The sequence below is a fragment of the Anoplopoma fimbria genome, chromosome 10, assembly GCF_027596085.1.
Source record: "Anoplopoma fimbria isolate UVic2021 breed Golden Eagle Sablefish chromosome 10, Afim_UVic_2022, whole genome shotgun sequence".
Lineage (NCBI taxonomy): Eukaryota > Metazoa > Chordata > Actinopteri > Perciformes > Anoplopomatidae > Anoplopoma > Anoplopoma fimbria.
Genome location: NC_072458.1, coordinates 15,960,259 through 16,030,647, shown reverse-complemented (window position 1 = coordinate 16,030,647; position 70,389 = coordinate 15,960,259). Strand labels below are relative to the sequence as shown.

Sequence of the window (70,389 nt, the reverse complement as noted above, 5' to 3'; positions counted from 1 at the left end):
TTATGGTGCAACTTTAGGTATATATGAATATATGTACAATGTCTTATACCTAGTTCACCATGCGTCTCGCTAGAACTAGTTGGAAAGGGATTTCTTACCCCCTTACCCTATGACAGTTAATCCCGTGACATAGACTGCTGTATCTATTCCGTTATGCGATGTGTGTTGCATGATGTGTATCCAGTTATTATTTCGGATTCATTTGTATTACAGAATATATATATATTTTACGTTTGTTGGGACTTTAGGAAGTCCCAAAGGGGGGAATTTGTAGTGTATTTTATCATATTCTGTTATACCTTGTTGTAATGAGGCCATGAAGTTGTTGCATGCTGTGTAATGTTGACAAGTTAGGGTTCTTAAGAGCTGCCCTAATAATGATCTCATGACCAACGTATGGCATGACAGCCTTGTTTATGGTGATGTTTACACAGATGGAGGATTTTGGATTCTCAGGAACGTAGTTCAAAAAGTGTATGTTTCAAGGTGTCTGAATGATGTATTTACTGCTCAACATGTGTTTTGCCTTTGTGCACATTGAAGGGATGCATCACACAGATATAAGTCCAGCCTGAAGGCTGAGAGCCTCAGTCAATGCTGAATCTCTGTATGGGCTCCATTCTGCACAGAATGACTTCTGATGCATTGATTCAATAAATAAATTGTTGAAACTGCATCAGCGGACCTGGACATCTTCCTTCATCCTTTGACATCAAGTTATTTACTACAATAGCTGCCCCCTTCCTCTGAAATTCTCGCCCAAAACAGATCCAAGATCAACCATGTCCATGTTTAAATCACAAATCAAAACTCACCTTTTCAGAACTGCTTTTATTTTGTGTTGTATATTTGTTTTATGATTTAATTTAGCTAAACACAGTAGTGCTGGAAAGTTTAGAAATGTAGTCAGTATGCGTGGAAACAATGTTATAGTCCTTAGAGGTTTGCAAATAATGATAAATGAAAATAAAAATGCAGGCCCCTGCAGAGTTAAAGGTCCTATATGAATCACTTTTTCTATGATTCAGGATACAAATAGTTTTCTGTGATGCTTTAGAAATTTTATTTCTCTGCATTTAAAGAAGGCTGGAAACTGATTGGGTAACAGCAGAAGACCTACAAGATAGTCCTGCAGGGAATTGTACAAACTTTAAATTTACTATTAAATATATTCATTTTCTGTGTATGCCTTACATTGCACACAGAAAACACTTTTGAATAATTTGTGTTGTGGAAAAGGTAACTGTGTGGGCAGTGATGTGAAGCCCTGTCACATCTGACCACATCTGATAGTGACAGATGTGTAATATTATAATATATAAGTAACCTACTACTTACCAGCAGCAATAACTGGCAGGATCTTCCTCTCAGATGCTGATAGATCTCCTTTCTGACAAGCAGCCATCCTCTCTGATCAACACTGTTATGTCTGAATGATCTGATCTCTTCTGTCCTACTCTGCAGTTTGGTCAGTCTGACAGTTACAGTCTACAGGTAGACTGAGAAACTTCTTGAACACAACAAAGAATGGATCCATTCCTGGAACGCACCACTATACCAAACCAAGGGGGAGACACCTGTTGTCTGCTGTATAAACATGCTCAAATTAATACATATTGTTTCATTTCATCTATAAATAAAGTTTGGCTCTGACTAGTTACTCTGACTACTGTCAGAATGTGCCATTCAGTTCAGATGTTTGCCGAGCTGCAGCTAACATTCCGTGAAAGCACCTGACTTGATTTCCATCGTTCCATCGAGGCTAAACTCAGCACAGACCCACACACTGCCTATAGGGTTACTCTTGCTTCATTTAGTTTCACACTTAATATCACACTCAGGTTGTTAGCATCAGTAATTGTGATACAAAGTAAGGATGGTCAGTGGAGCTGAGGCCACCTAGGTGATGCAGCAGAGCAGACAGCTAGCAGCTAGTGATCTGGTAAGACACCAACCTGTCACTCCAAGTGGCCCCGCCCTCAATAATGTTTAACTGTAGGCCTTAATACATTTCAAATGGGTGAGCATTTTCAAAACATTCATTGACAACTTATTTCAATTAGCTTTGCAGCTCATGACAACTATGCCATGTGACATGTTTGTTGTTGCTTAAAATTTACCAAATTTTTCACCCCGACCACCTCCTTTTACTCCTGCCACTGAACCTAATCCTTGCAGCAATTGTGTTTCCTTCACAACACATTTGTGAAAACATAGAAAACATTAAGTGACAGTGTAGCTATAGTTGAAGACAAACACTTACAAACAAAAGGTTCCCCCGAAAAACAAGGAACAACTGAGTTTCACTGTAGTTAAATTTGGCAGGAGGGCCCGTTGTCTCTGGGTTTTGTACCGTGGCTCAACACAAAGACAGTCAGAAGTGTGATTCCTTGATCTTCTGGAGTAGTTCATTTTTAGCTGTCCCTTTACAACTTGCTTGGTATAGCATTGCATTGCGCCATCCAAGCAGGGCATAACTCACTGGCCCATGATACTGTTGTCAGCCCCGCTGTCAGGAATGGTCAAAGGGTACAGATGACAGCCGCCAAAAACCCAGAAGGGGCCATGAAAAATGTCTACAGTTGACGCTTGAATCACAGACAATACAAGTAACATGTATTAACATGAGAACCCCCCTTGAGATGTGCAGAACGCATACCTCCACTGATGTTAAGACGTGAGGCGAGCTGCAGACTGTAAAGCTAAGACAAAATGCCTCCCAAATAAATCAGGGGCTCAAAAAGAAAAGCCATAATTCAGATACTACCTTTCCATCCACCAATGCAAACTTAGGTATAGTACTGGGCTGGTAGCAGGTCCCAGTTGGATCAAGTAGCAAACCTAGAACCAGTTTGCTTTTGGAAGAGCCACATCATCATGTCACTAGTACTAGTACCAAGTTCCAATAACTTTCGTTAAATGTAGGCTATTCAAGTTAATTTTTAAATAAGTTGTACTCGTCAGAGCACTTAAAATGCATCCCACCTTTTTACTCTTACTTGAGAATTAGAGTAAACTTTGAATGGTCCCAGGTCTGCTGGAGCTCTGTTATCCTACTGCACCCACCCCCCTAGCATGACTGTCTGTTCATAGCAGCATGGAGCCTCAGCAGAAGGCATGTGTGCCTTGTTCCCTACGTAGTCTTGTTCCCTACGTAGACGCTAGGGAACAAGACTCGTAACCTTGTTAACAGCAATAGACGTAGGGGCTGGTAACCACTCCAGAGCCGAACTCGCTACACCGCCTTTTGCTGCCTTAACCTGAACAGCAACAGTTGACAGCAGAAGTTCTTGGTCTCCAGCCCCTATATGACCACATAACTCTGCGAATGCACCAGCTATTACACCATGGAGCCTTTCTGCCTCTTTTGCTGTGCAATTGGTGGTATCAATGTGCATTGCACTTGTGTGAGCTTGCTTGCAGACTCTGCAGGTGAGAAGTCTTTTGCAGTCCCTGGTAATGTGTCACGTGGAGAGACAGCCAAAGCATATGCCCTTGGTCTTTTAAAAACCTGAGCTTGCTTCTAGGTGTTTTCTTTAAGAATTTTTGAGATAACAGCGACACTTGTGGCAAAACTACTGCCAGACAACTTTGAGACCTGTGACTTGACAGGGGATCTAGGCTTTCCTCTACTGGCTTATTGATCTTGCAGGTCACCAAGGAGTGGGTCCGCTGCTATGCGAGCTTGTTTTCCAATAAAACAAACAAGGTCTAAAATTCTGACTCTGTGATTGCGCTCTTCCCCTTGTTTCACCATTTTCCTCTGAGCTTGTATGGTAACTTAAGTAAAATGCTTCTCATTGTGGATACTGTGTCCAATTCCTGAATGTAATGCATTTCCTTCATAGAATTGTAGCAGCTCCTCATGAACATGGCATAACCCTGCAGTGATCTTGAATCCTCAAATATAATTTGCAGCTTTGGCCATTAAAGCTCTGCACTTATGCGAAAGGATAAGGAAGATGAGGAGGATGAGGCAAACTGATTGCCTATCTACTCCTATCACTCAAATCACTATTTGCATATGTGATCTCACCCTCCTCAAATGGTAATTCTCCAGCTTGAGTGACAGCAAAGCAGATTTCAGCTAAGCTGAAGGAACTGGGCTTTTACATGGCTGTAATCCATTTTGTTATGTTGGCAAGAAAAGCTACGATTTGTTCACATCTAGGCTGCTACCATTTTCCATGATCTTCCTTTTTTGTGTCCTCATCCAACAGTTCACTGTAGGAATTATGCACACCTTTAAAATCCTCTATAGGTTTGTTAAACTTAATCATGTTTCCTTTAGCTACATCAAGATAAGGCATTAGATTGTTCACAAAGTTCATTGTTTGTGTTAAATGTGACATTTTTCAGGTCACAGTTCTTATTCTTTCCAATATCTTTAAGTTTCCTCAGCCGTCTGCACAGCACTCATTATTTGGGATTTATTTGGTAAAGTTAAAAATAAAAGATCACAGTCCATTAACACAAAAATCTGCAGTGAAATTTGTTGCTGGCTACTTCAGTTAATATTTTCAAATAAATAATCACATACCTGCTCTGCAGTGTTTCTTTATTTACCCCACCACACGGCAGGCCAGCGTTTCCTTTGTATTTTTCGCAATATACTGCTCCAAAAAATCCTCCACTATCAATCCACAGCAAGTCTTTGTTTTATTTTACAAATCATAAAATAATGTAGGTGACAAAAAATGAATAATACAATTTCATGAGCTTAATAGAAAAAAGTGTTGTGGTTTTTTTCAGCACGGATGGTTATGTCATAAATGGTCCACTTTAAATAATTAGTTTAATAATATAACTATAGATTTTACCATTCAATTGGTAACAAATTGGTAAACAACAAAAAGAAGATCCACTAGATTCATGAGACTGGTTGATGCAGCCTCCAAATCTTCCGTAGCTTACAAACAAGTTTATTATTCACATAATTCAAGGGAAAGGCAAAATGGCACACCTGTGACCTCAGCTAAGCAGGGGGCTTATACAACTCGATTATTTCTCCGTCAAGTTTGTTGTCCGACTTGAACAGTGCAGCTGCAGGTTAGGCGACTGGCAAACTACACAGTGTTGTCTTTCAAGTTTGTTTCTTTTTTTTTTTTTTTTTTTGACATGAGCAAGTAGGCAGGGGTGTAGAGAACAAAAGACACTTGCAAATCAAGCTTTTGACTTCGAGGCTGAAATTGAAAGCTCACTTTTTTGATTTTCGATTAAGAATCGGAATCGTGATATCCCTAAAGATCACACTTGAGAGATACAGTACATACTGGGTATATTATCTGGTGTATATGTGGCCTTCCTCTTAAGTTCTGTTTTTGTTTGGCCTCCTGTCTTTGTAGATTTCCCTCCTTTTTTCTGTGGCTCACCTTTGTTGTCTTCGTCTCGTCCGCCTTGTGTCTACCCACCTGTGTTCAGTTGTCTGATGTTTTGGGTAATTGCGTGAATGAGCTTGAGTGTGAGTGTCCTGTCTTTTGTCTGTTGGTTGTCAGTTTGACTGCTGTTTCCTGGCTGTATCCGTTTTGCCTCTGTATTTATGAATCTAAGCAGAAGTTCAGTCAGGAAGATTCTATATCCACACTTAAGTCATTCATGATCTGTCACTCTCTCTCTTCGGCTTCTACTCTATCAGCCGATTATGGGTGGTGACTGAAGTGAACTGGTGCGACATGCTCTCACCCCATCCACCTCCAGCCTCTCTCATATCCAGTGCCAGTCCTTCTGCTCATCCTATCATTGGATCTTCAGCAACCCCTTCACCACCACCAATGAGTCTAATTGCCAAAAGACTATTCACTTATCATTCTATCAAGCACGTTTAATAAATTATTGTTTCCCTCTACTCTCCCTATTGAACTTATTTCAGTGTACCTGATCCTGTTTTATTTGTCTTTTTTTCTCATTAGTGGACTGGATTTTGGTTTCTTTTTGAATCAGTTTCATTTCATTGTTTGTTGTGGATCTTCTGACTGCTTTTGGACTCACCAGCCTCACCACCAGTGTCAGTTTTGTTTGGATGTTTTCTTTATTAAAATCACCTTAAATCATCTTCCCGCTTTGAGTGTGTGCCAGCTTTTGGGCCCTACTCTTTTTCCCCTGCCATCTGCATTGTGCCAACGTGACAGTGACAGGTTCTCCTATCAGGAAATGATGACCTAATTTCATCACAAATAAATACAGGTGTATCTTCATCACTTAACTTTACCTAAGGAAGATCATTTGTGGTTAAAATGACTCCAGTCATGTCTACATCAGATAAAAGACATTAGTGTGCGAGTGAGCGAGTGAATGGGCATGTGGGTGTGTTAGCGAATGTAACACTGTTTAACCTACGCCTTATCCTGTGTCATGGTCGTGCAATTGAGTCCTTTTTCCCCCTAAGCCAAATTTTCATTTATAAACAAATCATTTAATATGTCAGACGTGTTTTTCATAGAGTGTGCATTAATCAGACATACAGCGGGTAAAATAAGTATTGAACACGTCACCATTTTTCTCAGTAAATGTATTTCTAAAGGTGCTATTGACATGAAATTTTCACCAGATGTCAGTAACAACCCAAGTAATCCATACATACAAAGAAAACCAAACAAATGCGTTCAGAAATTAAGTTATGTGTAATAAAATGGAATGACACAGGGAAAAAGTATTCAACACGCTTACTGACATGTATTTAATACTTTGTACAAAAGCCTTTGTTGGTAATGACAGCTTCAAGATGCATCCCGTATGGAGAAACTAGTTGCATGCATTGCTCAGGTGTGATTTTGGCCCATTCTTCCACACATACAGTCTTCAAATCTCGAAGGTTCCGTGGGCCTCTTCTATGAACTCTGATCTTTAGTTCTTTCCATAGATCTTCTATTGGATTCAAGTCAGGTGATTGGCTGTGCCATTCTAGCAGCTTTATTTATTTCTCTGAAACCAATTGAGAGTTTCCTTGGCTATGTGTTTGGGATCATTGTCTTGCTGAAATGTCCACCCTTGTTTCATCTTCATCATCCTGGTAGATGTCATCCTTCCTTCAATTATATGAAGTTTGCCAGTGCAGTATGCTGAAAAACAGCCCCACACCAGGATGTTCCCACCTCCAAACTTCACTGTTGGTATGGTGTTTTTGGGGTGATGTGCAGTGCCATTTGACCTCCAAACATGGTGTGTATTATGGCATCCAAAGAGTTCAATTTTGGTCTCATCTGACCAGACTATATTCTCCCAGTATTTCACAGGCTTGTCTAAATGTTGTGCAGCAAACTTTAAACAAGCTTCAACATGCTTTTTCTTCAGCAATTTTCTGTCCTCTGTCAGAAATCTTGGTCTTGGCCGGTTTATGGTGAAATTATGTTCTTTCCACTTCCGGATTATGGCCCCAACAGTGCTCACTGGAACATTCAGAAGTTTAGAAATCCTTCTGTAACCAATGCCATCAGTATGTTTTGCAACAATAAGATTGCGAAGGTCTTGAGAGAGCTCTTTGCTTTTACCCATCATGAAATGTTTCTTGTGTGACACCTTGGTAATGAGACACCTTTTTATAGGCCATCAGTTGGGACTGAACCAGCTGATATTAATTTGCACTGACAAGGGGGTAGGATTGCTTTCTAATTACTTATAGATTTCATGCCTTTTTGCACCTCCCTTTCTTCATGTGTTCAATACTGAATACCTACTGTGTCATTCCATTTTATATTCCATAACTTAATTTCTGAACTTATTTGTTTGGTTTTCTTTGTATGTATGGATTACTTGGGTTGTTACCGACATCTGGTGAAAATGTCATGTCAATAGCACCTTTAGAAATATATTTACTGAGAAAAATAAAATGGTGACGTGTTCAATACTTATTTTACCCGCTGTATTCTAAAGGTGGAAGCCATTGTGTCATTGTCAGCACAGGAAGCTTTCGGGGTAAGAGCGATTGGACGGCTCACTTGTAAAACACATCGAAACTGACAATAACAAGGGTGTGAGCTCAGTTCATTGAATCTGACGGGGATGTTCATGGCTCTGGGAGTGGAAGCCAAAATGGAGACTAGAGGGAGATTAGTAGGAGACCCACCAATCATTGAGGTATGGTTAAGTGAGTGGTGTAACCCCATTGTCTTCGTTCCAAAGGAAGATGGCACCATAAGATTTTGCATAGATTTTCATTATCTGAATGCAATCTCTGAATTGGCGTTGATGAACTCATTTGGTGAATCAAAATTTCTTTCAAAATGATTATTGATCTTTGCAAAGCTTACTGACAGGTGCCTCTGAATCCAAAATCCTGTGAGTAAACAGCTTTCAGTAAGCCATGAGTCTTTACCAGTTCACTGTAATGACTTTTGGACTGCATTGCGCCCAAGCTGTCTTGGGAAGAGAGCTGACCATAGTGAAGGTGATTTTTTTCCAGTTATTTTCTTTAAAATCATGATATAAAGACACACTGGAATATCATATTTGTTCTCCAGTTGGATTGGTATAGTAGGGGAGGTGCACGAGCGCCTCCCTTGCTTCGAGAACCAAACAGGGACCAGAGTGGAGTGGTGTGGAGCTGACCAAGGCTTTAGGCTTAGCCCCGAGCCATATCCAGTAACCCCGGGGATGGTGACCGGAGGAGCATCAGCAGCAGTATAAGCAATGAGCAGTGACACCAGACTCTTGTGGAGAGGCAGTCTCAGCGGCCACAGCAGCGGGACAGGGAGCAGTTCCATCAGGAACTTGGCACAGGCTGGGTCCATTTCTGCTGAACAGAAGATGATGGTATCCATGAACTTCTTGACTTACTGGTTCAGGTACAGCGTGGAGATTCTCCCTTCCAGTACTGCAATCTTATCAGCTTGGCATGCACAGCTGACCCACACGATCTTGCTTGAGGTAAGGACAATCTACTTCAGACATTAATCCTAACAAATGTGCTAATGTGTACAGTAACCCAATTAGATACACATCATCTTGGGCCAGCTTTGCAGTTACACATGACTTCTTCGATGACAAGATTTCCAGCGGAAAGGTCCACCTTGTGATGGAAATCTTAGAGTGAGTTCCTTCGAGACAGAAGAAGTTTCGGCAGACCCGATTGTCTTAAGCAGTAACATTTATTGTTTCTCGATCGAGAACAGGAAAACACCACGTGTGAATCACAGCGTACTGCTACCCAATTCTGAAGGTGGTGTCCTTGTGTTTAACCTTCCCCAGACCAGCTAAGTTCCGCTATATCCAAATAGGGTTAGTTCTACATCAGCCTGGCATGTGTCAGGATTCTATTAGATATAAGATCTATACAAGGAAATACATCTACCGTTGCTGTGCTAGCAACAACATAGCCTCTGTACAGTCTCTCTTATCCAGCGTCTCCAACCAGGCGCCAGCCTGTTGAGTTTAAACCGAATACACAAGGTTTCTAGCTAACTCTGGCCTACCAGCTGCCCTAGCCAGCTCGGCCTTATCAGGCACATAGAGTAAGACAGGCGAAGAGAGACAGACAGTTGACCTGACCTACAGACAGTTACCTTTAACCTACAAGAGGGAAGTTTAACATACAATAAGGAAAATTCCTTCACACACCTGAAAGTAAAGGAATAAAAACAATGTATCTTACTATCCTGAAATTAAGTGAAAATCTGTTTTATATGCAAAACCTTTATTATGATGGAAGGTGGTAAGACTGGTCTGCAACTACCAACCATCCATCAACCAGTCATAGTCAATGTATGTTTTCCAGTCATTTGTTTAACAATCTGATTCAAGACATAAAAACACTTTTCTTGGCCCATTTTATTTTTCTTGATTGAGTGCACACTATCAGGTACAATTGAGTTAAGGTTAATACAAGTGTTAAGAACTTTCCTGTCGGTGTCCTGTAGCAAACCATACTTCTGGCAAAAGACTGGGATGCTGCATCACACCTGCCTAAGTACATTAGCCTAGACAACTGGACTGTGCCATTCTACTACAACCATAAGGGGTGTTCTCAGGAGCCACTACATCTGCACCACACTGTTAGAAGTAGAGGAATGTCTTCTCTCCCCTGCAATCAACTATGGACAACAAAGGAGATGCACTTATGACTTCTGGTGACTAGTAGTTCTCTTGAATACCTATGTTGAATACACTTATTGTAAGTCGCTTTGGATAAAAGCGTCTGCTAAATGACTGTAATGTAATGTAATGTAACTATGGACTGGCCGGCATAGTATATATAATCACGTAGTGTCTCTTGGTCAGAAGAGCACTCACTACGTAGTTTTAAACTAAGTTTAGTTAAGTTGTGCCTCGCTTAGGTTTCCCAAAGCTGATAAAGTTTAGTTTATTTCAGATTCAGAATTTTCTTTTGCCCTGCATTTATTTAGTGGGGCTTGTGGAATTGTGGAACATATTTCGGATGAGACTCTAGGACAGGATTGAGAACTCCTGTCGAACAAGCTCTAAACACTTTGACCAGCATGGCTACTTGAACTGTGTATGGTGGCATGCTCTTTTTCATGGAGCAAAATGTTCTAGCTGTCATTGTACTCTCTGTAACTGTCTGAGTCTGAGTCTTTTAAAGCTTGTGGTCTCTAAAGTCCTCAATGCAGAATTTTAAGGGTTAAACACCTGATGTGTCCCCAAGTTTTCTGCATAGATCACTACTGTACATCAATGCAGAGCATGTTGTTGACTGGGATTTTTTTTCATGGACAGGAGAAGAATAACATCACTTGACTTTGTCTGGAAGGAATGGCTCCATGAACGAGGCAGAACAGAAAACCCATGTAAACGACATCTTTATCCTGGAAGCAAATTAAGCTGGTTGTCTGAAAGAAGACCTTAAAAGTGTTTATGCTGAAATATTAAAATGTGAGTATTAGGGCTGTATCAAAAAGTTTGAAGTTTCAGTCATAACGCTGACATTCTAATTATTGTTATGTTGTTACATTGTGTGCAATAGTCCTTCATTCTCTCTCTCACACACACAAGCAACGAAGCACTCCTCGTCTCTGTTATTATCTTAGTCCTCAGTCCAAAAGTCTATTGAAGTACAGTCGAAAAATAAAAATTGTCTTACCAAATATTCTGTTTCATCCATATCCCTTGGCATTTAGGCCATGTCCACATTAACCCGTTTTCACTCGTTTTCAAATGAAAACGGGGTTTTAAGATCTCCGTCCACACATCGTTTCAGCATCGTTTTCGAAATGATGTGTGTCCAGACTTGCTCCCCTGAAAACGAATATCACGTGACTGGGCATGCGCATGCCGGTGTAAACAGGAAGTACATTGGTTGCTTGGTTACAGATAATACGATTACACTACTCTTGATACTCGTCGTGCTTGATACTTAAGAACTTCCTCTAAAATCTTCCTCCATGAACTCAAACAGACACATTTCGTGGAAGTTTTTAGAAGTTTTATTTTTCAAGTTTAGTTACAACACTGCAGGTCTAACTCTATCTCTCCCACACAGACAGCACATTTACTTTAAATGAACAGTTATTAAACGAAGTTTACTAGATTATGGGTCCATACATTTGGTCAACACAAGTCCGTCAGAAGTCCGTTCTGTAGGGCTGATAAGGCCGCGGGACACGCCGCTCGCTAATTGCTCCAAATACAGCTGATTCCAGCTGAAGCCGAAAGACCGCTAACCCCCTCTGGGTTGCCATGGGTCACCTGTGCTCCCCTGCGTCCTAAGTCCCTACAGTTTGAACATCTATGTACAAACATTTGTAACAAATACCACATTATCCATGTTGAATTAACCTGGTAGTCGATCGGAATCATGGCTGTTGTTGTTGTTCTCTTCCGGAAAAGGGTCACGTGGTAAGGGGGTGACGAATCAGGGAATGACACGTCATAACTAAATCAAATAGGGAATGCTGGTGCCTATGTCATCGTTTTCGGACTTCTTCGTTTTCAGTCATCCACACTATCACTATCACGCGGCGTTTTCAAACTTATCCGTCCTCGGGAGCGTTTTCAAATTTATTCGTTTTCGGTGCCCTAAAACGCTGTGTAGTGTGGACGCTCGGTGCAAACGCAGAAAAAGATATGCGGATTCATTTGAAAACAGGTTAGTGTGGACGTGGCCTTAATCTTCAAAAACAACATTTTCACTGCGGTCGGAAAAATTGTATGAACGAGGCGGTCTTGCAGCAATCTATCAGCACCATGAATTCCATGACCAAAGCATCATTCAAAAGAAAATGTATGAATTTCTTTCACAGTTCATTTAGTTTTGCCCTCTGGCGTTTCAGATAATATGTTTAAAAAGGTTGAGCCTCCACAGATGGCACTTGAGCTCCGAGCATGTACGGAGGCATTTATACTTAACGTGCTGTTCGTTGCATCCACCCATATTCCGCTTATCCAGGTCCGGGTTGCGGGGGTAGCAGGCTAAGGAGGTTGTTCCAGACGTCCCTATCCCCAGCAACGCTTTTCAGCTCCTGGGGAACCCTGAGGCATTCCCAGGCCAGACGAGATAAATAATCTCTCCAGTGTGTTCAGGGTCTCTTACCAGTTGGACGTGCCCAGAAAACCTCTATAGGGAGGCATCCAGGAGAAATCCTGATCAGATGCTTGAACCACCTCAGCTGGTCCCTTTCGACGCAAAGGAGCAGCAGCTCTACTCCAAGCTCCCTCCGGATGTCTGAGCTCCTCACCCTATCTCTAAGGCTGAGCACAGCCACCCTACAAAGGAAGCTCAGTACGCTGCTTGTATCAGCAATCTCATTCTTTCAGCCTCTACCCAAAGCTCTTGACAATAGGTGAAGGTCGAAACCTAGATGGACTAGTAAATCGGGAACAGTCCGGTGTGGTGGCAATTTATTAGTTTATTCTCTATGTAACTTGTATCCATACCATACTATCACTTAACAACTTTCCAATGTCTTCTGTTGGAGTTTTACTCTTATGTCTGACTTGCTGTAATCTAACTGCCTGACTGCATTGTGAGTTTACAACTGTCGTCCTCTCTACGAAGCAGACAAAACAACGCCTGCCAAGGCCTGGGCCTGGCCTTGACATCTTAGCTCCATCAAAGAAGAGTGTTTGCCTGCAAAGGGGGGTGGGGACGAGATAATGTGCAGTTGGTAGAATTGGTTCATTTTGTGTGAAACAAATATATACTCTGCTAAACTCTTTAACCGTTGTTAGATCTCAGAACCATCCATGGAGAATGTGCTCTATCCATTCAGCTGAATTATTCGAAGGGTCTGTTCAATACATTTCTTAAAGACATTAGAGAGTTTTCTCTGAACGTTTATTTCTCACTGGTAAATTAATACATTTAATTTCCACAACATCCGGTACAATGCTCGCAGCACTGCTGACGCTGCACAGAACCGCCTGTCCATCTCAGGCTCCATTTTACCCTCACTCGTGAACAAGACCCTGAGATACATGAACTCCCTCGCTTGGGGCAGTGACTCACTCCCAACCCAGGAATCAATCTGGAATCAATCTTTTTTTGGCAGAGAACCATGGCCTCAGACTTGGAGGTACTGACTCTCATCCCGACTGCTTCACACTCAGCTACAAACCGCCCCACTGCATGCTGAAGGTCATGTTCTGAAGGAGCCACATCATCTGCAAAACTCAGGGATGCAATTCTGAGGTCCCCAAACTGGACACTCTCCTTCCCCCAGCTGCGCCTTGAAATCCTGTCAATGAAAATTAAAAACAGGACTGGTGACAAGGGACGACCTTGGCAGAGGCCAACATGCATTTGAAAATGTTTGAATTTGTGCCGAGTACCCGGACACATCTCTCACTTTGGTCATACAAGGTATGTATGGCTCGTAGCAATGACCTAGGTACCCTGTATTCCCTCAGTACCCTCCACAGGACTCCCCCGCAGAACACGGTCGTAGGCCTTCTTCAAGTCCACAAAACACGTGGACTGGATGGGCAAATTCCCATGACCCATGAGGTTCAGGAGTTCCTCAAAGTATTTTTTCCACCGCTCGACAATATCCCCAGTCCAGGTCTGCAGTTCTTCTCCCCTGTTAAACACAGCCTGAGACAAGCCTTGCTTTCTGAGTCATCTCATGGTTTGGCAGAACTTCCTTGAGGTCAATCAAAAGTCCTTCTCCATTGTCTTCCCAAATTCCTCCCATACCCAGGTCTTTGCCTCAGCAACTGCTGCAGCCGCAGCCCTTCTGGCCAACCCGTACATGTCTGCTGTTTCCAGAGACCCCTGGCCAGCCAAGCCCGAAGAAGCCTCCTTCTTCAGCTTGATGGCCTTCTTCGGGTTCTCAGGTTCCCGCCACAATAGGCACCAATTACCTTCCGACCACAGCTCCTAGCAACAGCTTCCACAATGGAGGCTTTGAACATGGGCCACTCAGATTCCATTTCCCCAGCCTCCCCCAGGAGGCATGAGAAATTCTTCCAGAGTTGGGAGTCGAAGACCTCGCGGACAGGGCGCTCAGCAAGACGTTTCCAGTTGGCATTTACAATTGAGATGAAGGTAAAAGGCTTTTTATTCTGAATCATACTAAAATCACAATCTAAAAAAATAAAACATAAAGTCAACTTGCATGTTGTATGCAATACTAAAAAGGATATGTCTTCTGACTGTCATGGCAAAATACTAATTAAATAATTTAACTTATTGATATAAAAAACTGACTTATGTATAGTATACAGTATGTTCAGACTATACAGTAATGGTATACTACCCCTTTAAATGGCTCTGTTGGTGATACTGTTGAATGTCTTTGAGTGGCTGCATAAATACATGGACAACATATCTTGCCCAAGGACCCGTCGACATGGACTAGAGGAGCTGGGGATCAAACTACCCATCTTCTGATTGAGGGACGATCGCTCTACCCTCTCAGCCACTCTATCCAAGGTGTCTACGTTTCAAGTATCTGTATGTGTACTTTTTCTTCCAACTTTATCACATAGTATACATGTTACAGTTTTTCATTGTGAAATTGCAGTTAACATTCTAAATAACTTTGTAGTAGTATAAAAGTAGTATCCAAATATAAATTGTACAACAAATAAATATAGTGAAGAGATAGAAGAACAAATACCTTTGAGGTCTGGTAACAATTGGGAGTATATGTTAAATGTCTAAATTATCTTATAGCTTTTAACTATTTATTTTAGAAGTAAGGGTTAAGGTTAACATTAATCAAATTAACAGTAATCAAATACATTTTAGAATATAGCTCTTTCTATCCAAATTTGAAAACACATAAGAGGGGTTGTCTTATAAACTATATTACTATATATTTATTTTATGGATAAAATATTTTGCTAAGATATCAATCAAGTGCCGATAAATTGGGATTGTTAAAAGTGTGTAATCTATATCTCAATCTTTGTTATTATGATATAAATTTAAAATAATTTTTAAATCAAAGGACAAAGACACAAAAGAATCTACAAACACAGTCGGTTGGTGTCACCGGCTCCAGTGCTGCTCCCTCCCCGACACTACGGCCACTGATACAAGGATCAGCTTCCTCAGGAAATTGAGTCTGCTCACTCAATTTCAAACATTCTCTCATAGAATTGTGAAGCCGTCCTCTTCCTTCTGATGTTGATCACCACCTCCCCGAAATCAACCCCCAGTGGTCTCTTCATCGCGTACACACCCACATGACACGGCGTTGTACTGAAAGTCTGTGGTGTACGAGGTGAAAAGGACGGGAGACAGCATTGCCCCCTGTGGAGCTCCAATACTTCAGAATGAACACTGCCCAGTCCGACAAGTAACAATAAATAGAATAGATAATAGTTCCTCACGTTCTCGCCCTACCACAACAATGTGTGTGCGTGTGTGTGTATATGTATGTGTGAGTTTGTGTGTGAACTCTGAGAAGAGCAGAAAGAAGTGTAACGCAGAAACGACAGCATCCTCTTCAAGCCAAATTGGTCGCTGATGAATCATAAATGAACTGTGAGAGTAACACAAGACAGCAGGAATCACATGCATCACCAAACAAATAAGGCACCTCCTCACAGCGTACTAATGATCACTGAACTGACTGTAGATCCATGGACGGTTAGCATGGAGTGCCTTCCATGCTAATTCTATTGATCCAGGTTCTTTGTTGAAGATTTTCAGAGGAAATAACATTACTTATCTGTAGCCAATCAGCGGTCTGGATTCTCTGGAGCTCTATACCTTACTGAGTCACGCTAAACAGGTGTCAAGTTAAAATAAGTGACCACGTAGCACTGGGATTTTATGTTATTTGTCTTCAAAATAAGAGAATGGAAATAACATGAATTCACCAAAGCCTAAACAGACTGCTTTTTATATATCATTTATGCTGGTAATTAACTGAATACAGATCATTAATAAGCATTTTTTAAATTCAAATATTGAGCTATATTGTTCAATATAGGTTCTCAAGTTATCATCTCAGAAAGTCATTGGTATTAAACACATTCCGCCAGGATGAGTAAAATAATCTGCTCTATGTCTCTTTATACATTTTGACTTTATAATCAAATCTCTTTCTTGCTTTGACAAAACACTTTCAAGTTACACTGATACTTTTTCACAATACTTATTACTTACCAATGTTTTTTACTTCTCATTTAAACACCATACCAAGTTATTGTCTGACAAAAACCTTGTATTATTCCATAATTTGATACGTGTGTAATAAGAATATTAATGTTCCAGTGAAAGCATAAAGAGACATTCCTTACTGGTCAGTTATACAGCCTTAGTGGAAGGCATGTTACAGTGGTATTAAAGTTTGTTACAACTGCACATGGAATATATCATCATATGATGATGTTGACACAGACTTGACTTTGTGAAAGATTTAAACAAACCAGTTGTAGCAACACAAGACCATTTCTATGAGCGTTTCAGCTACTGATGAAATAAAGTTAGAGTAGTCATTGACAGTATCCAAGCATCCACAGTGTTAATGTCTTTTATACAGTCCACTGTAAAGACATTATCGCCTACTGGGCTGAACAGAATATCCCCATGATCTCACCAAATTGGTCATCCAAAGCATGAAATTAAACAAAAGCAAGAGTGGTAGATGAGTTATTGGCTGCAAAATCTTTTCTACAGGCTTTACTGGATCCTTTTCTTACTATAACAGCCTATTCAAGTTTTTTGTCATAACAACAAACCCTCTTATCCTTTTTAGTGGCATGTTTACTGGAATCAGATCAATGGATGTGCCATAATAATGAGAATGTGTTAACTTTCAATTTATTTTTATGTTTGTGTCTAAATGGAAAAGTTCTTCAAGGAAATTCCACAGGGATCCATTGACCACTTACAAAACCAATCAATAAAACTATAAAACTCTTATGTAGGAACTAATAGCCACATATTATTAGCACAAGCTTGAATAGCTCCTTCCAGGAAACTTACTGAAAAATGTTGATGCATTTATATTTGCTGACCTAAAAGCAGTCGAGTTTAAATATACTGAATCTAAAAGCAGAGGAATTGGCTTAAAATAGCCACCATGTCTACAGCTCAATGTGTACAATAAAAGCTTCCAATAATACGATGGTAAATGCTATGCATTTATTTTGAAGGCTTGATCTCTAACTTCCTTTGTAGTCTGGTTGTATTGTTTGTATTGACGCATGAAGCTCCGTTCTTTCCAGGTTCGAACTACTGCGGGTGACGTCTATTCCTGCGGGCTTGTATTCGGCTGGATCTGAGCTCTGGAGCCGAAACATTTGTTTGAATCAGTTGACTCATTGGCCAAGATGGGCTGCGCTGGATTCACCTGCTCCAAACACTCCCTGTGCGCACTCAACATTCTCTATGTTGTGAGTATCCGCAGCACAATATGCCACCCTATGGTATATTATACCGCCCGTTGTTTCAATAGACTGTTTATTACATCCAGTAAACACAGCGTAGGATACGTCCTCTGTAATTAGCACACTGCATAAGCGTGACATCGGTCCATCCATTATTTACTGTGGAACCAGGATCACATGGTCACCGTGTCCGCCAGATAAAGCTATTGAGAGACAACACCAAAGTCCCGCTTTTAAAGATCAATGTTATTTCCTTCCGCCACAGTGTATGGCATAAAGAGGACGTCCTGTCTTTGCTGATAGCACTTATCACCGCTGCTTTCTCTACTTGAACTATAGGTGTGTGTATGAGCCCTTCAGTTCCAGCAGTGCTTCATTTCAGAGTCCAACAGACGGGCCATGGTGTGAGTCCTACGGTCATCTTATAAGAAAGGCAACTCTGCCTAGAATTTGGTGTGTTGATGTGCAGATTTGACAAGACTCATCTTTGTTGGCCTATTATGCATGCACACTCAAGGACATTGACTGATGATGTAATAATGATGTCAAAGGGTTTACCATGATTTTTTAACTCCGGTAGTGCCACGTTAAAGGATGAGTTCACATGTTTTCACTTAAAGCAATAGATACATGCTCATATATTTATATATACAGTGGGGCAAAAAAGTATTTAGTCAGCCACCAATTGTGCAAGTTCTCCCACTTAAAAAGATGAGAGAGGCCTGAGGCAATGACAGAGGTCAAACGTTTTCTGTAAGTCTTCACAAGCTTTTCACACACTGTTGCTGGTATTTTGGCCCATTCCTCCATGCAGATCTCCTCTAGAGCAGTGATGTTTTGGGGCTGTCGCTGGGCAACACGGACTTTCAACTCCCTCCACAGATTTTCTATGGGGTTGAGATCTGGAGACTGGCTAGGCCACTCCAGGACCTTGAAATGCTTCTTACGAAGCCACTCCTTCGTTGCCCGGTGTGTTTGGGATCATTGTCATGCTGAAAAACCCAGCCACGTTTCCTTGCTGATGGAAGGAGGTTTTCACTCAAAATCTCACCATACATGGCCCCATTCATTCTTTCCTTTACACGGATCAGTCGTCCTGGTCCCCTTGCAGAAAAACAGCCCCAAAGCATGATGTTTCCACCCCCATGCTTCACAGTAGGTATGGTGTTTTTGGATGCAACTCGGCATTCTTTCTCCTCCAAACACGACGAGTTGAGTTTTTACCAAAAAGTTCTATTTTGGTTTCATCTGACCATATGACATTCTCCCAATCCTCTTCTGGATCATCCAAATGCTCTCTAGCAAACTTCAGACGGGCCTGGACATGTACTGGCTTAAGCAGGGGGACACGTCTGGCACTGCAGGATTTGAGTCCCTGGCGGTGTAGTGTGTTACTGATGGTAGCCTTTGTTACTTTGGTCCCAGCTCTCTGCAGGTCATTCACTAGGTCCCCCGTGTGGTTCTGGGATTTTTGTTCACCGTTCTTGTGATCATTTTGGCCCCACGGGGTGAGATCTTGCGTGGAGCCCCAGATCGAGGGAGATTATCAGTGGTCTTGTATGTCTTCCATTTTCTAATAATTGCTCCCACAGTTGATTTCTTCACACCAAGCTGCTTACCTATTGCAGATTCAGTCTTCCCAGCCTGGTGCAGGTCTACAATTTTGTTTCTGGTGTCCTTTGACAGCTCTTTGTTCTTGGCCATAGTGGAGTTTGGAGTGTGACTGTTTGAGGTTGTGGACAGGTGTCTTTTATACTGATAACAAGTTCAAACAGGTGCCATTAATACAGGTAACGAGTGGAGGACAGAGGAGCCTCTTAAAGAAGAAGTTACAGGTCTGTGATAGCCAGAAATCTTGCTTGTTTGTAGGTGACCAAATACTTATTTTACCGAGGAATTTACCAATTAATTCATTAAAAATCCTACAATGTGATTTCCTGGATTCTTTCCCCCCATTCTGTCTCTCATAGTTGAAGTGTACCTATGATGAAAATTACAGGCGTCTCTCATCTTTTTAAGTGGGAGAACTTCCACAATTGGTGGCTGACTAAATACTTTTTTGCCCCACTGTATATATGTTCAAATATATGTTACTGGCCGCTGTAAGTAATCCTCCTGTCCATACTGGCAGTGAACGGATCCCCTCTCTATGTAATTTCAATGCAAGTGAACGGGACTATCTGTGGGGTTGGTTACAGTATCTGCAGGGCTGCTGTCTGACACAGGGGGTCCCTCAAGGGATGGTACTGTCACCATTTTTGTTTACCCTGTACACCACAGACTTCACTTTCAAGTCCAATTCCTGCCACCTGCAGATTCTCTGACCAAAGTTGTGGTCTGCGTCAGAGATGGGACGGAGCCAGTGTTAGAAGACCGGCGGTTTGATCCCCGGTTCAATAGCGTGTAATGTCCAGTTTCCCTTTTGAATTCCTGTTTTTGTACTTTGAACTTATATACATTTTACAGTAAGTGAGTTTTTTTACATTTTAGTTTTACTTATTTTATTTTCTAAACAATATGAAATATGTTTTTCTCTATAATTATAATTGAATGTTGTCTTTAGTTTGAAAATGTTTTACTGTAATGCTTTAAGCAGATATGTCTTCCACAGTGTTCATCCAGGTGTTCTTCTGCCTGACAGTGTTTCATCCTTATAGGTTACTTTTTCAAATTCAAAAGGCCTCCAACTAATATTTGCATTTGATATTGAAATTAACTTAAAATTATGTAAGGATTTCATATTTTACCAGTCCTAAAAGACTGTTTCATACAAAAATTGTAGCATTCGCACTCTGCACTCAGTCTGTGTGTCCGTACTACAGATGGTGAGCCTGCTGATGATCGGCATCGCAGCGTGGGGGAAATGGTTTGGTCTGGTCTCCAGTTTCCAGGTGGTGGGAGGCATAATTGGTGTGGGCGTCTTCCTATTCTTTGTGGCCTTAGCCGGCCTCATTGGGGCCATGAAGCATCACCAGGTCCTGCTCTTCTTTGTATCCTTCACACGCTCATGTTGTGGCTGTTATCACTGTTATGTTTTTTACAAATGATAGAGGATATATCATAATTTTAACATAATCTATGATATTACCACAGAGGAAAATGTCCACAACGTTTGTGGTTAAACTGGATCAGTATTTTAAAAGTTCTTCACTTAATTACACAGAAAGCACTGCTGCTGCTCCTTGTGGGTTCAAATACGTGTGTTTTCCTTCAGCTGTTAAGATGACATCCCTGGTTGGAGTGTGTTAGGGATCTCTTCTCTGGATAACTGAGTCAGCTTGAATGGACTGTTCATGATTTGACACAAGCATGCAGTTTTCAGTTCTTCAAAGCTGACTTTAGTGGAGCTGTAGTCAAAGCAACAACCCCTTAAAGGAATAGGTCAAGAGTGAGGTTGGCCAAACCGAAGTACTGGCTTATTCACATATAGCTATAGCTATATCCTAATATGGCCACAACTCTATTCTTTGTATATTTCCAAAATGCACTGTATTTCAAGACAACTTTATCCAAGTAAAACAAATCAATCCAATCTGGATGAGGGTTTAATAGGGCCACGTTACCGTGACAACAATGTTAGACTGGGTTAGTAAAGCCACATTTGAAGAATGGGGACCACAAATATAAAACGCATATGTTTAACCCTCTAAATAGAGTGCATATTCACTATAATTATACCATCAGTGAAAATGTCACAAATGGTAATACAATTCACCTCAACATTTTACCTGTTGCATATACAGTATGTTCAGTCAGTTGTGCACCTGCCATATTTACAGTTAGATGTTCCTGCTACCACAGGATTCTGTCTTCATCTCAATGTTTGTAAAATTAATTTCCATCCATGTCTGCATGTGCAATACAGGGCATCGTATTCCCCACTGATCAGTTGTTCAGAGACAGAGCATACAGCTCTATTTCCAGCCTTACACACTGCCTGCGTTAAATGCACTGGTTTAGTGACTCTGGCTGTGAGCAGGATCCTTGACAGTGAATCTCAGTACATGATTGTTCTGTTCATGGTGTTTATTGTGCAGTTATCTGTATCCAGTGCCAGCTTGGCTATCAACAAAGAGCAACAGGTAAGATAAACATCTTTCAGTAAGAAAATCCTTCCTATTTTCCTCTTGTATGATTTGTATTGATAATTGGCAACCTTGGACCACTGCTTTGTTTACACTGCAGCAGCTTTCAGACACTTCCACTTATGTTTTTAGCCACGCAAAATTGGCCACTAAATAGTTTTTGCGGTCAGTATTTATTGGCCTCACAGCATGTACCAACTGTGCAAATGTTCTGCTCTGTCTGTGTGCTGCAGGATCACCTGCTAGAAGTGGGCTGGAATAACTCTCAGAGCACTCAGAGGGATGTAGAGAATAGCCTCAACTGCTGCGGCTTCAAACAGGTGGACCCCAACCTCACCTGTGACGCTGTGAGTTTCGATTAATGAAATGTTTCCAGGCCCCTGCTAAATTTCAGCATGTTAAAATAGTTTGATGGTTCCTCACTTGTTAGAGTTAAATCATTTGAAGAAAAACTGTAAAATGATATAGGTGCCTCTAACCATGCAGTTTGAAGTATTTACATTGCATTTGTCTGAAGTCTTGTGTGTCCTGTTCTCCTGCAGGCTTGTTTCCCCAACCGCTCCTGTCGGCCCTGTGCAGATAAGATCCAGGAACATGCTGGAGAGGTTCTCCACTTTGTAGGAGGGGTCGGACTCTTTTTCAGCTTTAGTGAAGTGAGCAATCACAACTACAACACTGCTGAGTTGCTAAATGCTGTGCACAGTTTAAAGATAAAACAAAAAAAATTGTACAATATTGAGCCTTGCTGCAGGCTGAGCTGACACACAAGGCTGTCTCCGCATTTAAACACACACACTGGTCTTTGCCACCAACTCCACACTAGGGGAGTAAATAAGGGGTACTGTCCTATCTTTACCTGCACTGTTGAGAGATCGTTGGTATCAAAACATGAAAGGAAAATGGTGCTGCTGAGTAACGACAGACGGGAGAAAAGGTTGCAGCCAAGTGCACTGAATAACATATATTATATGCAGGTGGGCAGTCAAAGTGCTCATCAAAATTCTACATTTATCAACATAATTTAATGGTTACATTTTAAAGGGAGCAATATATGACATTCAGAGCATTGATATTTCATCAAACCACTATCATCTACGTGAAGATCTAGAGGAGTAATGCCTACCAGTCGTAGTTGCAGTATCACCAGTATTATGCTAAAAGTTTCAGAAGTAGTAACAGTAGGATCAGTGGTAGCAGTAGTTGTACCAGCATCAGAAGTAGTAGTAGTATCATTGGGAGTAGTAGTAGTAGTGTTAGTAGTAGTATAAGTAGTACTAGTAGTTGTATCTGCATCAATATCAGTAGTTGTATCAGTAGAAGTAGTAGTAGTAGTTGTTGTATCAGTAGCAGTAGTATTAGCAGTTGTTGTATCAGTAGTATCAGTATTAGTCCCAGTAGTTGTATCAGTTGTAATAGTAGTATCAGTAGCAGATGTATTAATGAATAATAATGAAGTGTTACTACAAAAAAGCAGAAAGCAAAATGTTAAATTATCTGTGTTTATATCTGTTAGTGGTAGTAGTTGTTGTTGTATCACTAGTAGTAGTAGTAGTGTCGGTATCAGTAGCATCACTATTAGACCAAGTAGTAGTAGTAGTAGTAGTTGTATCAACAGTTGTAGTATCCCAGCAGACCACATGACAATAATACACTAATACATCAATACACTGTGCAATACAACATTTATAATAATTTCTGTCTGTATATATATTTTTACTGTGGATCTCCACTGTTCTTACTGTTTTTTACTGTTTTTATTGCTCATTTGCTTATTTATAATACTTATTTTGATCTTGTGTTTTTTATTTTTATTTTATTTACTATGTCTCTTGTTTGCACTATCCTCTTTGCTGCTGTAATCCTGTAAATTTCCCCGCTGCGGGACTAATAAAGGATTATCTTATCTTATCTCTTATCAGTAGTAGTAGTAGTAGTAATAGTAGTAGTAGCAGCAGTAGTAGTAGTTGTTGAGCTTCAATATAGTTGCATTGGTTAGAAAGACTAAGTAAAAAGTTCCTTAAACGGCTGCTCAGTTTTTAACAAATGTTATCCAAAATGGAGGAAATGGTGCATTTGTCGGGGACTATTTTCAGCAGTGAAAATAAGTGGTGCTTTAAGATAAGATAATCCTTTATTAGTCCCGCAGCGGGGACATTTGCAGTGAGTATTTGTATGTAGAATTAAGTCAAAACTAAACTTCAGTGTGTGTGTTAATGGTAACCCAGTGCAAAAGTGTGGATCATTGAAATGTGTATTTATACTATTTGGACAACAATGGAGCTCTATAGCACAGAGGAAGGCGGTTTACAGGCTTTGATACACACCATACTTGTTAGTTGATACTTTCATTGTTGGTTTGAATCTTTTAACACAAAGATACACAGCTGTTTGTGTCTCTCTCACACTTACTGTGTTTCTACGTCAGATTCTAGGAGTGTGGCTCACATATCGCTACAGGAACCAGAAGGACCCCCGGGCGAACCCCAGTGCTTTCCTGTGAGACTGCACCAGCTTCAGCCCCTCTGCACTGTCACCTCAACACCTCTATGGACCTACTCTGGGCTTAATTGTAAATACAACACTGTCCTGTGTGTTTTCACTGATCGTTGCAGTGATGCTCTTTTGACATGATGAGCTTGGTTTGTCAAGAGTGAGATGTGTTCTGAAAACAAGTGGTTGTGTGTGAAGGAACAGCACAGATGTTGCCTTCAGTGCGGCAGCTCTGCATAAGAAAGTGTCTAAACATATGCAGTTAGTACACTGAGAACGTGTGGGTGTTAAAGAGGCAATAATGTCTACAGCAGTCTGCTGTATATTCCAAAAGTATTGAACAGCCTGTCTGATGTTGACCCTGAACACAGTTTTTTCCCCTTTCTTGCTGTTGTTTGTCTGCCCCACTGAATACAATAATGTCAACTGCTACTCTGCATATTGATATGACAACATTATTTTGACAATGTGTGAAAGTATGCATATTGTGTGGACATTTGTGTGGAGCAAGCTCCTGGCTGTGTGTGGTATATTTGGCCTGTTGCATGACTTTTTTGCGAATATCAGCTACTGTATGAGAGCTGCAATGATGTTTCTGTAAACCACCTGTTTGAGCCTTTGTACTGTAGACCGCAATAAAACAATGATGGATAAAAAATCCTGGCTATGTTTCTTTTGCCATCATTTCTTATTTCACAAGTTTGTTCAATTGTACAAAAAAATGTTTTGTCTGTTCAGTCCTTATTTTCTTAAAAAAAAGAATTGAAAGAATATGTCAGAAAATCATTTCAACTTGATTTAAATACAAGTTCCATAAGGTTTCTATTATTGAGTCCAGACACTGATGGTGGTGGCTGATTAGGCTGATGAGGCTGATGAAGTTGATGATTCTATGAAGACTGGGCGAGGATGGGGAGGTCGAGTTCCACGTTTTCAATAACATTAAAATACCAAAGGCAGAGAGAAATTCATGCATTCATCCATCGTCTTCCACTTGCGAGGAACTTCCTTGAGGCCAACCCAGCAAGGTGAAAAACTAACAATGTAGGTGTGTCACTATTGTGGGCTATTTTGTTTAGTTGCTAAGTGAAGGTTATGAATTACCTCAAGATATTTCAAGGAAACTGTTCCATTATATATGTCTGGAGCTTTTGTGAAAGTTGTAACGGAAGGAGAGGATGGAAAAATGTGCGACTGGTTTTTGGTGTGTCAAAGATGAATAAAGTTGTTGCCATCTTGGTGCCGATTACGGAGCCCCTTGTTATTATTTTATTATCCTTATGAAGTATAAGCGCAACATAAGTATCTGCATCCCATCGTAAGATATGTGTAAAAGGCAGTTCGCCAGAGTTTAAGCTAGTTAGCTAACGTTAGCCACTGCTAACCCGCGCTTAGCTTAACTTTTTACAGTGTTTAGCTAGCACGAATAGAGGATTCCGTGACGCTTCTCCGTGGGGACACATCTTGTTTAGAGAGTACAACAATTTAAAAGTACGACGAGGACCTGCTGGACTACAATGTGCTGCGCGGGGATAGGCCCTTTGCCATCAATGTGACGATTGAACTTCAGCCGCCCTTCGCTGGGGATGAAAAACAAAGCTTTCCCTGCTGGGTCAGACAGTATGAAGTAGCTGTGAAGGCGTTGGTAGGAGGCAACGGAGGTGACTATGATTATGAACTTGCTAGGATTCTGCCAACGCGGCTGACCAAGGCTGCTTTTCTCTTGTGGGATAGCCTGCCAGCGGCCGTGCAGACCTACTATTCGGTCGTTAATCATGAATTTAAAAGGAGCAAAAGAGAGTATGTACGAACCACAAACAGAGCATGCACCTCTGCATTTCCCGAGTGTTTAAGATAATGCCTTGGATGAAAGGCCAGATCGGAAAATGTGATGTCTCTATCCTGGTTGAAGGATTTAGAAGATGATGTAAATTCACCACATCTGAGCGGGCATTGAAGGATAATAGAAAACAGAATCAAACAGCCCATCAATGTAAGGGGAAGAAACGCCTGTTCTGGTTCTGTCAGCATCATTTGCCATTAAAGTTATAGGCTGTCTGCTTTTGATAACTGGGAAGAAGCTTAGCAAACTTTTCAGCAGTAATTTTAATGCCAAATTAGAAAACTTGATGAAGAGGATCGTACCGTCTATTTAACTATTTCTAAGTCTAAACATTCCACCTGTGTCTTAGACCCGATTCCGACTAGGCTGCTTAAGGAAGTTTTACCTATAGTTAGCAGTTCTTTATTAGAAAGGATCAATCCGTCTTTACTAAAGGGCCATGTACCACAGGCCTTCAAACTAGCTGTAATTAAACCTCTTCTTAAGAAACCCACTCTTGATCCAGAGGTGTTGGCTAACTAAAGACCTATATCTAACCTTTCGTTCCTCTCTAAGATCCTCGAGAAAGGAGTCGCAAATTAGCTGTGTGACTTTCTGCATAACAATAGTTTATTTGAGGATTTTCAGTCAGGATTTAGAGTGAATCATAGCACAGAGACAGCACTGGTGAAAATTACCAATGACCTTCTAATTGCATCAGACAAAGGACTTGTCTCTGACTTGTATTGTTAGACCTTAGTGCTGCGTTCGATACCATTGACCATCAAATCTTATTACAGAGAATGGAGCATCTAACATATGTGAAACGTAATGTTGAAACATAGACTGTAAGCGTAGAACAGAATGAGAAATGTATTGTAGTGCCAAAGACTGTATGTGTAGGACAGAACGAGAAATGTTTGTAGAACCGTAGACTGTATGCGTAGAACAGAAGAACAAACCTATTTTCAAAACCATAGACTGTGCATGGATCGGAACCACAAACCTATCGGAGAACCATAGACCGGATGTTTGAACAGCTGGATGTTTGAACAGGCCAATCCTTGCTAACGTGTTATAAGGTGACAATGTCAGATCTGGTCTTTACTGCCCCCAGGTGGTCAATTGATAAAGTGACGCAGCTTTCGAGATGAAATGGAAAAGCTATTTAACATTTAAGATCTCATCTACTGTTATATTGTGCACCTATTTAACAATATCTGCAAAATTATATAAAAAAATATCAAAATATTTATTGATATTTTTATATCAAAATCCATTCATCAATCAAATGCGAAGGATTAAATGTATATCCCCCTTAAAGCTGTACACAGCTCAACCATTTTGTTTCACTGGGGAATACTCACGTTGCAGACAATAAAGATGCTCCAAATTCTGTTTCACTTGGACACTTAGAGAGAAAGAGGGGGGATGTCGACACTTGGAGAATGATGATGATAATGAATGGTACTGTATCTACAAGTTACAAGGTCCTTCCAGTTAATATAGGCTGAAGGCTAAGTGACTGGCAACCTTGCAGGAGGCTACGTGCCCTAAAGACCTTAACAAGGGAATATAGATTACTGAGCTCTCTAACACCTATTCATATATTTTTAAAAAGCTCTATACTGAGGCTTAAAAATGTATTTACTTCATTTCATTCAGTCCTTCATTTACATTTATGTGTTTGTAGTAGCAGTGTCAGCATAAGAACTACCATAATTGTCCTGTGTAATATTCATGAGTTGTTGAGTTGTATACTCCCCTGCAATCTATTGGCAAATAAAACGGCACACTCTCCATATTGTATGTATGAACACTTCCATATTTATTTAAAAGACATTCTGGATGTACAGCAATAATAACAAAGGTAAGAATCAGAAAAGGACCTTCCCAGTGCTTCGTTTTCCATGTGTTAACGGTAGTGCCAGCATGTAACTGGCATCATGTGTGTGTCTCGTCCTCCTGCTCACAGCTCAGACTTCAGGAGCTTCTTTGCTTTTTCCATGTTGGCTTTCACTAAATAAGAGGCAGGAGACATTTACTTTGAATTAGTCTGTGTTTTACAGGCACAAACAGAATGTTAGTCAGCCTCAGAGTTAGCAGTAGCACTTACAGAGTTTGATGTCAGCTGTTTCGTAGGCATACATGCGGTTAGAGTAGCGACCCACGATGTCGGCCCTCACTGTCATTGCGGGATCTGTAAGGACATGATTGGTACTGGTTGAGCAGGACTTTTACTTGTACCATTTTTGTATAGCAGTATTGCTGCCTATTCTTTAGTAAAGGATTGTGCTGTAACCGAGGTCAAAGGTGAAAATGTCTTCTTCTCACACATTTGTTACTAAGATGCCTTGTGTGAAAAGTGAAGCTTTCAGTCTGTAAAGCTGAGTAGACAGGATTTTTTAACAGGAAGCATTGTGTGATAAGATATCACTTACCCACAAAAATGATTCTGGGGACATACTGTCCATCAGGAGACAGATGTTTGTCTGTGGTTTCATACTGTAGGTGAGAGAAGTAATAACACGTCACAAACACAGTAAACCATGCCTTCTCAGAGCATTGGCCCTTAAACTCTTCTCTAAATCAACGCATTACTATGAGCGGTGGGGTCCAACATTTATTAGTTCTTATTTGACATGACAGATTCCTGTATTTTGTGGTCTTAGCTCAGTTTGAAAGGGGTGACAAATCTCTGTGCACAAATCCCAGTTTAGCAATATGTGAATGACAATGTGATGACATTTCATGTTGATTATTAAACTGTAGCTTTAGATAAACTTTAACTTTAATTGTTGCTAGTTTAGTGGTGAACACTACACTACTATCACTAACTTACCATCAGATTAAGGACAACGAAGTCCTCATCGAGCATTCTCTGGATCCCGTTGTCCTCAGAGAAAACCTTCTTTAGTTCTGCAGGAGAAACCGATTTTTTAATTTTACAACTCAGTCCAGGCAGATCATTGCTCGGTGCAGCAGACCACCAGGATGTCACGTCACATGTGCAAACAAATGACTGCTTGCTCTTCCAACAGGTTTGGCTATTAATTCAAATACACATTTCTTTCTCTGCAGGCTTGACTTCATGAGTGAATGAACAGAAACCAGGAGTTGGACTTACCCTGGCTGTGTGGACAGTCCTCCAGGTGAAAGATGACCATCAGAGGCTTGTTTCTAAAACAAAAGTCAGCTTCACTTACATTTCATCATCAACTTCAATGAAAGTCAGTGTCAGTGTTGAAACTATTTCTTACCTTGACCTTCCCCAGTAGAGAGCCTCCTCGTACGTCTGAGCCCAGAACAGCTGATCACCCCAACCTGGACAGACATGGACATTTCCTCAATATTTATCATACTATACTTTTGCTCAGCCATTCAGCCTAGAGGGGCAGATGATGCTCACATACCTCTGGACAGAGTCTGAGGGATCCTCTTGCCAGATTTAGGGATGTATTTCCCGGAGGTGGAGGACATGGCAACCAGGACCAAGAGGATGGAAAACGCCGCTTTGATCATCTTTAAGCTTTACTGGAACACGAGGAGCAGACAAAGGCACAAGGTGAACAGTTTGATCAATGAAGAAACAGCATCAAAATGACAGAAAAGTAAACTCCCCCTCTTGAGAGGAACTTTGAGAAGAAACCTTGTCTAGATTCTACAACAGAACAATCTGTAGCTTTATTCAAGATTATTTTATTGAACTGGAAGCCAGTGAAGAGAGAGAAGGGTATGACAATCTAGCTGTGGGTGTAGTATGCAGTGTTAAATAGTTAAATTACAAAATAAATGATATTGTAATCAGTAACAGTTACTGAGAAAAAAGATTCAAATCACATTGTTGGATACATAAATTAAATTGACTTAACTGAAGGTTTAGCATTTGTGGACTGAAGAGAAAGTAAAATGAATTCCCCTACAGTTCAAATGCAGTTCAATTCAATTCAATTCAGTTTATTTTGTATAGCCCAGAATCACAAATTACAAATTTGCCTCAGAGGGCTTTACAATCTGTGCACATGCGACATCCTCTGTCCTTCCCTCACATCGGCACAGGAAAAACTCCCCTAAAAAAACCCTTTAACAGGGAGAAAAAAGGAAGTAACCCTAGAAGAGCAGTGCTGGAGCTTACCTTTTCCTGACTGGCCAGGCGAGAATGTACGTAGATTGACGCTCCAGGATCTGCTGTACCTGCACTCTCTGTCCCTATTTAAACACCCCTTCACCTGTGGGCCCGCCCTTTTCCCATCCCCCATTGTCTGCTCTGCCAGAATACCATGGTGATTCATATTACATTTGGTTTACAAACCAAACTCCCTTGTGGGGAATCGTAAAAGTTTCCTTGTATGTTGCCAAATGCATCAAGGTGTAAAATAAGCATGTAACAATTTAAGTAAGGGTATTCTACCGCTGGACAATAAACTGCACACTCTTAAATTATCCGATTTCTTAAAGGGATTTTGCATTTAGTTCTGCTCACTTGAAATAATGGCTTGTATACAAGAGACATGTATTCTTTTGCATGTCCTTAATGGGGGTATCATCCCATTGTATTATACATCTTAAGCAGTTTGGACACTGTCTTTTCTAAAAATTCAACACATTGAATCAGGCATGAACATGCACAGTGAATGATTTGCATCCAGGTTTGATAACCACAGTAGAGAGCACTAAAATAGAAGGGATACGTAATGATTACTCTTCTTTAATTTTGACTGGGTCTTAAAGTATAACACATGGTTCATAGATGAGCCAATTTGTGCGCAAAATGCCACTTCTCCCCTTATTCACATGTTGGTGTGTGTGTCAGCATTCTCATGCTACGTATCCATATATATTTTTTATTTCTTTAAGTATGTTTATCTGTGTCAGATTTGATTTTATTGTTATATTATTATACTTGGGCTGTGCATCTTCTATAGTAACATTCCCCCTGAAAACATCATAGTGTAAAGTTGGTGTGGTTGCATATTTACCCAGTGTTAATACTAAAACTGCTTTACTGTTGTTAGTGAATAAAGGATACTTGTAGATATTTGGTCTGTCGGTCCTCCTTCTAGAAAATGTGAAGACTTTTCTAAAACAATGTAATCTTATGTTATTTTGGAACATTATTATTACTCTAGAAATGACCCTAAAAGCTTAAAGACAAAACTTTCTGTAGTTATACATTTAATTCTTTGCACATATCACAGCCTGGGTCTAAACATTTTTCAGTCTTCTGGAAATGTTTTAGACGTAAATCACATTCTGTTAATTAAAAGAGAAGATTCAAAATACGTTTAGGCATGTGTCAAAAATCATAATTGTTCACAAAAAAAACTAAAGCCCCCACTTTCCCACATTGTCTTTATGTTCATACGGTTTATGAGGAGCTGCGCTGTTATAATTCACCTGACATGGAGAGGGAAGAGAACTGAACCGGCAGCTTGTGAGAAGAGCCGGTGCACATAAAGTCACTGAATGTCGAAGAGTAACATGTAGAAGCACTGAAGCTATGCAATGAACGGCCATGGAAAAGTGAAGGAGTCGCGTGAATTCTGCCTGGGTTTATAGTGAAACATCTCAACAGTGTCTTGTATCCTGCAGCAAGGGGCTCAGCACGACCTGCTGCTATGAATGGCAGCTTTGTTCAGTGACTCAATGAGTCCTGCATCCTGGAACAGCAGCTCCTCTGTCTCTAACCGTCCACACCTGATCCATCTGCAGGCTACTGCTGCTGTCAACACTTTTTTCCTCTCCTGAAGAGTTTTATCTGTAGAAAACGGTACAGAGTTTTACAAGGGAAAGTAAACAAGAAGAAGCAAGAAATTAAATCATGAAACAAAAGGAAAGCAAATTGATATAAAATGCTAATTGTGCATGTTGTGACTAAAGTGTTGTAAATTGTTATTTGCATTCATATTTTTCAATGAAACTTGGCCACTAGTTTTATTAATGATTAATAAAAAAAATATTTTTAAGCCATTAATAATTTGGGCTGCCAGGTTGTTGAAAAATAATCCTTCAGCAGGACTTGTCTTGCCTTGTCCTTATCATTTTTAATCCATCACATGACCTCTGACCCCCTGGAAAAGGTTGTCATTACCAAGTTATTAACATTTAGAACCGCAGATTTAATGGATTGTTGTCAATGACTGTAAAATGTTTTTGTTTTTCCTTTTTTAGTAGTGAAACAACAGACTTACTAAACGTTATAACAGCAGATATGATAGTGAAGACTTACTAAACTTTATAACAGCACATATGATAGTCATGACTTACTAAACTTTAATTTCAACTTCTAAACCCTTTGTAAAGGTTGTCTCATAACCATGGCAACCAACATAAATTGAATTAATTACCAAGTGATTAACAAATAATGTAAGAAAGGTAATTGAGACTTTTCGGGTATTATTGAAACATTGGTTCCATGAAAGAACTAACACTCAGCTTTGGGTGAAAATTAAAACACTGACTATCATATGGATATATATTGCACACAACATTCCACAATGTCCACACTTTGATTCCAGCGAGGGACCTGTGTTGTTTGTCATACAAACCTTTCACTCTGTGGAAATGACAAAAAATATTTTATTTTGAAAGAGTCTTCTGACCAAAGTGGCCACTGTTAGACAGAACAGCCTAGTCACATACTCGTGATCACAGTTAAAGGAAGTGTTGTCTTACTGTCAGGAACTCACACGCAAAGACCAAAACTGGCAAAACCTTTCTGACTTCCTGTCCATAGCTCTCAGCCCAAGCTATTGTTTCTACTGCAGATGCAAATCTATAAAAACACTTTACAAATATATAGTTTAATTTGGGGTTCAGCAATTTCCTAAAACAGTTGGTCACTGCAGTTTTTATCAAACAAAATTGAGTTTTAATAACTGGGTCTGGGTTTGAACATATCTAATTTCCTCTGCACAAATTGCTTTGGCTAAGCTTCACCTTAGCCACAGCATTACCGCTAGCACGCCCACTTGCATCAGCTCAACCATCCCCCGTGTCACACACGCTCAGACAACAGATTCTTGCCCGTAACTACATTGACCTTGCTCAACTAATTCATCCGCCCATAAGCAATCCCTACATCCCCAGGGAATTGCTAACCGCTTCGGACCTATCAAACTCAAACAGCCACTCCCCACCCGCTCTAAGGAACTCCAGCGGACAAATTTGCCTACTCTTTCTTCCTGTTCTGCAACATCATCTGCTCTGCCTTCCCTGACTGCAGGAACAAGTTGGACGACGATTTGTCGCTGATCCTCGACCTGGCCTTGCGGTTTGGCAGCAATGGTTGCTATACATACCTTGTTCTGTTAGCATCCGAAACTGCTGGTCACGTGCAGCAGTTTAATCAGGGAAGGTATTGAGGAACACTGCAAGCTTTGTGGCGCACCTTCCCATCCAGCCACCATATGCACCCTCACAGCCGCTCTGTCTTTCACCTCCGCTTCTAGTAACGCGGTATCATCTGCATAACAATGAAAGTTTATTGAGTGTTTTCTGACAATATTCCCTAAAGGAAGCATATATAAGATGAATAAAATTGGTCCAAGAACAGACCCTTGTGGAACTCTGTGACTGACCTTGGTTTTCATCAAGGTTTCATTGTTTACATATACAAACTGAGATCGGTATGAAAAATACGACTTAAACCAGCTAAGTGCGGTTCCTTTAATGCCTATTAGATGCTCCAATCTCTGTAATAAGATTTGATGATCAATGGTATCGAATGCAGCACTAAGGTCTAACAACACAAGTACAGAGACAAGTCCTTTGTCTGAAGCTATTAGAAGGTCATTGGTAATTTTCACCAGTGCTGTCTCTGTGCTATGATTCACTCTAAATCCTGACTGAAAATCCTCAAATAAACTATTGTTATGCAGAAAGTCACACAGCTCATTTGCTACTGCTTTCTCGAGGATCTTGGAGAGTAATGGAAGGTTAGATATAGGTCTATAGTTAGCCAAGACCTCTGGATCAAGAGTGGGTTTCCTAAGAAGAGGTTTAATTACAGCTAGTTTGAAGGCCTGTGGTACATGGCCTGTTAGTAAAGACAGATTGATCATTTCTAATAAAGAATTGCTAACCAAAGGTAAAACTTCCTTTCTCTGACCTCAACGTTCCAGGAACTTGGCGTTCCTCTTTCCTCAGAGAAAACCGTAGGTCCCAGCACGTCCCTGGAATTCCTCGGCATCACCCTAGACGTCTCATTCCAAGCCTCCCTACCTACCATCCCTTCATCCCCCACCGTACATCCCTTCATCCCCTCATCCCACGTCCTTATCCCTTCCCCCCTTAACCTCATTCCGCTTCCCAAATCCATCCCTCTCACTTCAACATGCAATAAATAATTTATAACCTATTTTGTTAATGGCGTGGTCTTTGTTAGTGAACTGGAGGAAATTTATGGGGAATATTTTTAGTGGTGGATTAGTCCGCATTTGGTGCTCTGAGTATTTGTGGTAGCAGGATGGTACATGTTGGATTGAGTCAACCCTAATCTCGACAAACAGATTCTCGATTTACATGTATAATCTGTTGGCCACGGGACAAGATTTTTAGTATTGGAAGCTTTCTGGTTTTCGTTTCCATTTCGAGCGGTATTGATCAAGCGCGTTGGAGCAGTCTTTGAGTAAATGCAGGTAAACAGTCCGTGTAGAGAGCAAAAGAGGCGGTACGCTTTGGCCCAAATTCAATCTAGGGACCCATCGACTATTGTCCGACAATGATTTAGTGTTTAACTGGTTTAAAATTAGCTTGTAAACTGGCTACTTGTGAAACAATCTGGTTGTACACTGCGTCTCACAACTCCAAATCCGGTCTCACATCTCACATTGCTACTCGGACTGTTAACAATGAACAGCTCATGGAAAAGGATGTGTTGGCCCGGATATATGATGGCTACACCGGAATACTTCAAATATTGCCCCTTGCAGACAGAGGCTTATCTGTCTGAGACCAATAGATGATGGGTTCAGAGATGGATCAAAACCCTAACTCTAACCTTCCTGACGGGCAGGTGGCACATTGCATGGAAGCCTCTGCCATCAGTGGATGAATGTGGGAGTGAATGGCTGAATGCTGACATGTAGTGAACAGTTCTTTGAGGGGTCAGAAGACTAGACAGGAGCTCCATAAATGCAAGTCCATTTACTATTCCTACACCATTCAGTCAAATAGAAACATTGTCTCTTTCTGATTCAATTGGATTCCTGTTTTATTCCTTAGTGCAGCTGCTTGCTCATACTGTTTCCTGTATTACACTCATTGCATTCCTCTAGTCCAAAGCTTGACAAACCAAATGTCCCAAAGTACTAAACAAATAATTGTTTTGGATGCTGTGTTCCGTGATGTTGGCTAGTAACCAGGATGTGGGAGCAGTTTAGTGCGGAGGTGTCCTTTACCCCGTTCGCTCTTTCACTGCGTGTCTCCTTCTCTCCGTCACTGTGTGTTGTCAATATTTGAACTACAGGGCAGGGTTAAAGGGCGCTCCTATTAACACTTCTCATTCAGCAGCTGCTCTCAGCCCTGCCCTGATAACACACACTTTGCTGTTGGTTGGCCCACTTGAATAGGATACAACTTCCTGGTTTGTAGTGAATCACAATGCACCTGAGCTCACTGCAGTTAAAGCTGAGAAATACTTACACACGTTGTGTTAAACAACTAAAGACCTTCACTAAACACACATATTCACTGCTTGACCTCAGATCCCTCTCTCTCTTCATTATTTTATTTCTGCCCGTTGATCAGGTAGAACGCCTGTTGCTATGGCCCTGCACGGCTTCCACCATTTTAAGTCACATTTCTATTACTATCACTGCTTTTATTATCATTATTATTATATTATTTCTACTGCTGCTTTTATAATTAGTAATCATCATATTTCCCGGTTTGGGGACCTCAGAATCACATCCCTGCTTTTTGCAGATGATGTGGTTCTGTTGGCTTCTTCAGAACGTGACCTTCAGCACGCACTGGGGCGGTTCACAGCCGAGTGTGAAGCGGTCGGGATGAGAGTCAGTACCTCCAAGTCTGAGGCCATGGTTCTCTTCCGGAAAACGGTGGATTGCACCCTCTGGGTTGGGAGTGAGTCACTGCCCCAAGCGAGGGAGTTCAAGTATCTCGGGATCTTATTCACGAGTGAGGGTAAAATGGAGCGGGAGATGGACAGACGGTTCGGTGCAGCGTCAGCAGTGATGCGGGCGTTGTACCGGACCGTTTTGGTGAAGGAGCTGAGCCGAAAGGCAAAGCTCTCGATTTACCAGTCCATCTACGTTCCAACCCTCACCTATGGTCATTAGCTTTGGGTAGTGACCGAAAGAATGAGATCGCGAATACAAGCGGCCGAAATGAGCTTCCTTCGTAGGGTGGCTGGGCTCAGCCTTAGAGATAGGGTGAGGAGCTCAGACATCCGGAGGGAGCTCGGAGTAGAGCCGCTGCTCCTTCGCGTCGAAAGGGGCCAGCTGAGGTGGCTCGGGCATCTGATCAGGATGCCTCCTGGACGCCTCCCTTTAGAGGTTTTCCAGGCACGTCCAACTGGTAAGAGGCCCCGGGGTAGACCCAGAACACGCTGGAGAGATTATATATCTCGTCTGGCCTGGGAACGCCTCAGGGTTCCCCAGGAGGAGCTGGAAAGTGTTGGTGGGGAGGAGGACGTCTGGAGGACCCTCCTTAGCTTGCTGCCCCCGCGACCCGGCCCCGGATAAGCGGAAGGAAATGGATGGTTGGATGGATCTTTCCATTATTATTCTGCTATTATTAGTTCTACTACTGCAAGCACTACTCTCATTATATGAATCATTTATATGATGCATTGTATTAAACCTGAAACGCCTCTGAACGTCCCGGCTTTCCCCTTTGCCTACGACCAACAGCAGGTTTCAGCCTTTTGTCTGTAGGAGCTCATGAAAGCAATGCAAACATCAATGTTTTATGGACAAACATTCACCACATCTAAGCTCTTGACACAAAATAAGGAAGACTCAAATAATTTAAGGGAGGAAGAGAGAGTGTGTGTCAAAATGATCTGCAACATAATGAAACAAGGCACCTTTACAGCATTTATCATTTGGCTTCATGTTACAATAATAATCAACCAGTACACCTGAGGGGTTCAGAGCAAAACCCATCATGAGATGTTAGGAGACCTGTAGTCAGTCAGCCTGAGGTGTTTTTCATTTATAGTACACAACAAATTAATTCTACTCATTCTATGGCCAATATCAGAATATCAGCCAAGACATCAAATTGACTTAACCTCCGGAGCTCATTCACTTTCCCCACAGGATGAACCCAGAGTACCATAATCAGCTTCTGAGGCTCGGTCTACAGTGTGTGAGTGTTGTTTTTATTTTAGTCGGAATGTTCTTCTGTACTTGATGAGGCCAACACAACAGACTCCAGTAACTGAACTCACTGTGTTACAGTCCTACACTAATGACTGCACTGTAATCAGTCTCTCACTTTCTCTACAGCTTACACTATGTTGACTCAACTCCAGTCATTTTAAATGTTTCGACATACTGTTCAGCAATACCTCAGCAAACAACTCTATTCATTGTAAAATAGCCTTTAGGTCATATCTGGACCTGCGTCCTGTCCGGTATGACTGAAGCTTTGTCACTGTTATGTGGAGACAAATCTGCTATCTGTGTATGCTATCTGTGTATGCTGAGAAATAGGACCACTTTCAAATGAATAACAGCACATTTATGTTTGGACATTTATTCAATACACTGTGTACAAAAGAATTCAACGAAAAATATGACTTAATAGTATGAATGTGTATTCTGTATTAACACAAACATTTCATACCGACAAAAACTGTACCCATCTTAAAAAAGGGCCAACATTCTGATGATCGCATGAAAAAAAAGAAAAATCAACAACCAATACATTCTCACAGTCCCACAAGAGACACAAAGGTCATCGTTTTCACAGAAAACAGTCGTATGTCTCCTCTGGGTTCAGACGAACTACAGAAGACACAGCAGCTCTGGACTGTGACAGCACCACGCCATGTTTGAAGCTCATGATTGTCATGCCACACACTCTAAGCTGCTCAACAGGATGCACAGAGGGGAAGCTTACATATGGTAAGACACACTGCTGTGGCTTCTTTTTCATCACCTCCTCACATTCAATAGCAGCTGCTGGAAGAACCGAACATCTGATCACCATGCAGTTTGTCTTCAGGCCCACCTTTAATAAATCATGGCCGTGTTAGCTTTTTGCGTCATAAAGTGCTTCGTAAATGTTTGTGTCACTTTTCTGACTCTCCTGAAGGAGCCCAACTAAAGGGAACATGAGAGCAATATCACATGTACACAGCACAACAGCCACAATCAGAAGGAATTCAGTGGTGTGGAAAGCTTTCTGCCGAGTAGGCGGCGTCTGTTTGGTCGACCGCGTTAATGGAGTGGAAAGACACGGATTAGACGGCAGCTAGCTGCAGCAGCTCAGACATAGTGGTTCAGTGTCACTGTTTAAAATGATCCCAATAAAAACACACAGTGGCATCAGTGAGCGACTACCAGCCTTCACTCGCCTTTCAGGGGAGCAAAGCTGGCTGCTTCAGGCCAGTCGGCTGCAGAGTGACGTCTCAAACGGTGCAGGGTTTGATCCCAGCTCTGAGTTGTTTCAGTTGACAGCAGTGCCACTAGTGTCCATGCTGTGGGTGCTGGTTGTGTTGGTTGTTAGCGGGGTAGTTGGGGGGCAGCGGGGGTCCATTTACACCAGGGTGGTAGAAAGCACAGTTGCTCTCGTACCTGCAGCTTCCCTTCATCATGAAGTGACGACACACAGGCCTCTTGGACATGTCTGACAGGAGGAGACACAGTAGTGTTACAATCACACCACACACACTAACAAAGTTTCTCCTCACACTTTGTACACTGAATAATTCAATGGAGGTTTTCTTATGAAGCTTCAATCGTCTGTGGTCATAAATAATGACGGCATTTCCCTAAAAACATCAGCGTTTCATTTGTAATAATGATTCATTGGATTAAAGGAATGTTGGGTGGCGTTAAGGGGCATCTTTTGGAGGAAATGGAATATAATAGTAACAAGTCTGTTCACCTGAACATCAGAATGGTTGTGTTTTCGTTACCTTACAATGAGCTCTTTATATAAACACAGGAAGCCGGCTGCCATGTTTTCATAGTAGCCCAGAACCAACAAACCAAAGGTTTCTATGTTTTCACATTGTCCCAGGAATCTATCTAAGTAGAATACCAATAACATGGTCTTGATCACAAACGGTGCCAGAAAGTGAGAGCCTCTGTTGGTGTTCTGATGGACGTTTAGCTGAATATAACATGTGACTTATGAGTACAGCTGGCCACAGGCCCCGTGTCCCACATACCATTCATGTTGTTGTGTCCTCCTCTGGGCCCCCCTCGTCCTCTGCCCCTGAAGCCCGGCTCTCCTCCTCCTCGGCCTCGGCCTCCTCGGTGGAAGTGGCCCCCTCTGTGAGGCCCTCCTCTCATGGAGTCATCTACCCAGTAGTTACCATTGTCTCCTCGGCCCTGGCCCGGGGGCGGACCCATCATGCGCGGGCCTCCACCGCTGTTGAAAGGTGGGCCGTGGTTGTGAGGGGGTGGAGGGTGGTTGAAGCGTGGACCGCCGGGCGGGTTATTGGGTGGGTAGCCACCGTTCATGGGCATGTGCATGTTTATGTTCATATTGTTCATGCCTGGACCGTGGCCCAACAAACCCGGGTTGACTAGATAGAAAGACAAGCAGGTTACATAACAATGAGTACAGGACCACCGCAGGTGGACATGGTGCTACGACAGAGGGAGTAGACATAGTTTACCTGGTGGAGGTCCAACCTGGTTCTGGTTCTGGGTCTGCTGCAGGGAGCCCAGTAGCTGTTTGATCTTGTCTGAGAAGTTGGGCTGCTTGATCAAGTCTTCAGTAGACTGGTTACCAGAAGCCCCCTATGACAGACAGCTACAGATTAGCTTCACACTACAACTAGCAAAATGACACCAACCTGCTTACATATTTGACACTAGATAAAGAAATATCATGAAAAACAACTTTGATAAGCAATTTTAAAATAATAAACCATTATCCAGTGTGCAGATGCTGACTTTACTGTATATGTACCATGATGGAGGAGAGCAGCTCCTGTACGTTGACAGCGGGAGTCACAGGGTTGGTCACTGTGGGTGTAGCCTGAGGGCTGCGAGAGCTGTTGCTCAGGTTTCCCATGAGGTTGGCCAGGACAGGGGGCAGCTTGGAGCTCTCGTTCTGGGCCATGGCAGAGCCCTGCTGTGACGTCGTGTCCATGGGCTCAACGTAGCCGTCGTCCAGCATGGTGGAGTCCTGCAGGGACACAATGTGTTTATTAAGAGGAAGAGATATGAGAGACCGAATGTGTGTGTGTGTGAGTGTACTAACCTCGTCCAGAGGGATGAGACGGGGAGGCATGGGTTCATAAGGCTCTGGGTCTGGTTCATGTGGACTGTCGGGCACACTAGTGAGAAGACAAGACCGGATTCAGTAACATACATTACATTGCATTGCATAGAATAAACAAATAAAGGGTCAACGGTTCAGATTACTGATGAACCCTGTCTTCCCTTTTGTCCATATATTTTAAAATTTTCCAACCTGCTCTAGAAACAGCAGGCTGTGTCCAAATACATACCTGTCTTTGCTGAGGAAGATCTCCTGCAGGATGCCCATCTCACGGTCTCTCTGGGTGAGTTTCTCTGTGCTGTTGGCCCCGGGGATGACCAGGCTGCCGGTCAGCGTCAGGGGCCTTGGGGGGGTCCAGGGGACCCTCTCTTCCATGGTGTCATGGGAAAGCCGGCGGGCCATCTCAAACGTCTGCCTGTCCATCATTAGCTCTCGTTTGGCGGCCTCACCAAAGTCCTTTATCTTGTTGACATTGACTGTGAATTATTTGAATTAATATGAGTTCAGATCTGTATCCGATGGTTGTTGTCTCAGAACAGTTAAGACATTGGCCTTACCTCTCTCTGTCTCATCCAGATCAAAGAAAAAGTAGTGTTTGAGCTGCTCCTCCTCAGCCCAGTGAACTGTCTTCTTCTTCTTGCCTTTCTTGGTCAAGCCTTCTTCTTCTCCTCGTGGTTCTGCCAGAGCGTTAGGCTTCTCACCTACAAACAGCACAGACAATGATAGAGAAAGACTTAAGGAGATTGACAACACTCTCATTTTCAATAGACAAATAATATAATCAAAGAAGCTCATTAAGCTAATCACCATTAAGGACCTTACCGTTGTCAGAGACCTCATTCTCCTCGGAGGGAACGGGGGTCCCAGGCCTCTCCGGCTCCTGGTTTTCATCAATAGGAGTGATGGAAGTAGCCGTTTCTGGGGATGACGGTTTTGCAGAAGATGAAGATGAATATGCAGAGGGTTTGTTGTCAAAGGGACTCGCCTGAGGACAAAAAGGAAATGAGAATGGCATAAGTTTTGGATTTCATTTTGCATGTAAAAAGACAAAGATGTCGACAGCTAAAAGTTCTCGGAAAGTCTGATTCAGCTCACAAATTAGAGACTGTAAATGATTACACAGTTCAGCAAAGTCTGTTGTGTTTGGTTCGTATTTGAGCGACAGTAATCAATTAACTCTGAAGACATGAAAAGAAAATTTAATAAAAACCTAATTCAACTCAAATATTCTGAGGCTGTTTGGGACTGACAATGGCCATAATACATACTGTGAAAATGAGATTAGTTTGTACCTTGTTAGACGTGGGGGAGACAGCCTTGGTATTAGGGGGAGTACCAGCACCGGCTTTCTTCTTCTTGATCTTGATCCCAGGCACTGGAGCAGAGTTCAGAGCATCAAGGAACCCTGTGCACTCCATCGCTGCAGTGAGGACACAAGAGAGCAGTGAACACCACACTCCAACATCATCTCTCTCACATGCAGTTCAAATTTGACCGTGTGTTTCAAACCTACGTTGTGCTGGAATGATCTTGACTTTGATCTCTTTGGCAGAGTTAGAGGGGGTGTTTAGAGGCTTGTATTTTTTCTCCAGAGGTGGAGCATCTGATGGACCAGAGCTGTTAAAGGAAAACGTAGACAAAAGGAAATATGTAAGCACCAGCCATCAGCCAGCAGAGGGCAGCACTGAGCGAATGTCACAAATCCACAGAGAAAGTGAGGGTCCAGTACCTTGGCCTCTTGAGGACTGGAGGCTTGATGTTGTACTTGTCGCCCAACTGTGGGGCGGTGGGCGACTTCTTAGCAGGGGCCATGCTGGGAGTGTCAATGTCCAAACCTACACAACACAGAAAATATCCATTATTTACATTGTGCCAAACACGGGGGGGGGGGGCTCATGCAAATATAAATAGTGAGTGTGACTGAAACAACAGCCAGCCAGAGGTTCTATACAGCAAGCCTGTCTTCAGTCTGTTTGTGGACCTAACCAGTCACCTGGATCTTTTCTCTTCTTGGATACCAGGACGGCAACTAGATGTAAGTTGTTTAGATTTTGCGTTGTGTAATTATTGTGGTGTGTAGTTGTTTGATTGTGTAGTTGTTGTGTTGTGCGAGTGACCTTTTTGTTAACGACATTAACCTCAGTGATATGGGTGCAAAGTGTGTACAGCCTAGTTGCCTTGACTGTTCATTCTGTACACATGACATCTATTGCATTCTGTCCATCCTGGGAGAAGGATACCTCCTCTGTCGCTCTCCCATAGTTTTCTTCCTTTTTCTCCCTGTTAAAGGGTTTTTTAGGGAAGTTTTTCCTGTGCTGATGTGAGGGTTCCGGGACAGAGGATGTTGCATGTGTACAGATTGTAAAGCCCTCTGAGGGAAATTTGTAATTTGTGATTTTGGGCTAAACAAAATAAACTGAATTGAATTGGGATCTATGAAATCGTGTTTATATTTACGTATATTACGTATTAACATACATGACATACTCAGCTTTATAGTGGAGCACATTTAAACATGATCGGATGTGACATTCAGGACCAACTCTATCACTGCTTATCAGGTTCCATTTACCTATGGAGCGAATCTTTGCGTGGCTGGGTGCATGGGCTTTAGGTTTCTCCTTCTTCTTCTCCTCATCTCCACTCTTTTCCCTCACGTCCCGCACCGGAACCTTGCCCTCCTCTTTCTTCTTTTTCTTATCTGGAGGAGAGGCAGAGGGAGTTACTACGTATAGGAGGCACTAGTTAACACTGACAGAATGGCGGGTACGTACCAGCAGGAGAGCTGCCGCTGCTCGACACACTCTGGGAGCGGATTGTAGCCATCCAGCCTTCTACCAGCACAGACGCCAACTTCCTCAGCTCTAAAAGTCAAACACAAGTATTTGAGTGTGATACACACTTTCACATTATACAATGATTTAATGTTTGATGTACAAGCTCACTGACCTTCGGTGTCTGCACTCTTGCTCAGCTGCTTCACCAGCTTGGCTGTGTTGTTCTGGGAGTATATAGAGGCAGAGAAATGTTAGATGTTACAGTTGCATGTGCAGTTCACTAGAAGAGTGTTCTGGTGGATGGACGGAGACAGTACCTGCTTGAGGTGGTCCACTTTGAGAGGCAGCTTCTGCAGTGTGAGCAGGATGAGTTGCAATAGGGGGGTGTTGTTGGTGGTTTTGGAGTAGGTGAGCCAGGAGTTGAGCATCCTGTAGCCACCAACTCTGATAAACCTTGATGAAGGAGGGAACAGTTGAGTATAATGAAGGATTCAGATGGTCACCGATTGCACATGCTGATCAACAAAGTCATGGAAACCTGCTAATTATTACTCAGATTATCAGAAGTGCTTCTGTTCAGAGGCTGGTGCTTTTCTGTGACACTATCTCTGCATTCTCTCTGACGTTGGTGGTTTGACATTTGCTCCCACAGCAGAATGGTGTATGTAGGGTGGAGTCAGAATAAAATACCTAATAAACAATAAACACAATACTTGTTTGTGGGATCCATTCATTGCTGGTTTGTCTGCTCACTTATGTTCTAAGAGAGAACTGTATCACTAACAGACAACTGACGTTCTCAGTCAGAAGTCTGGAAGGTGTGAGAATCAATACTGATTGATTGAAATTGATGTACTAATCTAACAATGTACATGAATTTAAAAGAACATTTTTCATAATAAATGCTAGCATATGAAACGGTGGTAAAAGAACAAGCATAATTGTAACTTGATACTGACTCAAGAAACACGTCCAGTCAGGGCAATAAGTATTTGCACTGTGACACAATTTTCCAAATTTTCCCTCTATACACGACTCCAATGGATTTGAAATGAAGGAGTCAATATGTGGTTGAAGTGTAGACTTTCAGCTTCAAGGCAATGGATAAAACCAAAATATCACATTAACCGTTTAGCAATTAAGGCCCCCATTTTCAGAGGCTCAAGAGTAATTGGACAATTGTCTGATAAACAGTTTCATAGCCAGGTATGGCCTGTTCTCTCACGACAAATTATGCAGAAAATAGATCAAGAGTTTATTCAAAGGTGTCAATGCAAGTGAATGAGGCCATTATTAGGCTGGGAAAAAAATGAACAAACCTATCAGGCAGATAGCAGAATCATTAGGATTGGCCAAATAAACAGTTTGTACATTCTTAAAAAGAAGGAATGCACTGGTAAACCCTGAAGACCACAGAAGAAATCTAAAGTGAAGGATTGCAGAATTCTTTCCTTGGTTAAGAAAAACCTCTTCATAACATCGACTGATTATTCATGGGTTTAATACAGAGGGTTTAATAGAGGGTTTACGACAAGTTGCAAACCACCAGTAACACTGAAGAACAGGAAGGCCAGATAAGACTTTGCAAGAAAACATCGAAAAAACCTGACCGGTTTTGTAATATGATTCTTTGGACAGATGAAACATAATGATGGGAAGGGAGAAGTGTGGAAAAGGAAAGGAATGTCTCATGATCCTAAATTTAAGTTAAAGTTAAGGCCTGACAAAGCATCTCAAGGGAAAAAAACTCAGCCTTTGGTGATGTCTATGGGTCAAAGACTTCAGTCAGTCATTGGCCGCAAAGATTTTTCCACCAAGTATTAAAAATAATGATAATATTCACAATTCACAATGTTAGTTTGTCCAATTACTTTTGAGCCTCTGAAACTGTGTAAAGATTACTGTAATTCCTAAATGGTTATTGTGATATTATTGTTGTATCCATTGAATTAAAGTTTAAAGTCTACACTTCAGCCACATAATGAAAGCTTAATTTCAAATCCATTGGAGTTGTGTATATTGGCAAAATTAGAAAAAAGTATTCGCAGTCCAAATACCTATGGCCCTGAATGTATATTGAAATGGTTCCAGCCCTAATTATAAGGTTTGTTGATGCACTTAATTTAGTCTCAATACTCATTATTTTAGAATGACATGCTAAATAAATGTATGTTTGTTTATTTCATCATTTAACTTTGACAGAATTTAATTTTACAAAAAGCTGGGAAGCAGACCTCGAGTTGAACTGAAATTTGAGTTCCCTTTACGGTTCTTCCAATTTAATGGAATATTTTCATACTTGTATCCATCCCTGTGTTAACATGAATTAAGAACCAGACATGCAATATACAGCATATGAGGTACAAGTAATGCCTACCTGTTCAGAACATCATGTGATTTGGTCTGCAGAAGGATGCTCAGGTACATACATCTACTGACCATCTTGTTAGAAGCTTTCATCAGGCTACATTAAAAAGAAAAGCATATGTATGAAGATATGACATAGTGCAGTGGAGAAGTTCAAGTCTTATAGTTAGGGCACAGGAATGAGTCCAGCCTTCTTTCACTTCCTCACCTGAACACCTTTGGGACTCCCTCCAGGCTGCGCAGCTCTCCATCTTTCCCCAGCAGAGCCTCCACACCCTTTAGAATCTCTCTGGGGTCCACCGGTCCTCCTGCCATGTCTGAAACACACACCATAAACAATTAGTGTATACGCCAGCAGGACATGTGTGTTGGACATTTTCTGTTATGTATAGGAAATGTTTGGTCTTTGGTAAAAGGTATGCAAGTGCTGTTTAGTAGGGACTGTTTGCCTGCCAGATGGAAAGGGAAGCTCCACGGTTCTCTTCAGTAATTAGGACTCAACAGCTTAGATCTGTAAAGTCCCATAAAGGCTCCAAAGCCACTTCACATCAAACACACATAAATCTAAACTGCATCGGGCCTACACCGCCACAGCAGCCAGATCCACCTCACCACTGCACACCGTCCAGACTGCACTGTAGATCATATCACTTGACTTTCTGTGGTTCCAGCAACATCAAGGTCCAAAGACCTGTCACAACGCCAAAAACAGGAGCTCAACACCACAAGCTGGCCAACAAGGTGTGATGATTGAGGGTCTGAGATGGCACACAAGCCAGCTTCCAGAGGGAGCCAGGAGCAGAGCAGCATGAGCTGATAGCCAGTAGAGCAGCTGACTTTCTAGCTCAGAGAGGAAGAGTTACACTACATCCACTACTAATCTGGCTCACCTGCTCACAAAACATAATCAGTCACACAGCTGTGTAGCTCCAACAGGCAGCCATCCACAGTGCAGAATGACTTCAGTGTACTACCTCATTCTTGAGATGTTTGGAGGTGAAATCAGTTCAGCAGGATGCTGCAACTTACTCCTCAGTGCCTCCAGAGTGACTCCTCTCTGGGATGTTTACTTGCAGGACAGGACATGTAGACTGATAGGACATTGATTTTGGAGGGCGAGGCAACACTGTTTATTCCACTTTAGGCAATGATTAAAGAAGCAGCAGCAACACAGATACCAAACTGCATGTTATTAACTAAGCAACCAAATACTACAAATTCACATCAATTTGTTTATTTACCTAACTTTTTATTTGATTGAATGGTTTACTTAATTATATCTAAATGATCTATTGATATAATTATAAAGCTATAACTACGATATATTTTTACAAACAAATGTATTTTATCAATATGTATCAGACACAAGAGGAAATGCCAAGGTCTTGTTAAAACAATAACAGCCAAAGGGATGAATTTTTAAAAGAAATGTTACTGGTAATGATTTATCACATTTTTAATGCATCATGTCTATCACAATCATTCACATAAAAATCACTTCAAACCAGGAGAATGGTAATAGAAACATCAACACTCAATGGAAACCCATCTTCGATTTTTTTGGGGGGTAACTGATGAAATTATGAATGGCAAAATTCTGATTAAAACACATTAAATCAGACTTTATAAAGTATGAAATGCTTGAGAAAAGTGGAATTAGTAGGTTAAATACTGAGTGGGGTTAATGTTCCAGCCGCGGTACAAATGAGGCCACTACCTGCCACCTACAGGTCCCTTTATGTCTACACACCGGCACTCTACTGTCTGGGATGTTCCACAGGAAAAAGCAACCACAAAGACAGCATTGTTAGTGCGACATCAGGTGACAACAGTCAGAACTGTCATTAATGTGACCGTTAAACAATGTATGCAGTAATGCATTAAAGGTGATGGATGTTTCATAATAGTCTAATTGTTAACTTCAAATAGTCCAATTTGATCCAAACAAAGACAGCCGACACTATGTCACCAGACCTTTATGGATGTCTTCACTATTGCAGATTACAAGAGACTACAATGACAACAGGTCTTATGATCAACCCCTGAATGGTTCTTGATGTAACTGCTGGGGTCGCATCCTTTAAGCATGCACATATTTTTCCATGTTTATACACCTAAAAATGGAACTGTTTCAACTCTAGAGCAGAACCTGCTATTCTTGCAGAAATCAATTCATTGGAAATGCCATGTGAGTAATCAGTTAGGTCTTACCCGGGTAACTGCTGTAGTAGAAGTTATATATAGTCTCAGACCTCCACAACACTGCAAATAACCCACTTCCTGTAAATGTCACAATTGTTACGCATATACACAAAATCAGTGGTGATTATGGCCCTGGATCAGTGGGGGAAATAGCATTATTGGTGCACTGCCATACTGTGGTGTTACTAGATTTATCACTGGTACTTTATAGGAAAATAACTCGGACTATGCTCAAATGAACAAGCCCTAAAAAATATATTATTAACTGTTATTTGTTACTGTTGTTTGTTAAATAGTAGACTTGTTAACAAGGCATACTCATCGAGGAGAAACTGAATGAATCAAATAGTAACGTCTAACGCCTCCGGTTATATAAGGGCAGTTAACTGAACCCGCCATCTGTCCTTTTCAGCAGAGAACAGGCCTGCTGCTGTGGATGAGCGGCCCGTCAGAGGGGAGGGAGCTGGAGCCGCCTGCTAATCAGAGCCCTCCCTGTTAACCACTTCGACGACGACAAACGAAAGCAGTCCCACACGAGCAAATACCGTGGACCTGAGAGGTAAACAAGTCACCAACCACCACATATCTACCCAATCATACACGCGAGGCAGTCGGTACTTTTTCTGCTGGGCAGTTTTGTAAAAGCTCCAAACCGTTGCTCCGAGAACTCGGCTAGCCCCGGAGCTGTCCGACGACGAAAAGCAAACCACAAGCAGTCCACCATTTTTGCCAATCCCCGACTGTTTGTGTTTCGAAAGAGCACTTTGCTTGAGTCATCCTGCAATCTTTATCCACAGATTGCCGAGTACGTGATGCGGGCTTTCGGAAAGTCCCTGTGCTTTAATTATCGACATTTCAACACACACAGTGCTTCATAAAATATGTCCACAATCCTCAAGCTAACGCAATCTTTATGTATAGATTGCGGTTAGTGTTCGTTCCGTGAAGCAGCCCCTATAAAATTAATCTGGCAGGCAAAAAGTCCGACTTCATGAGCTGGAATTTCGTTTCAGTGCCTACGGCAATCTTTATGAATAGATTGCTTATGGTTAATTTACGATTTACTGACTATTAACTTTTATTTATACAAATCGCCCATTCCGTCTCACACACAAAGAAACGGAGCCTTATGTCTCCGTCCACTTTCCTGTGTGAGCTCATACTTAAACACTGTCTATATTCAAATGGTTTGAAAAGAACCACGCTATCTTACGGTGCCAGTTAACCAGCTACCGCTAACTAGCCTATCGTCTACGATCATTTTCACTTGATTGGTCTCTATTAAATTTAACTTCAAAATCAACTTACTATTGACACTATAGATCCTCAGCGTCTCGGGTGTATTAGAGTGTGCTTTTCAGGCACTTATATCTCTTATTTCATCAATTTTATATCGTCAACCTTCATGGTTTTAATACCAACTTAAATACTTCTTATGGGTGGGGCTGAAAGCTAGCCTTTCCTTCAGGAACAAACTGGAGGCAAAAATAGTAATCGAATGTCCATTACTTGATGAAAAAAATATGAATTTGAGTAGAGTTGTTCAAAGTCCTCGACGGGCCAGTCTTCGGCAATGCGAATTCACACCTGCAAAACACACAAAAAACAGACATTTTAATTAAGAGTCTATCGTTAAATCAAAGTCCTTTGTTGGTTCTTGAACACATTCAGTAGGAATTTCGCATTTTAGACGGACACAATGTTGAGAATAAGCCTCGCTGTCTTTCTGACTTCACTTACCTTTGACCAAATCCAGGAATGAGCCCGAAGAGGAGGGACTTGGGCTTTATACTAAGTGACGATTTTTACGTCACGGGCACATTTTTTTCCCGTTTTTGCTGAAACAAAATGGTGGATAGCCGACCTTCCCTGGTCCTGTCAAGGGCATAATGGCGTGTTACACGTTTTGGAAGTTGATAATTTGAATTACTCCATATATTTACCATGAAACTATTGTGTATTTGCATCAATCAGTTGACGATAAAGCATACTAACAAATTTCGTTGATTTGGCTGGATTGTAATTATTATTTAATATATCAATTTAGTTAATAGTATTGCTTCAAAATGGCGACTAGTTTGGCTGTCAGGGTTGAGTCATCACCATGGTTGTGATGGGAATTCGACGAGAACGCCACATTTGAACAATAATCTACACCCAACATACTTAAATTAAACTGTTAAAAGGGCTTCCCACACAACATGATATGAATTATTATATTTATGATACAATTTTGATATAAACTGTAACGCTTGATATGGCTACGCTTGATCTTTCACCTTTCACCTACAACCCCACTGTGACAGAAAAAATGGCTGCCTCCTTTCAAGGGATCGCGAAGGCTCTGTGTCGTCTCTCGCCTTACCTTTTACATTCACGACAGTATCAGGTATTTCATTTAACTTCGCTGTTGACATACCGGTAATCCGATGAGTTATTTGTGATCAGTTTGTACTGAGGCTTTTACATGTTGAATTGATATGACACGCCGGACGCTTCCAGATTCCTACGGTGTGCTGCAAAGTAACTACCTACAGGGTAGCCTCCGGTTATTTAGCGTTCAGTAGAAATAGAGAACCTCTCGGCAATAACGCAGACATAATACTGCAGAACACATAGGGACATTTAATGACAAGTGTGGCCTACTATTCTAGTAGGGAGCAATGTGTACGGGTTGTTAAGCTACGGTGTCCGAAGTCGAATTTGTACATTTGGATTTTTGCACCTCACTGATCTTTTTTTATTATTATTTATATTATGGCTTTGTAGATGAGAAGGATTTTAAATGAAATTCTTGATTTAACCAGTGCAAGTGCAGAGAAGCTAATAGAGGAGCAGCTAAAACATACATTTACTCATGTTGTGATGATGGCAATTGTGAGATCATTTTCTTTCGCATTCAGTTGTGTCTGCACAGGCTGCCTGTGGGACCTTGCCGGGGTCTCTCTCCATTTGTACCTCCAAGTCAGTTGTTCTGCAAAGCAGCATCGCTTCAGGATGAGAATACTGCTCAGGCTGCTGAGACTCTCCTCCGCTACAAGGACCGACCTTGGGATTATTTTGAGAGTGAAGGTACCTAAAATATACCGAAGTCTCATCTCCCGTCCTTGAACTTTGTTTAATTATACATTCCTTTACCCTGACAGAGTACATTGAGAGGTATGGGACCAATCCAGTGTGGGCAGGCTACAGGAGGAACCACAAAGGTGGCATTCCCCCACAGAAGACACGCAAGACTTGCATCGTAAAATGTCTTTTTGAATCTATCCTCTACTGGTTTCATGCATCATATCATGTAAAGGGAAGTCACTTTGACACTTATTCTGTTTCTGTAGAGAGGAGACAAGATATGTGGAAACCCCTGTCCAGTTTGTCGGGATCCAAACGTTATAATTCACCATCAGGTGGGTCAGCATCTCAGTCACACTGGTGGTCTCACCGCTCATCAAACACATTGTGCCGTTCTATTTTACAGTTGTTCTTAATCTTTTACCGCTAAAGTCTGAGTCTGGAGGCTTTTATTCTAACCAAGCACTGCTTGGCACCTGTTCATTTAACTGATTTATTTGCAAATAAATAAATACATGTTTGATTCGTCAGTAGCATTTGAATAAGGAGCATCTGGCTGCATAAATGGACAGTTTATAACAAGTAGCGGCCAGGAGGAGCACTTTACATTGTTAGACAGCTCACAGCACACAGCCCAGCACGTAGACAGAGCCTCAGCCTCGGGTCGTCCTGTGCTACAGGTCCTCACTACAATTGAAACAGAAGTTGTCCATTGTTTTTCTGAGCTGACCAGGCACATTTCCATTTAGTAATAATAAAGAAAAGACTAGTGAGAAAGAAGGTATAACTTTTATCATGTTCATGCTTCTGTAAAGTTGGTTTACTATTAACAAAAAGAGGAAACTGATGCTTTATAGTCATATCTAGCTTTTAGTAAAACATGTGGCATCAGCCAATGTTCAAAGCTTTGCACCATAACCAGGATACAGATATCTATATTAAAGTTAACAAATCTCAAATTATACATCAGCCATATTACACATTATCATAAACGCATAACACACTTTATTTGAATAAGGATCCTACAATGCGTACATTAAAGAATTGTGACCAATTTATTTAGTGAGCGGGACATTTTACAGCGTTAAAGGAAATAACTGACAATGGAGGCTCTGTTTTTAAATTACCTCTTGTTACTTATGCCTCACATAAGAGAGAAATACATAAGTGATAAGCTAATTAGGACCTCAATTAACAACGGTTATTATTATTATTGATCAATATAGTGTGTCATTTATATAGCTATTTAAAAAGCAAACAGCTTTGGCATTGAAGTGCTTCACAAAGACACACATACGAGCATAGAAACATGTATGTGCTACAGAAACTCCCATCCCCGCCCCCTTTCTCATTTAACTATTGACCCAAAACTTTTTCCATTTATCGTGAGGTAATTGTGAAATTGTGAAAAATCTAAGGTGATGTCTTCAAACAGTCCAAAAAAAAATATGTTCAGTTAACGTTCATATAAGCGTAGAGAGAAATTGTAACCTGTGATTTATTTATTATTATTTTTATTCGTTATTTAATCATCAACATTTTTGCCAATCATATTTCTGTTAACCAACTGTTCGATTAATCATGTAAAGGTGTCCGCTCTAAAACTTTATATTCTGCTCAATCTGATCAGCCAGGCTCTGTCCTGTTTGCTTTAGATCAGTATCACTTGAAACTAATTGATGTTTCAAGTAACTACATACATTTACTCAAGTACTGTACTTTAGTACAGTTTCAACTTAAATCTATTTCCATTTGATGCTTGATACTTCTACCCAAGTACTTTTAGGAGGGACACATTGTACATTTTACCCAACTACATTTATTAAACAACTGTGAGATGTAGTAGGTACTTTTCAGATTCATATTTAACATGACAATCATATGCTAAACTCCTAAAATACAATTCATTGTTAAAATGAAACCAGCAGTTCCCACCCGTTTTGCTTTGTGATATGTTCTAAAAGTGGGGGTGTAGTTGGGGCCTGTTAACATGTTTCAGATGTCAGAGTTGTTTGTTAGTGACTGACAGTCCGCACTTGAGATGCTTAACCTTTAACTATAGCCAGCAAACACGTTAAGTTTCACAATTGTGTATATTTTGTCTGATTATTTGATTTGGCAGGCTCATAAGAAGCAAAGTGCTTAAGCTGGTATCTGCTATATGTGTATCATGACAGCACCATGTTGAAACAAACAGAACCACACTCCACACCACTGACTGAAAACTGACTCCAATAACTTAATGAAAACACCATGGCAACAACACGCTTATCCCAGCTGTGTGCGCGCTCATGTGTGCATGTTCTTCTTACAGCACTTTTCTATAATTGGTGAAGATGTGTTGGTGCAGTGTGAGCTCTCAGGGCCTCTGTAGTATTGGCAGTAATGAATTAGCTTGCTTTTTTTTTGTTTAATTCATTGATCAATAATCAATCATATAAACAGCTAACCATTATGTATCCTCTCCTGCAGAATGTGAAGTTGTTGCAGCAGTTCATTAGTCCCCACACTGGAATGGTGTATGATCCCACTCGAACCGGTAGGTCCTAAACATGAGCATGTTCTGATGCATCAGGGTGTCCGGTTGTTCATGTGGTGTTGGTTGTTCTGTTTCCAGGTGTGTGTATGAAACAGCAGAAGAAGCTACATGAGGCAATCAACACAGCAAGAGATCAGGGTACGTAGCGCAACACAAGACCTGCAAGGACAGTTGGATGTGTTGAGGGGGTTGTACAAGTAACTGGTCCATAGTCAGCTAAGCAACGTACAGCTGGGGACGGGTTGAAGTGTATGCTGTATTTAGAATATTTTCACCACTGTGCCGTGCTGCCAGACAGCTCTCTGACGCACATCCATCCATGCACTCTGCACTCTTCAAAGCCACCAGACACCATTGATAAAGACAGTGATTTTACCTGGAGTTACTGTCTACAGCCGCCTCCATCGGTGAGTTAGTGTGTGACTTTAGTGAACCGAACTAACCCTTAAAAACACAAGTCACACAATAACACTAACCATGTAAAGCTGTGAGAATATTCTCTATATAAACTAATTTATTCTGAAACATTGACAGTGGAGTAGTAGCTCACACAACACTTCTAAACATCACAACTATCCCTTTTAAGGACTTCTATCTTTGCTCTTTTAAACACTACTGTTTTAAGCAGACATAAAATGACTGTGATATGATAAGTAGATAGAATTTGCCATGTCCGCAGGACAACCCAATGAGGTTTTGACCTTCAGCCTAGCTACGTTAGGAACCCAAAACGGTGAAAAAGTGTCTTAAGTAGTTCACAACCGACCCAGGTGGGACAGAGAAAGAGTTAGTTTTCAGATCTAAGCAGCACTGAGGTATGGGGATGTGACGGGTATTGATAGCAGGACCTGAGAACCCCTAATATTCACAGAACCAGTAAACATTACTGATAGAATTCTTATTATCTCTGTTCAATGTATGACCAACACCCTGTGTCCTCTTCCAGGCTTTCTTCCCTTTCAGATTCCATATGTGGAATTTTCAGGAGAGGACTACTCCAATTCTCATGATGCAGTGGGGTCCACACCACCTCCCCAGTTGTTGACCTCTGGTGAAACCTGGTATAAGTGGTACAGTGAAATAACACCTGATGAGACTGAAGTGGCTAAAGTGAAGAAGACATACAAGGCTTACTTAAAGTGCTGAGGACTACAGAACCAGTCCAGTTGATGCCGTAAATGTAGTTACTTTGGTTTGCTCAACACATGTACGTTTATCGGACCATGTGAATTTACACATGGTTTGCAAATACAAATTGCGCAATAAAAAAAACAATGAAAAATTGATTCATTTTATTGTTTGGCTTTAGGAGATCGTGACCACAGATATTTAGTTAGATCTCTCTCTATATTTCTAGAAATGAACAGTAGTTACTCCAGAAAGAGGCTTTTATTATCAGCATTGCTTTGAGACACATGCGACTGGTCCCAGCTGGTGTGTACGTAGCATACGGTGAGGGACACCATGATCATGGGTTGACCTTGTTGACCACGGTCTCTCCCAGAGACTCAAGCACCTCCCGCTTGTAATCGTCAAAGTCTCCATCAATCTGGTTGATCGAACTGTCCTCCACTACCCACATCTGGCACTGAGTCTCCGTTATGAGCCGGGCGTCGTGACTCACGATGATCACAGCTGGACAACGAGAGACAGATTGTTAGCATTAAAAGAAAGAAAACAGACAGCTTCCCTTCATTCATCATTTGAATGTAGTCATAGCTGTCTCTCTTCAATTCACACTTCCAACATCAATGAAGTCTACAGCTTATTCCACCGGCAATAGACATGGATGAAATTATTTTGATTTACCTATATTTGGTCTACTATTGCAAAACTATGGCACAGTGTGTCATTCTTCTGACTTAACAGGAGTACTTTTTATGACTCTTCTCTTGCTTGTTTTTTTTTCTGTTTCTGGCTTCCATAAGGTGATGTGATAAGAGCAAATTTTTGTAGAGACATGTCATGTCGAAAGAGTGTCTCCATTACAGAGTCAGTCCACATGGAAGGGACCCCAATCACAAATATGTGTCAAAGTTATATCGGATGATATTATCAGCAGTCTTTAACCTCACTAATGTCAGTCAGGCTCTGAATTCAAGGGCCTACGTTTGTATTAAGCCATCAATCAAAGCTGTAATTCTTGTTTCATTTGTGTCCTGACAAACATTAAACTTAGTTTTTGATTGACATCTTGTTGCATGCTATAAATAATACATTTCAGGTGTTGTGAAGGATGAATGTTAGACAGTTGATTTTTTGTGTCTCCCACTCTTGAGGCCACTTTCCTTTCAGAAACTCAATGAAAAGCCTCTAGTCAGTGTTACACAGGAGCATCTTGGCTGCATGTCGAACCTACTTTCCAGGCAGCCATTAGTTCCCATTCATTTCACTACAATATGATAATCAACGATCAGCCAATCTGGGGAATGTTATGATCATTAGAGTTGATCCTTGCTGGTGCACACCTCATGCGTCTCCTCTTACCTCCTTTATATTCATTGATGGCCTCTGATAAGGCATCGATTGACTCAATGTCCAGATTGTTGGTGGGCTCATCCTAGGAGAGAACAAGCAGTGGGTCAGTCAGAGTTCATTCAGGTTGAACATCAGCAGTGTGGATTGAAGGCTAAGTGAAGCTCACCAAGATCAGCACATCAGGCTGACGACAAGACAGTTCAGCAAACACTACTCTGGCCTTCTGACCACCTGTTTGGAGAGAAATCCAGAAAACTACATCAGAAAAGGTCTCCTTCTTGACAGCAGACAGTAAATGTCATGATCGACATGCATCATTTTTGTACCGGACAGTTTTGAGATCTGAATGGTGTGGGCGTGGCTCTCCATGCCAAAACGTCCCAGGCACTTCCTGCCGTCCTGATAGGGAAGGTTGAAGTTCCTCATTAGGTACTCTGTGGCGGTCTCCTCCATGTTCAGCTGATCAGCATACTGCTGGTTAAAGAAGCCCACTTTCTGCAGGCAGACAAAATATCTGAGTTACAACTCTTCTGAACATTTACCAGAATCACAGTTTACCAAGTGCTCACACCGTGTGTAAGGTACCACAGCACATTCCTAAACCTAACACTCTGAGCCTGAACTGGCCGAGTGGCTAGCCATCGGACCCTGAAGGGGCAAGCTTAAAACCTTTTCGATCTTTTGATTCTACAATTTTTTTTGGTAAAATTTCCAATGGTCAAATTCTGACTTAGTTGATTTCTCACTGTATCAGAAGACAGTTTCAGGTCCCGCACCTGCACAGATCAAGCAGCTGGAATGGATCGGGCACTGAGAGGCCTTCACTACGGAGAGGACAAACTGAGCTTCACTACGGAGAGGACAAACTGTCGAATACAAACTAAGCTCTAAACAGTGTGGTACTTTGGAGCTGGGCTGTGGACAAAAATGTGATCTGTTGGTCTCTCTCTCTCCCTCTCCCCTTTTTTTGAACAGTGTGGGCATGTTGTAAATACGCACTGTATTCAAGAGACATACTTCAACAGGAAGTTACTCACCAAGCGATGATTCTTCCTCATCTCACCTTTAGTCTAAAAAAGAAACATCTAGTTACATCACTGGGACGTATATTTAAATCAAATTCAAATGTTTGCATATCTTCATACTTACAGGATTTAATTTCCCTGTGAGCAGCAGCAGCAGGGTACTCTTTCCAACACCATTGGGTCCAACTATACAAACTAAAGGAAGGAGTTCAGGTCAGCGGAAGAAACCAATGTTAACTAATATGTTTCTGCAATGATTTCTACACTTACAATACAGTAACTAACTAAAGTAAATATTACTTTCAACCAAGCAACTTAGGTCCGGATCATGACCAAAAAATGTTCATTCCTTTTGGGAATTTTTACCCTTTAAATTCCACAAAATTGTCTCCTAATAAAACTGGTAAAAAATACATCAAAATATATTTATTTTTTTTCCATTTTGAGATATATGTCAGTGATTATCTATTTCGATGGATTTTTTTGTTGTCAATAATCTCTCCTGCTAATATACAGGCGATGAAAAATACATAAATATTATTTTTTTGTTACACTTATTTCCCTTCAAAGTTCTTACCTTCTAATAGCCTATTAGCTTATTTTTGCAAAGCAGAAATAGCCTATAAGATCACTTTGACAACAGCCATTAGAACCACTTGCTCTCAGCTTATATGCTCACGCACTCACGCAAAAACTACAACTCTGAAGCCAGGGCTCTAGAATGTGTGCCAACATAGAATGCATGGTTTTATGTTGTAAAGGCTCACAGTTTTCTGTTAGGGTAAAGACACACGAATCAGAGCAAATGATAAAAACGTCATGAGAACCACTTGATCTGGGCTCATATCATGCATCCCATACACTGTCATGTAGACACACAAGTACAGCCCTACAAAGATGCACACACCACACACACCATAGCTCTTCACTGTAACTCATATACAGAAATGTTCTGCACCTAAAAGGTATATTATATTGAGTCTAAAGGACTGCGACCACCCACCCAAACACATGGGCGCACACTTCTCCATACGCACACACAACACTCTCCAACATCCACATTACTACACATCAACTCTGAATGTAGAGCGGGTGGTCCCTCTGGGATTCTTTACCCGGTTCCTCTAGTCCATGTCGATGTGTCCTTTGGCAAGACACTTAAACCCAAATTGATATGAATGTCAGGTGGCAGTGTATGAATTGTGAATGGGTGAATTATGACATGTAGCTTTAAAGTGCTTTTAGTTGTTGGAAGATTAGAAAAGTGTTTTACAAGTACAGTCCATTTACCATTTACAACCATAATATTTGTTGCATACATGTGCTGCAGAGCTCAATAATACAGCAGCAATGCCCCGAGAAACCAGGAAAACAGCAAGTATTTGCCCCATAGGGCAAACAATTGAAAATATGATTCAATTCATTCAATGATTCAAATATGATTAAATCTGGTGATATTAGAAAAAAAAATATTTCAAAGCCAGGGCTCTACTTTGAAAGCCTGATACAACAGAATGTATGATTTTATATTCCGATTTAATGGATTTCAATGGGGACATTTTGTGTCTGTGTTTTGGCTACACAGTTTGTCATAGACTTATTATAGGAGCTGACGTTGAACTTCCAAAATTCAGAAAAACTGAACTTTTACAAACTTTATGCCATATGCATTAACACAGACAAAATTATCAAAACAATCCAATTTGAAAAAAAAGCAAAAAATGTCCCTAGTAAGTGACAAAGTGTTAAGCTCCAAAATCGACTCTTAACCCTCCACCAACATTTAAGTACACAGAACAATGTGCTCATCTTTATCAATGACCGTAGAAGCAGCATACTTACTCCTGGAGTCCATGTCGATTCCAAAGTCCACGTTTCTAAAGAGAGGCTTCTGACCCCCGTAGCCAAAGTCCACACCTGTAAGGGTGCAGGTTTTTATTCTTATGTTGCTATTCTTTGTTCCTGTGTGTATCACTGATTCTTATCATGTGTGCATCATTTAGTGTACGGTCCTGTTCTCCGATGTCACTGTCAAAATACATTTACAATTCATGACGATCTGTCAGTCTGTGATGTTTGACTTAGTTTGTTCTTGTAAACTTCTCTGCTGGCTGAGACGAAGCAGGGCCAGGAGGACAGGAGGACAGAGGACAGGAGGACAGAGAACATGGGGACAGGAGGACAGAGAACATGAGGACAGAGGACAGGGAACATGAGGACAGAGAACATGAGGACAGAGAACAGAGGACAGGACAGGAGGACAGAGAACAGGAGGACATGAGGAAAGAGAACAGGACGACATGAGGACAGGAGGACATGAGAACAGAGGACAGGAAGAGAGAGGACAGGAGGACAGAGAACATGCGGACAGAGAACATGAGAACAGAGGACAGGGAACATGAGGACAGGAGGACAGAGAACATGAGGACAGAGGACAGGATTACAGAGAACATGAGGACAGAGAACAGGAGGACAGAGAACAGGAGGACAGAGGACAGGGAACATGAGGACAGGAGGACAGAGGACAGGATTACAGAGAACATGAGGACAGAGAACAGGAGGACATGAAGACATGAGGACAGGAGGAATGACTGATAGTGACTAATGTCTGTGTTCCTCATTCTTTAGAAACTTCACTCAGGAATATTTTTTTATTTTTTGACATGTAAGATTTGTTTCCAGTGAGATATTACTGACTTTATATGTGGTTTTGCTGTTGTGGACATAACTGTTGCTGCTCTAGAAACTATATTTAGTTATATTTAAAATAGTATACTCTAATCTCATTCTGAATTTACAGACAGCCAGGCTGACGGAGGAAATGTGGAGCTAATATGCACACTTCAGTATTTGTTTATTTATTGCAAGACATAATCTCATCTCAGATTTTCCTGATCTCCTGCAGACCTACTTCCGTCATCATGTCTAAAGGTTCATGTAAGCAAACCATGTTATCAGTCCTCACCTGGCTCCCTCAGTCCTCACCTGTGTGTTGGCTCACTGGTTACCTGCTATACTGAAATATGTAGAGCATTGAGCTGCTGCAGCAGTCTGTCTATGTTTGTAGTTCTTACTGTGTAGTCCAAGTATGGGCGGTGAGAGAGGAGGTGGGTTGGGGAAGGTGAACTTGACGGTGTACTCTTTAGGCCTCTTCAGCAGCTCTGTGGCATCCTGGCTTTCCTCCTCCTGACCTCCCTTCTTCTTTCCTTTCTGCTGCTTTCTGGTCAGGGCCTCCTTAGTTTGCTTCTCCTGAGAGGAAACATTTAGACAAACTGCTGTTAGTGGCACCAAACAACTTGAGACAGGGTGGATGGATAAAGCACTGGTTTAACTGAGAATGGAGAGGTTTGCCACACGCCATATCTTGATGCGAGTCCACAGTTTTATGTTGTACATTTGCTAAAGACATGAAGACCTTATAGACATGTTTCAACAGTGTCCACTGTAACGGAGTGAGGAGAGTCTCAGCTTTGGAATACTGGGCCTGGGGGGACGGCCATACTTACAGCCTGTTTGGTGGACTTGCCACCAGCCTTCAGGTCTTTCAGTTTCTTCTCCTGCTTGTCGTACTGTTTCTGCAGTTCTTTCTGCTTCTGCACGTACATCTTCTTGAAAGTCACTTAAAAGAAAAAAAAACAACAACACATTGAGTCGTGTGTTTGTGTCTCACTCCGTCTAACCACAATCCTAACCCAGTTCTGTCCTAACGCAGTACAAGAAGCAGCAATAGGACAGATTTCAACACAGACATAGAAAATGATGTGTCTCTAGAAATTTAATTTCAGATCTATTAGATCTGAAGGTCCACATTAACTATGAAGTCAGTTCAGCTCGTCCCGCAACCACAAGGTTGGTACAGTCAACATGCCGAGGTGTCCTTGAGCGAGACACTTAACCAAACCACTGCTCCTCCGGGATGGGTTAAATGCAGAGAATTGTAATTTCCCCATTGTGGGACTAATAAAGGATTGATTATTATTATTATTATTACTTAAAGAACTAACATCATGCACAGCATCAAAAGGACGGAACTCTTTAGACAGCTAGCAATGCTAGCACAGCAAACCAAGCATTGACAAAGAGTCAATGCTTGGTTTGCTGTGTCCATGGTACAGTTAAGTATTTGGATCAAAGGACACATGTTCAGCATGTTTTAGTTGATAGACTTGTAATATGACAGCTGAGCATTGTACCCTGTAGCATTAGTATTGGCTAACGCTAACATTAGCGTTACTATACGTTTGTCTGCCAGATTATGGTCTTTCCTTCAACATTGTGGGTGTAACATTTAATCCAGTTGCTGTATAACTTTGTTGGGATTGTTTTGAGGATCTTTGCAGACTTATTTGCCCATGTTTGCTTGTATCAACACTTGTTGTCAGATGTCTGGACCTCTTCGCCAAAGCTAACTGTCTGATTCCTTTCCACCCCGCTACCTACACGAGTATGACGTAAGAGGATACCCTCATTGGGCATATCTTTATAAACCACAAAATACATTTGTGAATCTGTCTGTGTGCCTTCATTAATATTGAGACTGATCTGAACCCATAATGAAGATACTGTTAATGGAAAATGAATCTATGTTAAGAGTGATGTTATCTATGTCTTGCTCTAAATTGCACTTACAGTAGTTCCCTCTGTAATAGTAGAGCTTCTCGTTGTCTAAGTGGATGATATCTGTACACACATCGTCAAGGAAACTCTGGTCGTGGGAAACTATGAGGAGAGTCTTCTTCCAGCCTTGAAGATAGCTGTGGAAAAGAGTATACAAGCACACAACTTGAATATAATGAAAGCAGCAGAAATAATTTTATTAAGTTAAAAGCCACTAATGTAAGAGTGAGAGTTAATGCTTGATCTGGTCTATCTGACATATTAACTGAAAGCTAATTAACAGTGAGTGGAATATGTTTTTATAATTTAAAGAAACGGAGGATATCGTTTTTTGGATGAGAGGGCTGTCTCACTGGTTAGACATTGAGTCAAAGTTAATTCAGAAAGCACTAGAAAGGCGCAATACAAATACAAGTCAATTTACCAATCTGATGTAACTCTGCTCAGCCAAGTTAACTTCCCTCTTTGTCATCATTCCTTCACATTCAATAAAATCGACTACTATTTAATACTCTGATATCAACGGAAACACATCAGATAAAAAAAAGCTGCTTTGTACTTGTTGAGCCAGATGACGGCGTTCAGGTCCAGGTGGTTGGTGGGTTCGTCCAGCATCAGCAGAGTGGGTTCCATGAACAGAGCTCTGTGTACACAGATGGTTGGAGTGAATGAAAAAGATCTTCTAACGGGGTCAAAGATGGACAAGTTCCATCCATGAAGTTTGTTAGGTGTACCTGGCGAGGGACACCCTCATTCTCCACCCTCCAGAGAACCTCTTAGTGGGTCGGTTCTGCATCTCAGGGGTAAATGACAAACCAGCCAGGATCCTTCTGGCCTTGGCCTCAGCTGCTGCAGCTCCAATAGCCCTGAGCTCTTCATAGACCTGTGAGGGAGGAGAAACACAGGGGCAGGTCACATGATCAGGCAGGTTGTAAACAAGCCAACAGTTTTCCAGATGGTTTAAAACCACTTTGTTTGAAGGTGAAACTGAAAATTAGGGCACCTAAAACGTCACTTATAATCCTTCACTGCACAGGTAGTTTGCACAATTACTGCAAGTACAGTTTGTTTACAACAAATCGTTTTCCTGTTTGCTTTGTCCTATACTGATAGGAATGAGGAATAACCCTAATCCAGAAATCCCCCAAAATGAGACCCAAGTTTTCCTTGTAGTCCAGTGAAATTACTCTTAAAATCTGAAATATATATTTTTGGCCACTTGGGGGCAGCAGAGCAAACTGAGAACACAACACTGACACACATTTACATTACATTACAGTCATTTAGCAGACGCTTTTATCCAAAGCGACTTACAATCAGTAGTATATATTACATATCATTCACCCATTCACACACTGATGACAGGCTACCATGCAAGGTGCCACCATCAGACTGACTAACATTCATGCAACATCCAGTCCACACCGATGGCAAGCCTTCGGGAGCAACTTGGACATTTTTAAGACCTTGTAAAGATGATATGGTGAACAGTTGCCAGCAGACAAAGAGCAAAACATCATTCTTTTGGATTAATGTAGGGCACATATTCTCTCTCTTTACGCTCTGTTTTGGGTCCCCACCCTCTTCTGATAGAAAGCTGTGCCTGATATGCTGCTAAATGCTCCACCATGTTTTAGAGCTGGACCCACTTATCCTAACGCACTGGTTAAATGCCTGTTAAATAAACCGATCAAATAAATAAATATTCTCAAGGCAAATACAGCACGGTAAAGTGCCGATCACCTTCTCCAGCCTTTCAGCCACACTGTCCTCTCCCTTCTCCAGACGAGCTTGGAGCTGTCTCTCCTCCTCGAGAAGCTTCAGACGGCGGGTGTCTGCCTTCAGCACTGCCTGCACCGCCGGTGTGTCATCAGCTACCACCTCTAACACAAAAACAGGTACATGACAGAGTCAGTGGGCGACGCCAACATGGACAGAGAAGGGATTTCTGGGATTTCTACAAAGTCACTTACCCTGTTCACACAGCAGCACATCAATGTTGGGGGGAATGCTGAGAGCTCTGTTGGCTATGTGTTTAAGTAATGTGGTCTTTCCTTTGCTGAAAGATGAGACAGAGACAAGTGAAAACTGGATCAGTGTACAACAGGAAATACACTGGCTACTATTAGCCATAGTAACCTGGCTACTGGTCACGCCTCCAGGCAACATGCAGTGAACCCTTCATTAGGGGAGCAACGGATCACCCAATTCAGGGTTCAGATAGAGGTACACTGTCATTGTCATCCATAGTGGTTATTTGCATGAACCCACATTTCAAATGATTAGGACATGAAGGCAAAAAAAAAAATCTTGTCATTAGTAGTTTTAATGTATAGTAAGATTCTTAGAGCTAGTGTTAGGAAGTTAAACAGGTCATATTTCATCTCTAATGTCTATTTTCTGTTGCTGTGAAAACATCTCCAAACAACTGGATTTATCCGAGTTTCTTACTAAAACTACATTTTACAAGATTTCGTTTGAACATAAGTAATTTTTACTAAATAGAGATTAAGCGCATCATAATGTAAATTAATTCTACTTCAATTAACGTTCGACGTAAACCTGGTTATTTAGCCAAGCAGAATAGCCAACAGCTACATTAACTAGCTCTCCTCCTGCTGATTTCTACTCGAACCTGTGGTCGATTTAATCCGTGCACCGTTGATTAGCAGCATGGGTTTTAGTAATGGAGTTCGTTTAGTTTCTTTAGAAATAATTTCAGCCCTATTACATATTCAACCCAACACCTGATCATCTGATCACTATTAAGAGGTAGACGTCTTTGTGTCTGTATTCACAGGCAGTAAAAGATAGTTACCCATTTGGTCCAACCAAACCATATCTTCTTCCTGCCACAATGAGAAGGTCAGCGTTGACAAAAAGCTCCTTGCCATGAGCAGAGATGCTGAACCTTTCCAGCTAAAGGGCACAAAACAAATCCTCACTAACACATAGTTCTGCAGTACATGCAGCATTTTTCCAGACTCATTTTCAGTCTTAAAAGCATCTAAAGAGCTGTAACACAATATTCTCATAAATAATTAGGTTCACTCTTTCATCATTGTACTGTCAGTAAGTATACTACCTTGATATCAGAGGCGTTCTCTAGCATGGCCTGTCTGGAGGACATCTCAGCCTGGGAAATGGAGAAATCTCCCTCCAAGGCATTCTGGGCACGGATACTGGCCACCTGACGCTCATACTCCATCTGTATAAAAACAGACCAACACACAGAAATGAGACCCCAAAAACACAAGAGGAAATAGGCCGACAGCTCACACCATCAGGGTTTTTACTGCAAACTAAACAGTTACATTAATCTAGTCTTCTGACCACTCAAAGAGCTGTTCACTACATGCCAGCCATTCACTCACACATTCAGCCACTGATGGCAGAGGCTTCCATACAGGGTTTTTTGACCACATTAAAAACAAGGTGGCATTTAGATGGCCTACATTTAATAGGGCTGATTAATCAGTTTATTGTTTTGATTCAGCTAACATATTAATCCAGATTCAACCCTGCTAAATATGCTGTTATGCCACAGCTAAGATTGTGTAACCCTTTTTAACCGGTTATAGCTGTGTTACCGGTTTCTCACTCTCACAGCCCCCCACTGGCTGAGCAGCAGTAAATGACTTTGGCATGTAAAATAAAGAAGAGGTGTTATCTAATTAATGCATCACAGCAGCGTGTATGTATGTATGTATGTATGTATGTATGTATGTATGTATGTATGTATGTATGTATGTATGTATGTATGTATGTATAAGGATTACCAGTTTCTTTTTCTTCTTCTTCTCCTTTTTACTAAGGTTAGCAAACGGGTCGTCCTCCTGCTGCTTGGCCTGCTCTGCGATGACATCCTCAGCACTCTTAGGGGCACAGACAGAGAAGAGAAGGGCTGCCACACTGATCCACAGCAGGAAAGGAGAAGAGACAGCTTTGTGGAGGACAAACTTACCATCATCATGTCACCTCCGTCACTGTCCTCATCCTCTTCCTCCTCATCTTCCTCCTTACTGTGTGATCGTTCAGCAGGTTTCGCTCTCTGCTTGGACAAAGTTAAATCACATCATGGTTACCTGGAAGAGGCTGAAATAACATCAAATATATATAAATAAATAAAGGCATAATTGTGTCTAGAGCAAAATCGAAACATCTTATAAAGGAACACTGTGTGATATTTAGTGGCATCTAGTGGTGAGTTACAGATTGCAGCCAACTAAATACTTCACTCCCCCCTCCTTTTCCCAGCGTGTCAGAGAACTATGGTGGCCTTCAGCTAGAGATTGGTATATTCAAGATTTTATTAGTACTAGCAGCTACTTTTATCAATACTCTTGTATTATTCATATATAGGATTTTAAAAACAATTACATTCAGAACAGGATTAGAATGTATTTATATTTTAAATATGACTAAATATTGTTGCTACTGTTTAGACTACAGACAACCAGCTGTTGTTTTAGCTTGTTTGTATAAAAAGTGCTAACTGATTGTTGGAACAGTAGAAACACTAACCAAGTGGAGTTTGGCGAGTTTCATTTTGTTTCCGTCCAGTTTAAATGAATCATGTTTTACGATGAAGTAACAAGGTAAGCCTGTCTTAGTTCAGTGTGAAAGAAAAAAACTTCAGAAGATGAACAGTTGTAATTTTCTGTTTAGGTGGAAGAATATTTCCTTCATTGACGTTTTTAAATACAATACAGCAATGGGGGGGGGGGTTATTTCCTCAGTGGACTACATTTACCATAAGCAGTGATTGGACATCCACATAAAAGGTGGCGCATTCTCCCTTTAACACATAGAGCCACTAGGACAACAACAATTATGTGATGAGTAATCGAGAAAAGTGATGAGGACAGCAGGGATCCCGTCTGTGTATTAAAAGCCTGCCAGGTAGGACTGTGCATTGAGAATATTAGATTGTGAACAATAAATATGTCTTTGCGATATGCCTTTTCAGAGAGATTGTTAATATGTTTATAAAGTGCACATTCTATCAGTTGCAGATCCATAGCTCTTTCTTCATGTGTTCAATACTTTTTCCCTGTGTCATACCATTGTATTACACATTACTTAATTTTTGAACTTATTTGTTCTGTTTTCTTTGTATGTATGTATTACTTGGGTTGTTACCGACATCTGGTGAACATTTCATTACAATAGCACCTTTAGAAATATATTTACTGAGAAAATGGTGACGTGTTCAATACTTATTTTACCCGCTGTGTTACACACACACACACACACACACACACACACACACACACACACACACACACACACACACACACACACACACACACACACACACACACACACACACACACACACACACACACACACACACACACACACACACACACACACACACCTCCATACTTAAAAGGGACTTTTGGTCATTCATGATATCCTCATGCTTAGCAGCTCTAAAAAGGTAGCATCACACACTTAAGATGCATTTGTTTGTTTTAAGCCATGAGAAAGAAAGCACTGTACCTTTTTTGTTGGTATCTCTTCCCCATCCAAATTACTGTCCTCATCCTCATCACTCTGGCCCTGGCTGAGAGCAGCAAAGATGTTTCCGCCCTGAAGGACACCTAAGATGCTTTACACTGGCAAAATTTTAAGAGTCACGACAGTGTGTTAATTCAGACTTAAGACAAACCTTTACTTTCTTGCTCCCTTTACTGTGGGCGATGACTGTGGGAAGGAAAGGCAAGAGCATTGAACTTTGAATGTACAAGCCTGAGGATCAGAAGGATTTCATTGCAAGGATCATTCTTAAATCATCCTACCTGGCTCATCTTCCTCATCACTTGTTTGCACTGAAAGCTTTTTTAACTTCAGCATGACATCCTCATCTTTATCATCATCTCCACTTTTCACTTTCCGCCGGTCTTTTTTCTTTTTCTGAGACTGAAAAGAGGAGATTGAAATTGAAATGTCAATTTGAAACTTCAGTGGAAAACTACAAAGGCAGAAATCGAGTTTACACTAAACTTTCCATTTCCATTACTCAGTAACCTCAAACTTTCCCAGCTGATTACTGACCCCACTAGGCCAAATCTGGAAAAAGGTCTACTGTAATTGACGTAATCTTCTCCAACAGGAGTGACACAGTTTTCGCTTGTGCTGCTTTTGATTTAGGAAACTGTGATCATTGGCTAAAGCGTTTATCAGCAATACTCTCATACTATCAAAGAGAAAGAAATTGTGGATATTTTTATGACCAAGCTTTTTTAAACAGACCATTTGCACTGCAACATCCACTTTACATTGAATATCACGGATGTTGAAATGGCACTGGAATTTTTTTTATAAAGACCTTTCTTTTAATTGTGTACAAACATGCGCCACTCAAAAAGGAAGATTAAGCCCTTGGTTCTCACCTAAATTATCGGCTTTATTCATGGAAATAAACAGAGCATGGCTAGACTAATTCTGTAAGTCTAAAAAGTCACGTCAGCCAGCAAATTGAATACATTGTTGTTTTTAACTGTACCATCAGTCACCTTGTTAACAAAAGACCTACCTGTTTTCCTTGCGTGTCTTTCACAGCAACCTCATCTACTTCAGGCTTGCCATCTGTGGCAAGATCCTCAAAGAACTGGAGAAAAGCATTCACAAAATAAATCCAATGAGATGTATTGTGAAACAGAGATAGAACTGCAGCTATGAAGCCTTTTAATACTGTACCTAGAAACAAAAAAATTGTACTCACACTTTTTTTCCCCTTTTTATCTTTCTTCCCCTTTTTCACAGTTTTTTCTGCTGGAAGGGAATAGATTTGTTACTTCACAATATCAGCGCTTTCAGACATTATACATGTCAGGTCTGACTCCAGCGAACTGTACTTGAAATTAAACGATGACTAGTGCGACTCAGCTTTAATTTGAAGGAGTTGCGGCTCTTTTTGAACATAGTCCATCAATTTAGGACATAAAGTAATTGAACAAGTTAGAATAAACTATATCAAAACATTTTTAACATTCGTGGTCAAATGAATGAAATGAGAGAATCTCTTGGGACTGTAGCCGTTTTGCCGGCTTGTGATGGAACAACATCTTACTAGCACACTTGGTCTCTTCACCTGTATGAGGAGCTCATGGTTGTAACGTTACAATAAACATCCTCAAACGCCTTTAACCTGAGTTAGCAATTTAACATCATAGTCATTGTTTCATATCTTATTTCACTTTATGTTAACTAAAATAAACAGAGTCAAAACTATAAAGTAATGACGAGTCCAAACAGTTCCTGATTTTACTGTCAAGACTAAACTGCCTCACTATTTCACATGTCAACGCCGATGGTAGTATTGCATCACTTGATGATGTCATGAAAGGATGGACGCATCAAAGCTAGCACAAAAAGACGTTTGTATATCACTTAGCTTGATTTCTTTTTACTATTTGTTAAAAGATGTTATAACATGCTATTTCTTCAAGCTGACATACAGTGGTAGAATGTTGCTGACCAAATGAGCCCGGTGTAGGTGTCGCACTGTTTGACCAAACATAATTAACAAATGTAACAATTAAATATGATCTGTTCCGTCGATTACGTTACATTCCCGGAAAAATACATGGTTTTGGCAAAATCATCGTATGAACCATTGAACTCTCACGTTACATACATCCACCCTCTGTTTAGATTGACGTTAGCGTTAGATGCTAATCTACTGTTGGATCACCGATTGAACACTTGGGCCATTTTTACGATTTGATTATTGCTTGTCGTACGGCTCTATCTAGCATAACGTTGTCTAGTTAGTGAGCAATTGACTTCAATTTTAAATTGGAATTAATTTGAATGACTCCCCCCCTAGATTAACTTTTTGACATCCGAATTGAACAGAAGATGCTTCTAGATTCATTAAAGTAATTAAGTGGTTTTATGACCAGATATCCGCCGTCTCCAATGATCAGGTCAGAGTAAAACACTGGAGATATTCAACTGACTTTGGCATTCGTGACAACTCATCTGGACTAACGTTAACTACTGTTTGATCATCGTCCACGCTAGCCTAGCTGTGACACAATTTAGCCAGCTGGCTAGCTTCTCACCAAACGTTAAACCTGATCTCACCAGCTGCCGGGGCGACTTCACTGTCCACCCACACTGCTTCTTCTTTACTTTTCTTGGGCATTGTGTTACTCTGACTTCGACTTTCCTAAAATGACCTAGCTTGAACTGTGTCCTTTTTCTATCCAGTAGAATGATTAGCCTCACGCGTCATGAGGGCCCAACGACAGGAGGCACATGCCGGGTCATCAACAAAGTTTGATTCTGCTAACTGTGGCATTCCGCTCGGGTGACAATCAGGCGGAGGGGAGATACCACCACCTCTAGGCTGGAGGACTATGAACATGGAACTATGGGGGTAAGAAATGTGAGGTGTACGGCAGTGTTGCATTACTGCCATCTTCTGGAGATAGTTTATGTTACAATTTCCTCGTCAGCCCTGTTCTTCTTTAGGGAACTGAACGAATATCTCCACTTGTCTACTCCCACCACACTCCAGTAGGCTCCTTACTCCTGCTCCTGTAAACCCTGAACTGTCGGTACAGACGGAAACTGATAGGGCCCAATTCTGTACACAGTTTGACCCTACCAACAACGTTTCTAGTAATCACACAGAGATTGTAGCAACATTTCAAAGAATATACTTTTCATATAGCCTTCTCCCAAATTTCTTGCAACTGCTGTACAGTCAAATTTGTTTTCTATGTTTAGCACTTTTGGG

At 41.2% G+C, this 70,389-nt stretch overlaps 5 protein-coding genes across 10 annotated transcripts; 2 read left to right on the top strand and 3 right to left on the bottom strand.

Annotated features, from left to right (window-relative positions):
- The first annotated feature begins 17,565 nt into the window (after window positions 1–17,565).
- On the top strand, window positions 17,566–24,953 carry tspan13b (tetraspanin 13b). Of its 2 annotated transcripts, none has more exons than XM_054605978.1 (6): window positions 17,566–17,739; window positions 20,556–20,723; window positions 21,735–21,815; window positions 22,052–22,165; window positions 22,361–22,471; window positions 24,244–24,953. In XM_054605978.1, exons 1-6 carry the CDS (start codon window positions 17,677–17,679, stop codon window positions 24,316–24,318), a joined length of 612 nt encoding a protein of 203 aa, XP_054461953.1. In that variant the 5' UTR covers window positions 17,566–17,676; the 3' UTR covers window positions 24,319–24,953. The 2 variants fall into 2 exon arrangements, with proteins under 2 accessions (XP_054461953.1, XP_054461954.1); XM_054605979.1 differs by having other exon boundaries at window positions 20,536–20,723.
- Window positions 24,954–27,936: 2,983 nt separating this feature from the next.
- Window positions 27,937–30,317, bottom strand: agr2 (anterior gradient 2). The gene is made up of 8 exons (XM_054606196.1): window positions 30,266–30,317; window positions 29,544–29,664; window positions 29,391–29,454; window positions 29,258–29,310; window positions 28,973–29,049; window positions 28,572–28,635; window positions 28,247–28,330; window positions 27,937–28,149 (listed from the first exon to the last, which is right to left on the bottom strand). The coding sequence occupies exons 2-8, from the start codon at window positions 29,650–29,652 to the stop codon at window positions 28,100–28,102; spliced, it is 501 nt and encodes a 166-aa protein (XP_054462171.1). The 5' UTR covers window positions 29,653–29,664; window positions 30,266–30,317; the 3' UTR covers window positions 27,937–28,099.
- Window positions 30,318–37,849: 7,532 nt separating this feature from the next.
- Window positions 37,850–49,733, bottom strand: ppp1r10 (protein phosphatase 1, regulatory subunit 10). Of its 4 annotated transcripts, none has more exons than XM_054606257.1 (19): window positions 49,647–49,733; window positions 47,916–49,493; window positions 45,913–46,021; window positions 45,715–45,801; window positions 43,655–43,790; window positions 43,510–43,561; window positions 43,335–43,424; window positions 43,133–43,261; window positions 42,290–42,395; window positions 42,074–42,177; window positions 41,853–41,980; window positions 41,383–41,545; window positions 41,118–41,261; window positions 40,790–41,036; window positions 40,540–40,615; window positions 40,246–40,464; window positions 39,950–40,073; window positions 39,497–39,856; window positions 37,850–38,949 (listed from the first exon to the last, which is right to left on the bottom strand). In XM_054606257.1, exons 3-19 carry the CDS (start codon window positions 46,017–46,019, stop codon window positions 38,789–38,791), a joined length of 2,433 nt encoding a protein of 810 aa, XP_054462232.1. In that variant the 5' UTR covers window positions 46,020–46,021; window positions 47,916–49,493; window positions 49,647–49,733; the 3' UTR covers window positions 37,850–38,788. The 4 variants fall into 4 exon arrangements, with proteins under 4 accessions (XP_054462232.1, XP_054462231.1, XP_054462234.1 ...); XM_054606256.1 differs by having other exon boundaries at window positions 49,215–49,493; XM_054606259.1 differs by having other exon boundaries at window positions 49,416–49,493.
- A 453-nt stretch (window positions 49,734–50,186) lies between these two features.
- On the top strand, window positions 50,187–54,800 carry mrps18b (mitochondrial ribosomal protein S18B). Its single transcript, XM_054605702.1, has 7 exons — window positions 50,187–50,295; window positions 50,810–50,978; window positions 51,053–51,150; window positions 51,242–51,310; window positions 53,448–53,514; window positions 53,593–53,652; window positions 54,461–54,800. The coding sequence occupies exons 1-7, from the start codon at window positions 50,218–50,220 to the stop codon at window positions 54,658–54,660; spliced, it is 741 nt and encodes a 246-aa protein (XP_054461677.1). The 5' UTR covers window positions 50,187–50,217; the 3' UTR covers window positions 54,661–54,800.
- Window positions 54,801–54,887: 87 nt separating this feature from the next.
- Window positions 54,888–69,980, bottom strand: abcf1 (ATP-binding cassette, sub-family F (GCN20), member 1). 2 transcript variants are annotated; one of them, XM_054605699.1, is made up of 24 exons: window positions 69,732–69,980; window positions 68,365–68,411; window positions 68,176–68,250; window positions 67,439–67,559; window positions 67,309–67,343; window positions 67,140–67,229; window positions 65,599–65,685; window positions 65,414–65,509; window positions 64,720–64,842; window positions 64,453–64,553; window positions 63,608–63,693; window positions 63,378–63,517; window positions 62,369–62,517; window positions 62,194–62,277; window positions 61,647–61,771; window positions 60,524–60,636; window positions 60,092–60,266; window positions 58,860–58,934; window positions 57,142–57,212; window positions 57,030–57,062; window positions 56,319–56,487; window positions 56,159–56,223; window positions 56,002–56,074; window positions 54,888–55,149 (listed from the first exon to the last, which is right to left on the bottom strand). In XM_054605699.1, the coding sequence occupies exons 1-24, from the start codon at window positions 69,790–69,792 to the stop codon at window positions 54,983–54,985; spliced, it is 2,361 nt and encodes a 786-aa protein (XP_054461674.1). In that variant the 5' UTR covers window positions 69,793–69,980; the 3' UTR covers window positions 54,888–54,982. The 2 variants fall into 2 exon arrangements, with proteins under 2 accessions (XP_054461674.1, XP_054461673.1); XM_054605698.1 differs by having other exon boundaries at window positions 68,365–68,414; window positions 69,732–69,979.
- Between the last annotated feature and the right edge of the window lie 409 nt (window positions 69,981–70,389).

Excerpts from the sequence above, each read along its gene's own strand:
- mrps18b (XM_054605702.1), top strand. The coding sequence starts at position 50,218 with ATGGCTGCCTCCTTTCAAGGGATCGCGAAGGCTCTGTGTCGTCTCTCG. Across the intron at positions 50,979-51,052 it reads GGATTATTTTGAGAGTGAAG|AGTACATTGAGAGGTATGGG; the intron begins GTACCTAAAATA and ends TTACCCTGACAG. Across the intron at positions 53,515-53,592 it reads GTATGATCCCACTCGAACCG|GTGTGTGTATGAAACAGCAG; the intron begins GTAGGTCCTAAA and ends TTCTGTTTCCAG.
- agr2 (XM_054606196.1), bottom strand. The coding sequence starts at position 29,652 with ATGATCAAAGCGGCGTTTTCCATCCTCTTGGTCCTGGTTGCCATGTCC. Across the intron at positions 29,455-29,543 it reads CCCTCAGACTCTGTCCAGAG|GTTGGGGTGATCAGCTGTTC; the intron begins GTATGTGAGCAT and ends ATGTCTGTCCAG. Across the intron at positions 29,050-29,257 it reads GGACTGTCCACACAGCCAGG|AACTAAAGAAGGTTTTCTCT; the intron begins GTAAGTCCAACT and ends TTTCTCCTGCAG.
- ppp1r10 (XM_054606255.1), bottom strand. The coding sequence starts at position 46,350 with ATGATCTACAGTGCAGTCTGGACGGTGTGCAGTG. Across the intron at positions 45,802-45,912 it reads GGAGTCCCAAAGGTGTTCAG|CCTGATGAAAGCTTCTAACA; the intron begins GTGAGGAAGTGA and ends TTTTTAATGTAG. Across the intron at positions 42,396-43,132 it reads CGCAAAGATTCGCTCCATAG|GTTTGGACATTGACACTCCC; the intron begins GTAAATGGAACC and ends TGTGTTGTGTAG.
- tspan13b (XM_054605978.1), top strand. The coding sequence starts at position 17,677 with ATGGGCTGCGCTGGATTCACCTGCTCCAAACACTCCCTGTGCGCACTC. Across the intron at positions 17,740-20,555 it reads CACTCAACATTCTCTATGTT|ATGGTGAGCCTGCTGATGAT; the intron begins GTGAGTATCCGC and ends TCCGTACTACAG. Across the intron at positions 21,816-22,051 it reads CTATCAACAAAGAGCAACAG|GATCACCTGCTAGAAGTGGG; the intron begins GTAAGATAAACA and ends TGTGTGCTGCAG.
- abcf1 (XM_054605698.1), bottom strand. The coding sequence starts at position 69,792 with ATGCCCAAGAAAAGTAAAGAAGAAGCAGTGTGGGTGGACAGTGAAGTC. Across the intron at positions 68,415-69,731 it reads TGAAGTCGCCCCGGCAGCTG|CAGAAAAAACTGTGAAAAAG; the intron begins GTGAGATCAGGT and ends ATTCCCTTCCAG. Across the intron at positions 68,251-68,364 it reads ATAAAAAGGGGAAAAAAAGT|TTCTTTGAGGATCTTGCCAC; the intron begins GTGAGTACAATT and ends GCTTTTCTCCAG.